General features: G+C 34.0%; 5 protein-coding genes, 1 long non-coding RNA gene and 2 pseudogenes across 7 annotated transcripts; 4 read left to right on the plus strand and 4 right to left on the minus strand.

Moving 5' to 3' along the window:
- Positions 1–2,698: 2,698 nt before the first annotated feature.
- Positions 2,699–8,592, plus strand: LOC123197005 (acetolactate synthase small subunit 2, chloroplastic-like). The gene is made up of 12 exons (XM_044611177.1): positions 2,699–3,079; positions 3,833–4,046; positions 4,408–4,491; positions 4,619–4,687; positions 4,771–4,854; positions 5,126–5,278; positions 5,906–5,992; positions 6,358–6,462; positions 6,550–6,672; positions 7,158–7,310; positions 7,602–7,667; positions 8,289–8,592. The coding sequence occupies exons 1-12, from the start codon at positions 2,847–2,849 to the stop codon at positions 8,370–8,372; spliced, it is 1,455 nt and encodes a 484-aa protein (XP_044467112.1). The 5' UTR covers positions 2,699–2,846; the 3' UTR covers positions 8,373–8,592.
- A 2,015-nt stretch (positions 8,593–10,607) lies between these two features.
- Positions 10,608–17,995, minus strand: LOC123195689 (annotated as a pseudogene).
- Positions 17,996–18,224: 229 nt separating this feature from the next.
- Positions 18,225–28,557, minus strand: LOC123195690 (annotated as a pseudogene).
- Positions 28,558–30,409: 1,852 nt separating this feature from the next.
- LOC123195993 (2-alkenal reductase (NADP(+)-dependent)-like) lies at positions 30,410–32,836 on the plus strand. The gene is made up of 5 exons (XM_044609872.1): positions 30,410–30,708; positions 31,011–31,191; positions 31,283–31,449; positions 32,182–32,264; positions 32,352–32,836. Exons 1-5 carry the CDS (start codon positions 30,478–30,480, stop codon positions 32,728–32,730), a joined length of 1,041 nt encoding a protein of 346 aa, XP_044465807.1. The 5' UTR covers positions 30,410–30,477; the 3' UTR covers positions 32,731–32,836.
- Positions 32,837–36,149: 3,313 nt separating this feature from the next.
- On the plus strand, positions 36,150–38,554 carry LOC123196864 (2-alkenal reductase (NADP(+)-dependent)-like). Its single transcript, XM_044611007.1, has 5 exons — positions 36,150–36,498; positions 36,809–36,989; positions 37,081–37,247; positions 37,980–38,062; positions 38,150–38,554. Exons 1-5 carry the CDS (start codon positions 36,271–36,273, stop codon positions 38,526–38,528), a joined length of 1,038 nt encoding a protein of 345 aa, XP_044466942.1. The 5' UTR covers positions 36,150–36,270; the 3' UTR covers positions 38,529–38,554.
- A 4,021-nt stretch (positions 38,555–42,575) lies between these two features.
- On the plus strand, positions 42,576–45,143 carry LOC123196660 (2-alkenal reductase (NADP(+)-dependent)-like). The gene is made up of 5 exons (XM_044610724.1): positions 42,576–42,924; positions 43,235–43,415; positions 43,507–43,673; positions 44,406–44,488; positions 44,576–45,143. Exons 1-5 carry the CDS (start codon positions 42,697–42,699, stop codon positions 44,952–44,954), a joined length of 1,038 nt encoding a protein of 345 aa, XP_044466659.1. The 5' UTR covers positions 42,576–42,696; the 3' UTR covers positions 44,955–45,143.
- Positions 45,144–48,624: 3,481 nt separating this feature from the next.
- On the minus strand, positions 48,625–50,710 carry LOC123196659 (2-alkenal reductase (NADP(+)-dependent)-like). Its single transcript, XM_044610723.1, has 5 exons — positions 50,343–50,710; positions 49,834–50,008; positions 49,566–49,732; positions 49,399–49,481; positions 48,625–49,121 (listed from the first exon to the last, which is right to left on the minus strand). Exons 1-5 carry the CDS (start codon positions 50,586–50,588, stop codon positions 48,743–48,745), a joined length of 1,050 nt encoding a protein of 349 aa, XP_044466658.1. The 5' UTR covers positions 50,589–50,710; the 3' UTR covers positions 48,625–48,742.
- A 4,841-nt stretch (positions 50,711–55,551) lies between these two features.
- LOC123196661 lies at positions 55,552–56,729 on the minus strand. 2 transcript variants are annotated; one of them, XR_006497713.1, is made up of 2 exons: positions 56,274–56,729; positions 55,552–56,021 (listed from the first exon to the last, which is right to left on the minus strand). It is a non-coding gene; the product is annotated as an uncharacterized LOC123196661 (long non-coding RNA). The 2 variants fall into 2 exon arrangements; XR_006497714.1 differs by having other exon boundaries at positions 56,099–56,729.
- Positions 56,730–62,368: the final 5,639 nt, after the last annotated feature.

A 62,368-nucleotide genomic window follows, 5' to 3' on the forward strand; every position in this document is an offset into this window, starting at 1 on the left:
GTAGACTTGAACTCGGTTTGCAATGACATTTGTGCGAGAGCTTATCTTGGTGACAATTTTTTCTGTCACTTTTTGTAACATCTCTCCTTAGAAGTACTATCCATCGAAGAAAAAATGTTACGAATTAATATTCAGAGCGTCTATTTTTTTTTAAAATACTTTAAAATCAACGCATCATTAAAAGTGTTTAGAAATTATTATAAGAAAACTGAAAATCTGGAAGCGAACAAAAGATGTATATATCCCGTATGAAAACTCACATGAAACATTTAAAATCATGGAGTAATCATACACATGCCCTAGATACAACTATACAACTATTTGAATATGGCAAAAAATCAACAGTATCATATGTATGTAACAAAAACCATAGGTAACCGACGTTAATCTGGGTCTATCTTTGTTGATCTGACCCTACCTCGTAGCTATCTCGATCATCCATACCTGCAATAATGAAAGCAAAGGAAGTGAGAGATAAAAACACTTAGTAAGGGGGGAAAAATTAAATAAACTATCTCCTTTTCTTTTCTAACTCAGTCTCGGGACTCAATCTCTCATCATAACTTCCATGAGAAATTGAAGGGATAATCTAGTTCATTCTTTACTATTTGGGTCATACTTTATCCTATATGATATCTATTTGATACTTTCTAAAAGCTAACTACAAAGATTTGATACTTTTCTATGCTTGAGCTCTCTTCTTTTCTCTTACTACACCATTTTTGGATCTAAATTGTGTTCTACTACAAACATGCTCTATTACGAGTAGACCCTACTATGAGTCTATATCCTACTACGAATGCGCTCTACTACGAGCGGTGTAGTGTAAAGTTCTCCCTCATAGTTCATAGTATGCATACATGCATTATCTCTTACTAATCTTACTTCCATATAAAACTATCCATAACTTACTAGATCATAGTTTTGGGACGACCTCCGAAATCTTGAGTCGCAAATTCCTTTTCTTGCTTTTCCTTCTTTTCTTATTTTTTTCTCTCCTTTCTTTCCTTTCCTTTCTTTCTTTCTTCTTTCCCTTTTTCTCCTCCTTTATTTCTTTCAAAAAACTGTGAAATACTATTCATGAGACTGTTTATTTGGTAGGGCAGTTTTTTTTGTTCATACAATTTAACAGTCCAAACAGTCTCTAATTCATATAAGCTATATATTATTGAAAAAAAGATTCAAAGAGCTTTCGAATAAGCTATAATAGCCTCATGATTCATCCGATAAGGCAATCAAAACATGGGATGAATTCAGTGGCAAAAACCTGTATTTCTTGTTTATATGGGTAAAATAGTCTTTTTGATTTATACAATATTTAATAGTTCAAACGATCTCTAATTTATACAAGCTATATATCGTTGAAAAGAGAATTCAAAGAGCTTTCCAACAAGCTATAATAGCACTCATGATTCATTTAATAAGATAGTCAAAACGTGGGACGAAATTAGTAGTAAAAATTGCATTTACTGTTTATTTGGTAAGATAGTTTTTTTGTTCATACAATTTAACAGTCCAAACGGTCTCTAATTCATACAAGCTATATATAATTGAAAACAGAAGTCAAAGAGCTTTCCAACACACTATAATGGTACTCATAATTTATTTAATAAGACAGTTAAAACGTAAGACAAAGTCAGTGGTAAAACGGTAAATATCACCCAAATCTTTGCCATGAACAAATTAACACACATAGGTACTCCAAATGACAAAACAACATTTCTCAACTTCAAAATCATCATTTATAACATTGAAACAAGAAACCAAAAACATAAAACATGAAACATACCAAGGATAATACTCTTTACCTTGTTTTAAGCTAAATCTTTGCAAATTGACTCCCTCCTCTTATTACCAAACCCATCTTAAAACAATACCAAAACGTATTAATATATTCATATAATATGCATCTAATAAATATAAACATAAGTAAAGGGAAAAGAAAAAGATCTTTTGGTTACTAAGGCTTCCAAAGTGCTTCATCTTATTTTTCTTCTAAAACCTTTTCAAATCACCAACTTTTCTTCAAAAACACAACAAAGACAGGAAGAAAATTGCCTTCTGCTGGAAGAGACGGGAGAAGATGGAAAAAAACTTAAAATGTTCATTTTTTGTCTTTTCTTTCTTTAGATATATATATATATATATATATATATATATTTAAAACTGAAAATATCTCAAAACAGAGTTAAAAAACATAAATACCCCAAAAATGTACCTGAGGGTATTATACTTTTTTTTATTTATATTTTTCTTTTTTTTAATGACTACTTTTCTTATCAATATTAGTTTTTACATATTTCAATATTACTATCCATTAATTTGAACTGGAATAATGTTATATACATTCAGTTTTAAATATTTAATTTGATATTTAAATAATATATTACCATATGGTTAAATATTATTAGATATAATAATAGGTTGTGCGATACTAACTCTAATGCAATTTATTGTGCTATGAAGCCGAGTCATGCCTAGAGGAATCTCGCGGGTTAGGCTGCCCGCTAGCAATTGAAGGCCTGGGACACGGCCTATGGCCCCTTAGGCTGTGCTTTTGCAGGACCTTAATAGGTTGGCTCGTAAAATTATCCTCCAAAGTTTAATTTTTGATTTTAGATTTGAGCTCGCCCAACCTTCTTCGGGCTAGGCTGGGCTAGAATCCACGTATTGGCAATAAATCACTACCATTAGCATTCCGAAATTGTCGAAAGAAAGAAAGAAAGAAATTTCATTCTCTCCTCTTTGCTACGGCGGCGAAGAGTTAAATTACCACTATACTTATTCCTTTTTAACTTTCATAGACTTCCCGCTATCTCTCTGTTATTCTTCTTCTTGGCTCTCTAATGGCGGCCATTTCAACTCTAAACTCGCCAGCCCACTTCCCGAAAGCTTCTTCAGACTTTAATCTCCCTCTTTCCATCTCAAAGTCTTCGCCTTTTTCACCGCCTCTTTCGTTTTCAATCTCCAAATTTAACAGGAGATTTCATAAGTCCAAGAGTTTGGTGGTCTCTGCAGCAACTGTTGATAATACTATCAATAATAGCTCCTTTCCTGCCCCGTCAGCCACCCGCTCGAAGTACTCTCTGCCCCCTGTTTAGTTTTGTGTGATAAGTTTTGAGTCTTGGTGTGTGTTTGCATTGAAAGATGAATTTTTGTGGGGGGTTTTTTCCAACTGGGTTGGGGTGATTTCTCTGTTCAGATGTTGCATTTATGGTTCTTTTATGATTGTCCTTGCATGTTGGAGAAGTTACGAATACTAAATTTGTGTGTATTTTCACCTGGTCCAGTTTAATTATTTTTGTAATTTTATTAAGTGCTTGATGAAAAGGAAAAAAAAAAAAGAAGAAAACTTTGTTAGACTACTAAGAGCAACATTTTTGTTTCTTCAGTGGCTCAATGTTTCTTGCTGGTTTCGATTGAATGATAGCTTCTTGGTTATTAATAAAGATGAGTGCTTGTCTTACTCAAATGGGCTAGGCGTGTGTTTAGAGATTGTATATTGGTTTTATGGGTATATTTTTGCATGTTTGACAAGTTATTTGTATGTAAAGGCTAGCTAATTGTCTTGTTGCACAATAAACTTTGTGATTCTTTAACCGTGTCATTAGTTTTGTGCAAGTCTATCCCTGCTACATGCATATGATTTATATACGATTCGTGGAAAACAAATTTATATATCATAAATGTGTTTGTGTTGATGAAATGTGCAAGTAACTCTTCTATTATATAAAGTTTGCATCTTCTCAGTGCATATTTCTCCTTTTAAGAAAATATGCTCTTATATTTTTATGGTTTTCTTGATTATGTATTGCATTTATTATGAATGCAGGGTTAGACGGCACACGATTTCTGTGTTTGTAGGTGATGAAAGTGGAATGATAAATCGTATTGCTGGAGTCTTTGCAAGAAGGGGATATAACATTGAGTCCCTTGCTGTTGGTCTGAACAAGGACAAGGCACTCTTCACCATAGTTGTCTCAGGAACTGACAAAGTGCTGCAGCAAGTTGTGGAGCAGCTTCAGAAACTTGTTAATGTTTTGAAGGTTATACAGCATCAGACAAGAACTCCTGCTAATTCTAATTGTTCTTTCAGAATTTCTTTTTTAATTATGTTACACTTTATAATTTAAGTTCGTTAATGGTACAAACACTATCTACGTCTAAGGCCTTCTATGTTGTGTGAATAAAATCGGCTACTGGGGATCAAAACCTTATAATATTTGAGTATATATTTCATTATTTTTGATGTATATGTTCAGATCCAGGTATCATTAAAGGTTTTCTTAATCAATTTGTTTTGTGTACCTTTCCTGTGTTTTTCTCGGCCTTCAAAGTACTTGCTTGTATTATAGTTGATATTCTTAACTTGGATATTTAAAGTGGATATTTAATGTGGAACATCAGGTTGAAGATCTCTCAAATGAGCCCCAGGTAGAACGTGAACTAATGCTTATAAAAGTAAATGCCTATCCAGAATATCGTGCTGAGGTAGCTGTAACATGTTCATTTGATTGTTGAACATTTAAAGGTTCATTAAAGTTTTAGAATTTGTCTTCACACTTAAATCTTATCATTTTCTCTGATCAAATTATTATTTATTGATGTTCACCTTTAGATCATGTGGCTGGTGGACATATTTAGAGCGAAAATTGTGGATATCTCTGAACACTCAGTAACAATTGAGGTGGTGCACTATAACTTATGGTCAAAATTACAGTTTCAGTGTTATAGCTAATCTGAAATATGAAATTCTTGTGGATATTCGAGGTGACTGGAGATCCAGGGAAGATGGTTGCTGTGGAAAGGAATTTAAGCAAGTTTGGAATCCAAGAAATTGCAAGAACCGGAAAGGTAGTAAGCTTCCTTTAAAATACCTAATGGATTTTTGTTCATTGTTATTTTACCTGACATTAATTTTCTTACACTGGCATCTTCTTCTAAACAGCATATATCCAAAAAAAAAAAAAAAAAAAAAAAGACGGGAAAAGTCTAGACATAACTTTATCTTTCCAACCTAAATTGATAAAGAGACAGGGTGGAGTCATCTTGTTGGTTAGAAAATAAAAAAGGAAAAAGTTGAAAAAATTGTTTGCTAACTTTTTATCCTGTTGCTGTTAAGCAGATTGCCTTGAGAAGGGAAAAAATTGGCGCTTCTGCTCCATTCTGGCGATTTTCAGCAGCTTCATACCCTGATCTTGAAGGACCAACATCAGTTAGTGGTCTTAAGGGGAGAGGAGATAAATCATATACTGGTGGAACTGATGCATCTGCACGGGTATGCTCTTCTTTAAGTTTTCATTCAATATTTCAGCAAATTTAGATTAGAGTCCGTCTCCTGTAGACAATAAGGAAAATTTATAAAAGGATCAGAAACTTTAGCGTCATCTGGATATGATTGTCTAATTTTGATGTATGCACTCCATACAGATAAATCAGGAGCTTTTACTTCTAATTCTTTTTCAGCCATGTCCATGATATAGGACAGTAAGTGGAAAATAAACAGAGAGGAATGAGAATGAAATTAGAGAAGTCCTAATAGAAAGGGGTTATATGGGATGTGAATGTTTATTTACCAGAAGAGACCTACAACGTGATGGTTCTAGTCATCTATCTACTTGATTGCGCATTTCTGCCTGTCCATTATGTGGTACATATCTTGGGCAGTTTTTTCCCCTTATTGATGCCTTTTTACATTGGTATCTCATGACTTCTTTGTTTTCTATTTTGTTTTAAATGAGACCAAAGGCTGGGTGAATTTATTCCATTAAATTTCAACTTTGAAACAGTCTTGGCCTGTTTTACTGCATCTGTATAATTTTCAAGCCTTATGTGTTGTTTACTTAATTTTAAATGATATTGGTTGTGGTTAAAGTATTTGACATGTTTTTGTGTGTTCTTGAAGGGAGATGTGTATCCAGTGGAATCGGATGATGTCTTTCCATTTAATCAAGTGCTTGATGCTCACTGGGGTGTCCTTAATGATGAAGATGTAAAAAAATCCTTCCCTGCTTAAACTATATCAATTTTTTCTTTTATCATTTTATGTTGTTCTTTCTTTCACTTCCCCTCTGGCTCCTATAAGGTTCTATGGTTGTTACAAATGTACAAGAAACCCACATTAGAACTTTTAAGCATGGTCCAATGTTATTAGAGGTTGGTTGCATCAATCCTGATTGTTTTATCTCCTGAACTGGGGATATATTTTGATACTAATGTACATAACCTTGTTTTGATTCATTACAATATGATTTCTCACATTCCCATACGGCCAAGTGATGTAAAAGACCCTATTTCTATTTTACTTTTTGTGATGGATCTTCACTTGGATGTTAATGCTTGGTTAAGTTTTTGCAGACAAGCGGACTCCAATCACATACTCTTTCGATACTTGTAAATGATTCTCCGGGAGTTCTTAATGTTGTTACAGGGGTTTTTGCTCGAAGGGGCTATAACATTCAGGTATATATGATGTTATATTTGCTCTCCTACTTTCTTTTTTTACTTTGCAAGTTTCACTCATCTGCTTGATTATCTTCTTTTCATCAGAGTTTGGCAGTTGGACATGCAGAAACAGAGGGGCTTTCACGAATTACTACTGTTGTTCCTGGTACAGATGAATCAGTTAGCAAGTTGGTGCAGCAACTTTATAAGCTAATAGAGATACATGAGGTGACTACTGTTAGAAAGGATGGATCTTAATTTATCAATAGAAGCATTTATGATTTAGTATCATCTTATCAGTTACCTAAAATATTTCGATTGCATGCAACTGTGGATAATGGACGAGTGAACCTGTGAGAAAAAAACTCTGAAAGTTTAATGGCCATAATTTGCTCTCTTCTATTTGCAAAAATCAATGTTATCAATGGATAGAATTATAAGAGATTGAAGGTCACTGGGTACGCGTTAGGATGTGAGATAGCGCTACTCTTCAAATTTATACTTGGCTGTTGAATGCAAAAGATTAGAAGCCTCTGGCATACTGTTAATTTTGCAGAATTTATATGGCCAAACCCTAGATTTTTTTTTTTAACTGTGTATGCATATACATATAGAGTTATATATTTGACAGTTTGTTAGATCTCCTATGAAGATCTTCCATTACGATTAAAGTGTCTGAGTTTATTAATTTCAAGTATTGCTGATTTCTTCAGGTTAAAGATCTTACTCATTTGCCATTTGCCGAACGAGAATTGATGATGATAAAGATTGCTGTAAATGCTACTGCTCGGCGAGATGTCCTCGACATTGCCAGCATCTTTAGGGCCAAAGCTGTTGACGTGTCCGATCATACAATAACTCTTGAGGTAGGTTTTCTTGCTTAGATAGTATTACCATGTTATTACTTATCAAATTTCATTTAATGTTATGAGTTTTAGGGATACTATATTATATGCACAATGTATGGGAAAAATGATGCATAAATTTGATTATTAATTGAAAATTTTCTTGCCTCCTCTTGTTTGCATCATGCAAACTGCCATGGTTTTGGCAGGCTATACAGCTTAATCTTAATTATTTTCAGAATTTCTCCTTTTTTTTTCCCTAGTCCCTGTCTGGCACGGTATTGATAATTTTTTTGTAAATGTTCATTCCAGCTCACAGGAGATTTGGACAAGATGGTTGCACTGCAGAGATTGTTAGAGCCTTATGGAATTTGCGAGGTTTGTCTTGCAGATTTAAAATCTTTAGTTGGATTAAGATTCCATTAGGATGCTAGGTGCAATGAATGAGATTTGGATTCTACATTGAAAAGCATGTGTTTCTAGTATGGGGTTTATAAGGCTTTGGGTTTTTTTTATCTCAATAACTAGTTTTTAGGATGTGATTCTTTTAAGGTTTATATAATTTGATATCAGAGTCACTGTTACGTCTCCTACTTGCAATCATGCCTTGAGACTAGCAAAAGACTAACACACAGTCAGCTTGCATGGGGGTTGTGGTTGTGGAGTGTGGTAATCTATTAGGGTCCCAAGTGTAAGTTATGAGACTTAAATCCTGTATCAGAAAACATGAGCTTTTGGTGTGGGGTTTATATGACTTTTTGAGCTCTCCAATCTTAACAGTTAGGTTTTGGGACGAGGTTTTCTCAAGGTTCATACCAAACTCCAAATAACATGATTAGATGCATTAGTGTTAGCTTCCTTAATTTCTTTTTCACAGGTGTCATGACTGAAAAAGGAAACTGGTTCAGTTGAACTCAATTTTGTTGTCATAGTTTTGTGATTGGTTAGCATAATACTTCTTCATTCACTCTAGTAACAAGGTGATTTGTGTTCTTGTAGGTGGCGCGGACAGGGCGGATAGCATTGGTACGTGAATCAGGCGTGGATTCTAGGTATCTCCGTGGATATTCATTTCCTCTCTAATTTGTGGACTAGAAAAAGTTCTATTTGTATTATAGGTTAATAGGAGTGCTCGTTCACACAAAGGAAATTTTGTAGGTTTCGTATGGATTGTTTAGTTTGTGGATTTTCTTCTGGTTTTAATTGCTCTTGTTTTTCAACTCAGCAGTCGAACTTTGGAATTAGTTTACCAACCAAATTACTTGGTTAAAGCAAATAATGAAACATGTTTCGGCTTGCTCTATAGCAACTGTTTAACTTGTTAGACAATGCGTAACTTGTGTTAATAATTACGGCTGTCTCTGAGCCGATTTAGATCCAGCATGTTATTGAAAAGTTGTTGACCAATTTATTTTTTGACGACTCTTCTTCTCTTTTGGTTTCCCCTCTGGCAATTTTTTTTTTCATCTCTAACAATCCATCTTTTTCTTCTCCTCTGCTTTTCGAGGACATATCAGTTGACTGAGCCAGCTCTTCTATGGGTTTGACTAGCCTCATATCCATCCCTATTAACAGTATTGTATACTTTTATGAAAAAAAGAGGATTTAGATTAATGCTGATAGCTTGACTGTACCATGTTCTAGTAGCTGACAAGGCAAAGTGACAGTAATGATTATCTTGTAAGTTGTAATCATACCCACAAGTTAAAGTCCTCACATAGGGTGGATCAAAGTCGAGATTGCTTAGGTTTGGCCAGACCAGTTTTATATATAACCAAATAGAAAGGCTGGCTCTTCTCTGTAGTTAAAAGCTTCATCAAATCCAAATGTTTTCATCAACAGATATTTACAAATTAATTAGGTGGAAAACATCATCAAACTCGGGAAAAAAACTGCCAAACAATTAACAGTATCAATTGAAGCATTAAGCAGAGATCATTTATCTAATTTATATGCTTGGTAGAACATCAGGATTGCATCAAGAAAACTTCTTCCAAAACTATGTAAGAAATCTCTTTCCAGAAATATATTACGATCCCCAGTTTGGACTACATAGCCCAGGTGTCTAGAAGGGAAAGTGTGGGCCTCTGGTAAGTAACTTGCCTTTTATTTGTTTCCAAGCCTGGCAAAATTTTTCGAACTGCCCAACAAGCTAATCAACAGCTCCAGAAGCAGCAGATACAAATACAGACTCCATTCTACAGAGAGCAAACCTCCCGAAAACCAGCAAAAGCAGTTATACCTGGCATGCATACCTAGAAATCCAAGTGAAAACTCCCAATAATCTGAAAAACAACGACCATCTCAAGAAGAAAACTATAAAAAAAGGCTTATTCAACATCATTGGCATGATGTGAAATTATGCAGTATGAATTCTTCACCTCCAGAATGAAAATCTTTATGCTCAATTTTTATCAGAAGTTGTGGTGGTGATGTATGGAGACTGTACTCTTCCCACCCTGTAAAGCCCCAAGCCAAATTACCTTTCTTATAATTTTAATGTGTACAATCCAACACTTTAGCCACTCCAAATCCATTTAGATGCTGCATTTTATCAGAAATTAGATGGTCTATGTCAGGGGTGGATACGATCTGAACTGGGTTGGGATTGAACCGCTGTTCAGCTTGAAAGAGCTTAGTTCTAGCTGAAAAAACCAGCATTGCCACATTGGAGCTTGCTTGGCCAACAATTCTTCTTCTTTCTCCGGTAATTATTTTTCTTCTACTCCAATGATACTTTTTCTTCTTCTCCGATTGCTCTTCACTATTTGAGCAAACTGAATTCAATCTCAAACTGGATGTTTAAGATTCAAGCTGAGCTCATGTTGGCCTTTGTTCAGGCTCAGCTAGGTTGGAATGCTTATGTCTTTAATTTGCTTTTTTTTTTTTTCCCACAAAACAAAGAATCTATTCGCAGAAACAAAACCTTGCATAATATCTTCTCTCAATTTATTTCCGTGCAATTTTCTGTTCAACATTGAACATTACACGATTTCATATAAGTTCAGTCAAACAATAATAGAGTAATACTATATATACATATTTTTACTATACAAATAATATGTCATCATGCATTAGATATTACTTTGTATCATCCAATCACATGATGACAAATCATTTAAATTGTATATAAAAAATATGTATTCATAGTTTTATTGACAACAATATTAGAGTAAGAAAAATTATGTACACTAACCATAAATATTAATTCATGTATTAGTGATGATGTGTCACATTATCCAATCAGATAGCGACATATCATTATTAATATGTAAATTAATACTCATATTAATACAAATAGTTTTATTGTTTTAGATTTCATTCATGACTGATTGCCAACACTTGTTTGCCTATATTTTTGCCAGTAAACAGTCCAATGAGAGCTACAAGAGCATTCTCCAGGCCTTTGGCTATGTCTTCAACATACACAATCTTCCCTTGTTTGATCTGTGGAACAATCATTTCCAGGAACTTCGGTTAAAGGTGGTAATAATTTGGACCGAATTCGTTTCACTATGAGTTGCATTAGGTTGTGTATGCCTTTAGGGATTTTCCAGGTTGTACTGCATCAAGCATTTCCTCACCACACCACCCCCCCCTCCCCCGGGAAACCCAACATTCTCAAAATAAATGTCAATGCCTTCAGGAAAAAACCTGTGAAAATATCAACTAGAAAATTAAAACAACTAGAAAGGAAACCTGGCTGTTGAGCAATTGGTGTCTGGAACAAAGTCTGATTACATTCACTGAATTGATTTTCATGCATAAGGGTATATTGATGTAGCTTACTACAAAATTGACTCAAGAACACACACAGAAGCACAAGAATAACAAAATAAGAGAAAGAAACACAAGACATAGAGAAGAATAAGAGAAGAAGAACAATTTTATTATCCGCCAAAAAACTATTTTTCCTGCTTCCTTTCTCTACAATTTATAATGGCGAAGACGTAGCATTAGTTACATGAAACGATGTCGCACACTAATTACAATTCATGCTCCCAACGACGTCGTGCACTATATTTCTATTCAACGACAATAATCTCTACGTTTTTTGTTTTATTCAACTGCTCCTTCTCTTCATTCCACTACTTTTGCTTTACTGTTTCTACTTCCTCTGTCGTTCAGTTTGTATCAATTACTCCCCTCCCTGACTTCCTTGTCCTTAAGGAAGAATGAAGGAAACTGCGCTCGTAATGTATCAGCAAATTCCCATGTGGCAGTGGTAGGGGTTTCATTGCGCCACTGAATAAGCACTTTCACTGTTGGGGTTGTACCCTTCCTTACAAGCTTTCTATCGAGAATGTAATGAGGATAACACTAAGGTGCAAACTGGGGTGGTAAAGTAGGAGATGCCGCCACATGAGCATAAGCAGGTCTTAACTGTGACACATGAAAAACATCATGTATAAGAGCCTCGACAGGAAGTTGTAAACAATAGACAACTTTACCAATTACTTCTATAACAAGGAATGGTCCAATGAATTTTGGCTGCAACTTTTGATTGCCACTGTGTATACTACTTTGGCGATACGGTTGTAGCTTAAGGTAAACCATATCTCCCACATTAAATTGCCTTTCAGATTGCCTTCGATCAGCTACTAATTTCATGCGATGTTGTGCCTTTTTCAAGTTATTCTGCAGAATACGAATGGTAGCTTCTCTGGCTCGTAACATAGTGTCAACTCTAGTCACTTCCGAATCCTCTGGAAAATAAAGAAAATGCAGGGGTGGGGAATAACCATAAAGTGCTTGAAATGGAGACATATCAATACTGGAGTGATGGGTTGTGTTATACCAATATTCAGCAAGTGGCAACCAATGGAACTACGTATGAGGCATTTCCCCAACCATACAACGTAAGTACCCTTCTAAGCATCTGTTGACTACTTTACTCTGTCTATCTGACTGTGGGTGGTAAGCAGTAGTGTATTTGAGAGCCACACCTTGTAACCAAAATAATTCTTGCTAGAATTTGCTTAGGAAGAGAGCCCTTCTATCATTAATAATGTTGGCAGGATTACTATGAAGTTTATATACATGATCTAAAAATAATTGAGCAACTGTATGAACTGAAAAAGGATGTACGAGGCCCAAGAAATAACTATATTTAGTCAGACGATCAACAATAACCATAATAACTAACTTCCCTTGGGATTTAGGCAACTCTTCTATAAAGTCCATGGTAATATCCTGAAAAACTCCTGACGGTATAGGAATGGGTTGTAGTAATCCAAGGGAAGACACATTCTCAAACTTAAATTGTTGACAGACTGTACACCCTCTGATGTAGTTTCTGACAGCCTTTCACATGCCTTTCCAATACACAAATAAGGCCAATTTCTTCATTGTTGCAGTGACGTCGGAATGCCCTTTTATTGGCGAATCATGGAACAATCGAAGTAGTTGAGTCTGCAGTTATATGTTAGCAATCACCACAAGCTTTCCGTGCCTCCGTAGCTAATGATTAACCCACTCATATTGGGCATGACTACTAGCATCCTTTTCCTTGTCTGCAATAATAGCCTGTAATTTAGCATCATTAGCCTAACATTCTTGAATCTGTCGTATCAACTCTTTAGGTAATATTGTGATGGTCAGTTGGTGAAGCTCGGGTTCTGAAACTCTGGAAAGTGCATTAGCTGCTGTATTCTCCTTCCTTTTCTTATAGCAGATTTCATAATCATACTCTATCAATTTTGCAACCCAAGCTTGTTGGGATGGGGTGGTGAGTTTTTGCTTCAACAAATACTTTAAACTTTGATGATCAGTCTTGATCACAAAGTGTTGGCTACGAAGGTAATGTTCCTATTTCTTCAAAACGAATAGAATTGCAAACATCTCTCTTTCATACACCGACAACAATTGATTCTTGGGTGAAAGTGCCTTACTAATATAAGCCACAAGATATCCATTTTACAGAAGAACAACCCCAATGCCACCATTCAATGCATCAAATTCAATCTGAAATAGTTGTTTCAGATCAGGTAGCACTAGTATCGAAACTGTGCAAAGGTGATCCTTCAGCATCTCAAAGGATTCCTGAGCTTGTGAAGACCATCCAAAACAGTTCTTCTTAAGTAGATTGGTCAGAGGTTGAGCCAACTGCCCATAATTTTTAATAAACCTTCTGTAGTAACTTGAGAGGCCTAAAAACCCTCTTAACTATTTTATAGTCTTCGGAACAAGCCATTCCCTTACTGCCTGTATTTTTTTGAAATCAGTAATGACACCCTCTTTGCTGATAACATACCTCAAATACTTAACATTAGATGCCCCAAAGGTACACTTACTTTTTTTTGCAAAATCCTAATGCTTGTGAAGTAACTTTAGCACCTCTTCTAAATGTTGTAAATGCTTTACTCTTGCTATAAACAAGTATATCATCAAAGAAAACCAAAACAAATCTCCTCAAATATGGTTTGAAGATTTAATTCATGATGTTTTGAAATGTGGAATGAGTATTTATGAGTCCAAATGGCATAACCAAGAACTCATAATGCCCTTCATGTGTCTTGAAAGCTGTTTTCTCAATTGAAGATGGATGCATACATATTTGCCAATATCCTGAACGAAGATCCAATTTTGAGAAGACAACAGCCCCATTCAACTCATCTAGAAGCTCTTCTATCAAAGGAATGAGGTATCTATCCTTGATAGTCACTTTATTCAATGCCCTATAGTCTATACACATTCTCCATGCACCATCCTTCTTCTTTACTAACACCATTGGACTTGCGTAAGGACTAAAGCTATCTCTAATCACCCCACCTCTAACATCTCCTTAACCATTTTTTCTATAACATCCTTTTGCATTCCTCCATATCTATAAGGCTCAAGATTTATAGGTTATGTTCCTTCTTGCAAAATAATCTTGTGGTCTTGAAATTTAGAAGGTGGTAGCCTTTTGGGCTCTTCAAATATCCCTTTATATTTGTCCAACAATTCTTCTAATTCTTCCCATTCCTTTGCCTTTGCAGGTTCTATCACATGGAGTTCATACAATTGTCCTTCGTTTGCTTGACTTCTAGTCCACAATAGTTGAATTGAAGCCAACTGGTACTGTTTGCAAAGAAGTTTACATAATTGAGGTTCTCTTATAACACTCAACTCTTCTTTTCTTTCTCCCTACAATTGGTATTATTGTCCTTCCACAACAAACTTCATTGTTAGTGCTTCAAAATTCCATGTGATATCTCCTAATCCAGCCAACCATTGGGTTCCTAATATCAAGTCATAAGCTTCCAAGGGTAGTGTATAAGTTGTGATGGATAACATCTGCCCTTACACGCTAACATGCAACCCTCTGCAAAGTCCTCTACATTATAATTCCTGCCATTGGCCACTGTAACATGCATACCAATTAACTCTTGAATAGGACAGCCAAGCCCTTACGTAGTCTGCTCACTGATAAAATTGTGAGTACTCCTCGAATCCACCAAAATATATAACCTTTTCCTATCGTGCATTCCATTAAGCCTCATAGTTCTAGCTCTTATTGATCCTTGTAAGGCTTATAAGGAGAGTTGCATCAACCCATGCTCCTCTAAGATTGATTCTTGTGGCCTGACTTCACTCATTGCTTCCATATCTTTATTACCCTTTGTCTCAACATACAATTGTATCACATAGGCTTGCTTCATTCTACATTTATGGCCTAAAGTATACTTCTCATCACACCAAAAACATAGTCATTTTGCTCTTTTTTCATCAAATGTTCTATTGGTAGCTGATCTAGAATTTGTAGGCGGTGGTAGTTTTGGAACATTTGGGTTGGGTAGTAGACCAGCAGAGTTATAAGACTTAGTTTGTGCAATTCCTACAACAAAATTATGATTTACACTCTTTAGAGTTGTTGGCATTTGGGGGGTTTTAAATGCAGGTCAGGGTTGGTCATTCACGGCTACCAATGTAATTTCATGAAGCCTTACTAATGAGAAAGCTTTTGTTAGCATTTTTGGCTTAAACATTCTTACACGCATCTGTAAGGAGTCTTTTAAGCCTGCCAAGAAGAAACTCAAGGCTTGGTCTTCTCTAATTCCCGTCCTCGGATATAACTCTTCAAAAACATCTTGGTAATGTTGAAGAGTTCTTACCTGTTTTAAATTCTTCAAGTCTGCCAATGGGTCATCATATCCCTGGTTGCCAAACCTGGCTCTCGTTGTCGTAGCATACTCCTCCCATCTCACTGGTGTTCCACCTTTTGCTTTCATGAAACTCTGATGCCACTAAATCACCTTACCCTCCAGGTGTAAAACTGTTAATTTCAATCTGTCGTCATTATAAGTAACATCAACCTAAAAGTAATATTCTACCTTCAAGATCCATCCCTCAAAATCCTCACCACCGAATCGTGGAAAATCTATTCTCGTCTATCTTTCCCATTGTTGCCTCGGATCATAGCCACTTTGTGACCCCCCTCCATCTCGGTGATTAGCCGTAGTTGACACTGCCTCAATATATTGTAAACTAAGGCCAGTAATTAGATTCTTGAGGTTTTCCATGGATTGCTGCATGGCATCTGAACCTTTTGTAATCTATCTTGCTGTCGCATCTCAGCTTCAGTAATCATCTGTGTAATTTCCCTACGAAATTCTTGATTACAAGTCTCTACCATAGCCAGGATAGGAGCTCTGATACCAATGATGCAGCTTACTATAGAATTGACTCAAGAACACACACACAGAAGCACAAGAATAACAGAATAAGAGAAAGAAACACAAGACATAGAAAAATAAGAGAAGAAGAATAATTTTATTATCCGCCAAAAAAACTGTTTTTCCCGCTTCCTTTCTCTACAATTTATAATGGCCAAGACATAGTATCAGTTACATGAAACGATGTTGCACACTAATTACAATTCATGCTTCAAACGACGTTGCGTACTATATTTCTATTCAACGACAATAATCTCTGCGTTTTTAGTTTTATTCAACTACTTTTTCTCTTCATTCCACTGCTTCTGCTTTACTGTTTCTACTTCCTTTGTCGTTCAATTTGTATCATATATACAATAGATTGTCTGGTGTAATGGAACAGAGCAGCAAAGGAGAAGTGTTGTATGGTAGTCAGTTGAATTCTGTAAGGGGTTATCTTAAATAAAAAAATATGAATTTTGAAAAGTGAATTTTTAAGGAGATCTGTGGTTGTAGTGGAAGGATTAGGTCAATCCAATAGCCCACTATTGATTTCCTATAAGTAGTAGGGGCTTTACTCTCGTGATATGGATTTTTTCAAATTTACTTAAATAAATATAGTGATTAGGATTCTATTCATTTTTTAGTCTAATAGAATAGAGTGGATACGACTAATGAACTAGAGAAACCATTTGTATCGTTACGACTTGTGAAAATGTAACCAACGAGTACATATGTTAATATATGTCAGCTAAGGTTTGTATATAAAAACTGTGTTGAAGTGTATGTAAAGAGTGAGCGCAATCTCTTCTTCATCCATAGTGAAAATTTTTTCATTACATGCTTAAGGTTTTTTAGTATTAGGTTTTCTATATAAATACTTGCATCTCTGTGTTAAGTATTTGTGCATTTTGCAAAATTTTTGAAAGTTACAAAGGGAAGTTGGAGTTTATATTTTGGTACAAAACTTTTTAATGTTACATTCAAATTAGGTTCTTCTTTATAGTTGACGACATCATCGAACCCCAGCTTGCTCTTCAACATATCAACTTTGTCGTTGCTGCTAGCACTTCCAACAACATAGCAGCCCAATAACTTTGCAAACCGCCCAACAAGCTGACCAACAACACCAGAAGTTGCTGAAATGAACAGAGACTTCTCTGGCTTAAGAGAGCAAAGCTCATAAAATCTAGCAAAAGCTGTCATACTAGGCATACCTATCAAGTATAGATTACTAAAAGCTGGATCAAAGAAGATGATGAACCTTATTAACCAAAGTGAAATAACCAAAACATGTATAACTTACCAAGAATGCCAGTATAGTAGGATAAGGGTACATCCGTGTGTTGAATTTTGAACAAATATGGAGCTGTAATGAGACTGTACTCTTCCCAACCTGTCATTCCCTAGTCGAAGTCTCCTTTCTTGAACTCTGGATTCCCAAAATCCAAAACTTCAGCCATTCTATATCCGCTTATAGGCTGCAAAAGACTCTTGTCATCGAACTGCAAATGATGTTTTAAGACTCTTGACAATGAGAATCTTCTTTACTCTTAAGAAAAGCCAAAGAATAAAGCATCAAAAGAGGAAAATGTGAACAAATCACTAACCAAACCAGGTGTGAAGGAATTCACAGTGCATCCTTCAAATTTCTGTATTCGTGGTCCCATGGATGGGTCATAAGACAAGTATAAGTTCTTCACAAAAATCCCATTTGAGCCTTTCGTTAGCTTTAAATCTATGGTGCCAGTGGTCAAAGATAGGCTAATTTCTTTAGAAAAACCGGCTGAAATATAGTCATTCAATATCACTTGCTTATTACTCACCATTTTTTTAGACACTTTTGTTTAGTCACTTTCTATGAAAAACACAAATAAACTCCGACAAAGAAAACTATATGTAGAGGTTCTTGCTTTGTGTTACTGTGTGTGCATGGGATGAAACCAATGGAAAATGTAGAAGATGCCAAAGACTCATTAAACTCCAGCAAAGAAAACTATATGTAGAGGTTCTTGCTTTTTATAGGTGGATGTAATCTTTTCTCGTCTGTCTCCCACCACAAGAAGACATTGAGATTCAAGCATGATATAAATAGTTCAAACTTAAATAATTCTTTATGACTAAGAGATCTAACCAATTAAACCATGATATCAGAACTAACTAGTCTAACATGAGCCTGAGACTCAAACTGACATATTATTTGCTTTTTTGGATTGAAGTGTAACAAAATGTAAAGAAAATTAACAAGGAGAGGAATTTGTAGCTTTAATAGTAAGAATATGTAAACAAATTAGATAATTCATTCATAAGCAATTGCAACCAGTTGCTTGCCAACATTTTGACCTGTAAGGTGCCTAACAAGAGAAGAAGCATGCTTAAGGCCTTTGGCAATGTCTTCTGCATATACAATCTTCCTTTCTTTGGTAAGAGGAATAATCGTTTCAAGAAACTCTAAGCAGAGGTGGTAGTAATCAACTAGGAACCCTTTTATACGTATACTTTGCAAAACATATATCAATGCCTTCAGGAAAGTACCTGTTGAATAGTGCAGAGCAATTGGTACCAGATTATAACATGATGAAAATTCACTAAGCTTATGATTTACATGTTCCCCAGTTCCTAAAACAGGACAAAGGGCATTTTTGGTGATGGAAAGACAATCAAGTGCAATTAAGGTGATGTTTTCTCTAGAACACCATAAACAAAAACCAAAATTTTGTTAATGGCTTGCAAGGACAACATATCAATATTCAACCCTTAAAGCTGCTTCTATAGAAGAATCCAATCAACTATTCTACCTTCAACATATTGATTCAACAAGTAGTGCTTCTACTGACCTTTTCAGAGCTGCATCTAGATTAGGTTCGTTTTTATAGTCGAAGGCCTCATCAAACCCAAATTTATTCTTCAGTAGATCAAACTTATTATTTATTGTTTAAGAAATAAGTTGTGAGCTGAGATTTACAGTGATAATATAACACCACTGAGATTTATATCTTGTCTTTGGTCCTAGTGATCCAACAACATATCAACCAAGCAACTTTGCAAACCACTCAACTAGCTAACCAATAGCATTAGAAGCTGCAGAAATGAATACATACTCTACTTTCTTCAGAGAGAAGATATAGTAAAATCCAGCATAGGCAGTCATACTAGGCATACAATGAATTGACAAAAAATCAGATAAACTTATGCCATCTATAAAAATGAAGAAAAAGCAAGATATGTGCTGACAAACTCTCTCAAAACACAAAAAACCAAAAATTCCATCATTAAACTACAATACCCTTCAAAACCCTATGTGAACAATGAATTACAGGAGACTGACAACTTTTACTCCATTTCATTTTCGAACAATTCTCGACAGTACTAGGACTTTTCATACCGTATCACCATAAGAAAGTAAGCATCTGGTGCTTTTCTCATATCACAAAGAAAACTTATCAAATTGGTTACTTTGTAACAATGGCCCTATGGAAATTGGATCCACAAATTTTGTTAAAATTATATTTCAAGGCACAGAAGAAGTGTTGCTTGATTGCAAAGTTCTAACAAAAGCCTTGACAAATATTGCTGTCAGGGAAGTTGCTAGGATTCATGCCTATCTTTCCCATAAGAAGGCAAAACAAAGACAAGACAAATAATTGGAGAAGGAGAGGCTTATGATAGGTTCCTGGGAAGGCCACTCCAGACCTTTGTGATTGCTCTCTGGTTTCCCCTCCAGGATTAATGCTCAAGCCAACTCAATCATCACAGATGGTGTCGTAGAATAATATAAATGCAACATTATGAAATGAATCCAACAGTGATGTAAATATTGCAATATTTGTATTAATAATATTTGAGAGAGTTTTACAAAATAATGAGTCAATTTCTATTTCTGTGTTTACATGCTTGATACCTACATCAACAACAAAATAAACAAAATTTACAGAATATAGTTGCTACCTAGATTAAACCCTTCCTCTCCGATAATTGTGGAGGCTGACACTCTCTCTTCTACCCATTTTCCTCCATTCCTTCCTCTCTCATCCTTTTGGCTCATATATCCACTTCTTTCACATTGTACTTTTTCCCACTCCTGTTGCCACATCATCTTTCTTTTTTTCTATGGTCTCGTGTTAGTTGAATACCTGTTGCCTACACTGTTGGAAAGTGGTTACAGTTACTTGCTCTTTTTCTTGAGGCTTTATGGTTGTCACTCTCAGATCCTTGCCCTCTATAACATCTGCTCTAATTGCTTTCCCATAGTTAGCTGCTCTTGCTTTGTTTCTCTTTCTTACATATACTCTAACTCTAACATTACCCCTCCCATCGAGAGGCACTTTGTCCCCAAGGTGCAATCGGGGAAAGAGTGAGCTGATTTTAGTGTACATTTCCCATGTATTCTCACATTTAGACAGACCAATCCATTTGATAAGTAGCTCCAATTCACTTGTAATAGAATACCTGCTAGCCAACACCCTTTCTAGAATAAGTTACAACTCTACTTCTTCACTTAAATAGTCTGGAAAAGGTTGGGTTGTTACAGTCTATCCAAGATGCCTTTTTAGTTGTGAAACATGAAAAATGGGGTGTATCTTGGCTGTCTTTGGAAGCTTGAGCCTATAAGCAACTTGTCCTACTTTTTCTAATATTTCATAGGGCCCATAGAAACGAGGACTTAATTTCTCATTCGGGCATGACATGAGGGAACGAAAATGATAAGGTTGTAATTTGAGAAAAACATACTCTCCAATGCCGAACTCTACCTCTTTTCTCTTCTTATCTGCCTGCCTTTTCATGCAATTTTGGGCTTTGCACAAATTGCTTTTCAGCTCTTCCAGGATCGCAGTTCTCTCTTTGATCATGGCATTGACCTCTTCCACCTTTGATTCTTCTTTAGTCCACCTTAAGAGGGGTGGTGGATCCCTCCCGTAGATAACCTTGAATGGTGACATTCCCGTGGAGTCGTGGAAAGAGGTGTTGTACCAGTATTTAGCCCAGCTTAACCATTTTGGCCAATTTTTCAGTCGATCAAAGCAAAAATAGTAAAGATAGGTTTCCAAGCTTCAATTCACAACTTCAGTCTGTCCATCAATTTGCGAGTGGTATGCCAAGCTATATTTTAATGATGTCCCCATTGCTTTAAATAGATCTCTCCAAAACTTACTCATAAAAACACGATCTTGATCCACCCATGGAGTCTAACTATCTCTTTAATAAACACAACAACGATGTCTTTGGCCGTAAAAGGCCGCTGTACTATTATAAAATGTACATACTTGGATAATCGATCTACTATGACTAAAATGGTATCCATATTTCTCACCTTCGGCAAGCCCGCAATAAAGTCTATGGACAAGTCTTCCCAAATGTTCGCCAGTATTGGAAATGGTTGTAGCAACCCTCCTGGAAACGTGGCTTCATATTTCATCCTTTGGCATATATCACACTCTGTAACGAATCTCTTCACGTCACTCTTCATACCTTCCCAAAATACCACCGAAGCCAACCTTTTATAGGTTCTAAAAAATCCAAAATGCCCTCCATAAATTTTGAGTCACTAGGCAAAACCATCCTCCCTTTGTAGAATAAGCTACTGTCGTGGAGTGTATAATTTTTGTGGGAATTAGGGTCAGCTTGTAACTCTTTAATCAACCTTTGTAACTTGTTGCTTCTCTGGACTTCTTGTTGAATTTCTTCTGCTTCAACCAATGCTAAAATAGCCAGCAGCTCCTGCTCACAAAACTTGGGATTCTTGGATAACGCATCTGCCACTTTATTTTCATATCCAGGTCTGTAAATAATTTTGAAGTCGTAGCCAAGCATCTTTACAATCCACTTCTGTTGGTCTTGACTTATCACACACTAGTCCATTAAATATTTTAAGCTCTTCTGATCGGTTCGAATCTTAAAATGCCTTCTAAGAAGGTAATGCCTCAATTTCTGAATTGCCATGACAATCGCCATCAGTTCTCTCTTGTAGACAGATTTCCCTTGGTTTCTTGGTGACAAAGCTTTACTCAAAAAGGCAATAAGTCTCCCATCTTGCATGAGAATCGCTCCCAATCCGAATCCTAAAGCGTCTGTTTCTACTATGAACTCTTTGGAGAAGTCAGGTATGGCTAGTACGGGGATAGTCACCATGGCAGCCTTAAGCATCTTAAAAGCTTAAGTCTTCTCCTTATCCCCCTCCTTTATTTGGATCTGATGATATCTTGATTTTAAGTCTAGTTTACTGAAACTCTCTACCTTTACCAGTTTATCGAGGAGCTCGTCAATGGTTGGAATAGGAAATTTGTTAGGGATTGTCATCTGATTCAAAGTTTGATAATCCACAGAAAATCTCCATCCATCGTCATGTTTCCTAACCAGTATAATTGGATTGGAAAATGTACTTACACTCAGACGAATAATCTTAACCTCTAACATTTCCTTTACAATATTCTCTATCTTAGTTTTTTGGTAATACAGATATCGGTATGGTCATAGGTTTGGTGGCAATCCATGTGGTTCATGATACATATGCTTAAATTCCTCCAACAGCTCTCTTACACCCTGGTGAACTTGCTATTTCTACTAAGTCAACCCTTCTTTTCTCGGCACCATTTCTATTCAGAACCCTTCAGTCTTATCATTTGCAATTTTAATTAAACTTTTATAGGAGGTCTCTAGCCTTGCCAATGATCCTTTCCCAGTGAATTCAACTCTCTTCCTTTCCCACCAAAATTTCATCGTCTGAATTTTTCAATTGGTTTTAACCTCCCCTGAAGTGCTCAACCACTCAATTCCCAGGATCAGATCAACTCCCCCAAATTTAAAAGGGAGAAAATCTTGTTTAAAAGTAATCTTCTGAAGAGTAAGCTTAACTCCTCTACATTTTCCTAATCTTGTAACCCTCCGATTGTCTCCCAAAATGACAATGCTAACTAGAATTTTTAGCTCTTCAACTAACCCTTTGGAAATGAAATTATGGGTGACTCCACTGTCCACTAAGACCACCACATTTTTGCCCTTCATTTGACCAATTAGTTTAATTGTTTTAGGAGAGTCAGATCCCACCACGGTGTTGGAATTCAAGATAGCTTCCATCACTCTTTCCTTGGCTCCAACTTCCTATTCTTCTTTGGTTTTGTCACCTCCTTCGGCTCCTTCCTCACTCGAAATCATCACCCTAAGTTGTCTGAACCGACACCAATGTCCTGAAGAATACCTTTCATCACATCGAAAACACAATCCTCTCTCCATCTTCATTGTTGATGCGTTAGTGATAGGAGAACTTTTGGATGGTGTGGTTGTCGGCAAATGTGAAGGCTGGGAGTGCAAATCACACAAATGAGTTTGGTTGTGGTTCATGGCTGTGTTATTTTCGAGTGAAGTGTTTGGGCCATTACGAGTCAGGTTGGCATGGGGCTGGTTGATGGTTTGGGAGCTGGGTGTGTGGCTGGGTCAGTGATTAATGTTATAAGCTTTTGGGTTGGAATTTACAAGTGCAGGGCTAGAGAATAAGGTGAATGAAAACCTAGTTGAGCTGCTAAAAGTCTTTGGGTTGGGCCTTGCGGGTCGGATCCCCCATTTGTCGTCAATAGCCTTATTTTTCTTCTCCACTTGCCACACTCTCACCATGGTTTCTTCCAGTGTACATGGGTGGAACATCTCCACCTCCACTCTAATTTCCTCTAACAATCCATTCATAAAAACAACCCTTGAGTTTTCATTAGTCAATCCTTCCATTGTCGTCGAAAGCAACTCAACGCGACTGCAAAACTCATTAACGGAGCCTTGTTGACAGATCAACATCAACTCCTCGTGCAGTGTTCGTTCGTCTGGTGGAGGAAATCGACATTGTATCTCTGACTTAAACTTATCCCATCTAACAAATGGTTGTCTTTTCTCTTGCCACTATAACCAATGTAAAACGTCGCCCTCTATATATACCCCTACTGCTATCAGCTGTTCCTTCTCTGTCAAGCCATTCACATGAAAGTATCGTTCAACCCTGGATACCTAGTCGAGTGCCTCTTCTAAGTTGAATAATGGTAGTTCAAGCCGACGGTATTGAAAATCTCTCATATTTATACTTCCAATTCCTTTATCCCCTAGCTCTCCTCTCCCTACTTCGTTCGTTCTAGTCAGAAGAGGTTCTGTCGATGCTCTCGTAGGTGGGGAAAAAGAAGGCGACGGTTTGTTCAACATAGGAGTTGGTTTTTACGTCACTAGAGCTTTCCCTTTATCAACTCTCTCTTTCTTCAATGTTGATTCTCTCAAGTCTCTAAAGAACTGTTTAATGGTCTTCATACCTGACTCCATATTTTCCAATCGGTTCTTCAGCTCTCTCATGCCCTGTTTCATTTCCTCAATCCCTTCTTTCATTTATGATACATCCCTCTCCAGCCTTTCCACACGGGTCTCCATTCTCGTCATGCTCTGATACCACATTGATAGGTTCTTAGGAAGGCCACTCCAGACCTCTGTGACTGCTCTCTGGTTTCCCCTCCAAGATCAATGCTCAAGCCAACTCAATCATCACAGATGATGCAGTAGAATAATATAAATGCAACATTATGAAATGAATCCAACAATGATGTAAATATTGCAATATTTGTATTAATAATATTTGAGAGAGTTTTACAAAATAATAAGCCAATTTCTATTTTTGTCTTTACATGCTTGATACTTGCATCAATTTACCGAATATAGTTGCTGTCCAAATTAAGCCTTTCCTCTCCAACAATTGTAGAGGTTGACACTCTCCTTTCTACCCACTTTTCTTCACTCCTTTCTCTCTCATCCTTTTGGCTCATATATCCACTCCTTTCACATTGTACTTTTTCCTACTCATGTTGCCACATCATCTTCCTTTTTTTCTATGGTCTCTTGTGTTAGTTGAATACCTGTTGTTTGCACTGTTGGAAAGTGGTTCACAGTTACTTGCTCCTTTTTTTGAGGCTTTGTGGTTGTCACTCTCAGATACTTGCCCTCTATAATATCTGCTCTAGTTGCTTTCCCATAGTTGGTTGCCCTTGCTCTGTTTCGTTTTTTTACATATACTCTAACTCTAACAGCTTACAAAGCAGAAAATTGAAGATCACAAATGGCAACAAAAGGGAAGACAAAAGTGGTAGTCACTCAAGAGGTAGGGCAGGACCACAGGATATTGAGGAGAGATGTGGCAAGCTATGAGAGGCCTGATTTGAGAAAAAAGAGATGATTGAAGGAGAGTACTGACCTCTCGAATGCCAAGCATTTGATAGATATGTATTCACTTTTCTGTTGTAGTTAAGACCGGATTGATATATATATATATATATATATATATTACAGTATTTTATCATTCTTCTAACTTGTTATCTGTGGTAGTGTTTTTGGTTGAGAAAAAAACCAGATCAATAGAATTTTCTTCTTCCCAATCAACTCAATATGTTCTTTAATTGTCACAGTACGAGGCCTAAATGTGTGAAATTAGCTGACACATTCAATCATAATGAAGAAATTAAAGAGAAAAAAAAATAGTTAACATGAAGATTACCAAGAATTCCAGTGTAATAGGGAAGAAGAACACCTGTGTGTTGGATTTTGAACAAAGTTGGAGTTGTAATAAGACTGTATCATTCCCAACTTGTCATTCCCCAAACCAAATCTCCTTTCTTGAAGTTTAGATGCTTAGAATCCAAAACCTCAGCCACTCCATATCCACCCAAAGGTTGTATTCATATTCAATATTATCATTTATTAGAGTCATATAAACATTTTAAAAAAGTTTCAAATATGTATGAATCACTTAATTACCATTCCAATCTTGAAGGGCTCAACATAATGCCTTTCAATTTTCTTCATTCTTGCTCTCATGTAAGGATCACAAGACAAGTAGAGGTTCTTTAAAAGAACCCCACCTCTAACACAATGTGCTACTACTGTTGATGACATGTATGGCTTTCCTAAACTTGAAATAAAGATTTACAGGAAAAACAATATACTACAAATATGGAATCTTTATCAAATTGACAATAATACATGATGAAATATGAGAAGAATTATGTAGAAAATTAATATAATTAATGAGACACCCATGCAAATAATAATATATATATCCCATCAGTTAATTGAGCTACTTGAATTTTTTTTTTTTCACTTGTCATCCACAAACTTTGTTTTCTCGTCCAATACATTGTTTCAAAACTTGGATTAAACCGATTGGTCACACTGGTTAGATTGAGATCTGATGGTTAGTCCAATATGAGTTGATTTTTAAATGTACTTCAACCATCTGATTGGATTCAACCAAGGTTGAATCGGACGAAAAGATAGTCGAATCACACTTTAACTATTGGGTCAATCCTATCAAACCATCGTATTGATGTTGGATGTCATGCTGATGTCAACATTTTGTTTTATAAAATTTTGCATTGCAAGGGCTCGCAGCCTAACACCATACCATCAAGCCACAATTTTGTTAGGTTATTTGGACTGGCCTTTTGCCCAGGTAAAAACTTGATCTGAGTGTGAAAACATTAGTCCCTGGTCTAACACAGAATAATTCAAGCATGTGAACTTGATTGCTAGCATTGTAGTTTTCTCCTTGCCTTCTTGTGAAATTCATTGCCTTGATGTGTAAATCTATATAATTAATTCTTAAAAGTGTTGGAGGTTAAACTCTTTTTTGTGTAATAAATTAATAAAAGTTTGATCATTTCAATACTTAATCGAAAAGTTCAGTAATTTTAATAGAAAAATATGATAGTTTAATATATACAAATATTGTTGTTTCTCTCTATTAAGGATAACTACAATATTTTAGTTTACTAGTTATAAGTATTTAGAAGAATAAAAATTTACTTGTCTCAATGAAAATTTTGCACATTACATACAAGCATAACACAATCCACACATCTATCCAAAAAAAATCTTTGTCTCAACATAAAATGCACACATTATCTACATTTTGGGTTAGATTCCAATTAAATCAAATTCAAGCTTGAGCCAACTCAAATTTGACTTAGTCTGAAATAGTCAAGCTCTCCACAAATTGACTTTGACTTGAAGAGAGTTAAGTTCGAGCTTGACTTGATTTAATATTTTAAATGACTAAAATTATATCATTTTGATGTGTATTGGTCAAAATGATTTCGTTTTGACTATTTTGAATCCAGTTTTCCAGACTTGCAGGTTTTTTTATTTTATTTATAATTCAAAATTATTAAATTACATGATAACACATGAGTTTATTTATACTTATTAATATTCAATTATTTATACATGAAGTATTATCTTCTTATGAATAGGTTGAACTATTGAAGAATAGGTTTGGGTTGGACGATGCTTTCAATTACAAAGAGGAGCCTGACTTGTAGACAACCTTGAAGGTACCAAACTTTTTTTTTTTTTTTCAAATTGAAGAGATTGAGCTCTTATATTTTCCTACTGAATTCTCATATTTTTCTATTAAAGGAACTAAACTTTACAATTTTCTTATAAAAGAAATTAAAAATTCAATATGTTTTATTAAAGGTATTGGATATACACAATTAGCTTTGTTTGTTTTATTTTGGAAGCAATACAATTAGTTTGGTATATTCAATAACGAATAGTTAAAGTCTAGTTTCTTCAATAGGAAAATTAGAAAGTACAATTATTTCAATTAAAATTTTAAAAGTTTAAACAAAATCCATTCTCATTAATAGAAAAAAATGTGATAATTCGATAGGATTAAAAAGATAATAAGGTTTATAAAGAGAGGACAAAGTGGTGAAATTGGGTTAATTCTTACGTTTTCCCTGGTTCCACAGCTTCCAACAACGTAACAACCCATAAATTTGGCGAATTGCCCAGCAAGCTGCCCAGCTGCCGCTGAAATGAAGATAAATTCTCCAGATTTCGGAGAACAAATTTCGAACAAACCAACATAGGCAGTCAAACCGGGCATACCTACAAAACAATCATCAATGCCACTATTTGATTAACACGAGGTGACCAGCTTCAGCTTGACGTAAAATTGTTAAGGATTAGACAAATAGAACTTTCCTAGAACCCCAGTATAGTAAGAAAGTGGCACATCTGTGTACTGGATTTTGAAGAGTCTTTCTGGTGTTGTTATGATGCTGTACTCTTCCCCACACCAAGTCACCTTCCCTGAAGCCAAGATGCGCTGAATCGAACACTCTTGCCACTCCAAACCCATTTATTGGCTTCATTTTTCACCCATAAAAACAAGGCAAAAACAGTTGAATATATTAAATTTAGGAATGAATAAGAAATTAAGGTGTGCTTACAGTGCCAGGAGTACAGGAAGCAAACTCAGCGTCTTGGAAATTGCTCATTCGGAGACGCATATAAGGATCGCAAGACAAGTAAAGAATCTTCACAAGAACAATCCCTTTACGATTTTCTGGTAACTTCAATCTCATTGGGCTGAAATTAAAGCACAAAGCAGATTCATCAGGGAAACCTGAGACATAGTCTCGCAAAATCACCTGCCTGTTTCGAACCACAACATCATTACTCGGCATGTCTCTTCATTTCAAACTCAATCCTTTCCTCTCTCTTCAATTAATGCTCTTTGACTGGAAGTTAAAGTATGTATGTATGTATGAGTCATCCTTGATTGATTTGCCTGAGAAGCTGGTGTCTCTCTGTGGCTGAGTCTAAGTGTATGTGGCATTCTGATGCAGAAATGTAGTTGTCTACACGCAATGCTGGTTTTACATGAATATAAAATGTTGGCGGTTGAAGGTGGACCATCTGTGAGGTATATGTATACACTGCCTCACTAGAAGTTAAAAACATTTTGTCTTCAGAACATGTCAAGTTTGTTTTAGGGGAAAGGTCCCACTCAAAAGTATGCTGCTTACCGAATTCTCGTCCTTTTAACTTTGAAAAATCCATTTACCTCCTCCTTATGAATGGTTAAAGTTAACAAACTCCTAACTTCTTCAAATTTTATTTTATTTTATTTTTCTCTCAGAGTTAGTTTTTAATTTTCGACAACATCTTCGACACCATCACTGGTAGTCTCTCCCTCTTGACGCTTCAATGGTATTTCTCTTGGTATCTCTCTCTTCTTCAACTAGTTATTCAAGCCAAAAAGACGAAGAATTTCGTCAGAAAAATAAAGCTCTTCGTCTTCTTAGAAGAAGACGATTGTCTTTTCAGACAAAGATAAGATCCCTTGTCTTCATCTTTCCAGCTTGACTAGTTAGTCAAAGGAGAGAGAGATGTCGAGAGAGACATCATTGGAGGAAAAGGAAGGGTTGGGAGAGAGAGGTTGCTGGTGACGTTATTGAGAATTGAAAACTAAACCCTTGGGGGGACATGTTATTTTTTAAAATTTGGTATGAGAGAAATTGTTAGGTTTTAGAGTTTAGATGAGAAAAATAGATAAAATTTTAATTTATTTTTAATATTATAAATGAAATGACGATTTTACCCTTAAAACTAATATACTTAACTGTCTATGAATAGGTAAATGAGTTTTTCAAAATTAATGGATGGGCATTTGGGATAACAACATACTTTAGGTGGGAATAAGTCCTTTGGCCTTTGTTTTATCCTAAAATTATATTACACCCAAATATATTTTATTGGCTTTAACCCTAGACCAGAGATTTCATGCTAAAAAGGTTGATGTATTTGTCAAACTTAAAATATGGGGGTTGAATTGATAGGTATAAAAGCTAGAGAGTTTAGTTAATTTTCTTTATAGCATTAGTAAGCTTAATATGGGGTTTCTGTGAAAATTTTATAAGTTAAGAGTCAAAATTTAGGACCATCTAGAAAAATTATAATAAAACCCCATAACTTAATGTATATCAAATGTACTCTATATTCAAACTAGACCTATTAGTTGGGTTATGCATGCTTAAGGATCAATTGTTTGACTCAAAATTTTGTTTCGGATAAAACAAAATTTAGGTTTTGGGTAAGCCTGGACAAAAAAAATTGTTTATTAAATTATTGGGCTTGAGTTTAAATAGAAGTTGTTCAATCCCAAGGCCTATTAGGGTCCAAAAATTCATTGTGAGTGGAGGTGTATTTATAAGGTTTTTAAACTTGTAGGGGATTGTAGGGTGTTTTTATAGGATTTTAAAGTTATATAACAAGGCCAAAAATAGGCCCAAAACAGTTTAATTAATAAGCTTAAACAAAAAAAATTGAGGCTCGAATGGGTAGGCCCGAAGCCTAGGCCGAAACGTTTTTTACAAGCCTTGGTTTGAATAAGCTAGACCCAATTTAATAGGTTTGATTGACAACTCTAACAAAACTTTGGCATAGGGTGTATTTACAATTTACAATTAAAAGATAGGGGCTACAAATTATTTGAAGTATAGTTAAGGTCCACAATGACAGGAAGAGGATATTAAATAATCGTCAGTGATGACTCATAACATTCAATTCCATTTTTTATAGGCGAATCATTCACTTGATCATAATATTTTAAACACAATACGAAGCAAAAACAAATACGATAAAAAAAAAAAAAAGAAAAAGCAGCTATCAAGTAACTATATATAACATAAACCCAACTCATCCAGCAAAAGAAATTGTACTCTAAGAAAGCATAAAGGCAGCCAACAATGGCAAGTGGTGGTGAAGTTATAAGCAACAAGCAAGTCCTATTCAAGAACTTCGTTGAAGGGTTTCCAAAAGAATCAGACATGGTGGTGAAAACAAGTTCCATATCATTGAAAGTGGAAGGTTCAAATGCAGTTGTTGTCAAGAATCTTTACTTATCTTGTGACCCTCGCATGAGGCACCACATGATGAAGGGTAAAGATCCTGGCTTCGTGTCTTTCAAGCCCGGTTCTGTGAGTATCATATCAAAACATATACTTGATACATATTCAGTTTTAATATTGAACTTGTTGTGTAAAAGTGACTTGAATCCTGTGAGGGGTTATCCGAAGTCAAGAAATACGAATTCGAAAGTTCAAGGAGATTTGTGGCTCTAGTTGTCTAGTAGAGGGATTAGTCCAATCTCATAGATCTCCATGAAAATTCATCTTTCGAAATCCGCACTTCTTGGATTTGAGTAACTTCTTACAAAATTCGAAGCACCACTTTCGAACAGTTTGCAACCTTTCTGATACATTTAAGTTAATGCATGAAGCCACTGGAAGGGTTTGGAGTAGCCAAAGTTGTGGATTCAGGGCATCCAGAATTTAAGAAAGGGGACTTGGTTTGGGGAACTGTTGGATGGGAAGAATACAGTGTGATTAAGAATCCTGCAGAAAGCCTCTTCAAAATCCATCACACTGATGTTCCCTTGTCCTACTATACTGGAATTCTCGGTGAGTTCTTATGTTTATGTTTACTGTAATGTGTTGAATATACACTTTAATTCCTGTTTAAAGATGAGAATTCCCAAATTCTCGGTTATAGGTATGCCTGGCCTTACCGCTTGGGCAGGCCTCTATGAAGTTTGTGCTCCTAAGAAAGGAGAATGTGTCTACATATCAGCGGCATCAGGTGCAGTTGGCCAGCTTGTTGGGCAATTTGCAAAATTAATTGGTTGCTATGTTGTTGGAAGTGCTGGAAGTAAAGAAAAGGTGAGCCAAATTGTCACAAACACAATACTTCATTCTCTTTATGATTGTTTACTTGAAGAGTAAACTGGTAATTCAGTTTATTGATTTGAATTTAAGCTCGCAATTCTAATTTACAGTGGAATTTGTCAAAGATTATGTATGTTAATTTGATCCCTGGATGGTAATTTTGCTAATTTGACAAGTCAATCGTATAACCTGAAGTTTCTGGTCATGCTTGTCTTTCTCATCGAAGACTCTTCAAGGTTTTCAAAGTGCTCATGTTTTGTTGAAAATGAGGTCCATTTCATCCAGAAGGCACTACATTGATGCATACGAGATCCTGTTGTCCGACCAGTGGACGGCAGTCTCACTCTCCGGTGAGTGGGTTGGGGTGCAAGGGTAGCTTCCCTGAGCCTATGAATGGGTTGAGCCACTTTATGGTTTTTCTTAGGAAGAGTTTGTTATAAGGATAATAATCCTATTATATAAAAACATTATTCTTTTGTACGAGGATATACTAATTCATTAGCAAATATATTTATTGTAATATGAGATGTAAAAAGATATTGAAATAATATTGAATGATCCAATCTTTTGAGTGAACCAAGACAAATCGCATATGTTCTTTGTCTTTGCTATTGAATCTGATTGTTTGTTTATTGAATTTACATACACCCTCTAGTTTGTTCATATTTTAGGTAGGATCGAGCTGGTAAGTTATTCTCAATTTTTTCTCCTGCAACACGTCATCAGGTTGAAATTTTGAAGAACAAGTTGGGATTTGATGATGCATTCAACTATAAGGAGGAGCATGACTTGGATGCAGCTTTGAAAAGGTAACATTCATTGCACACATATGAAGTTAATTTGAAGATCAGAGGAAATGGTCCATAGAGACTTACATAATTTATTTTCTCTTCTAGGCACTTTCCTGAGGGGATTGACATTTACTTCGAAAACGTTGGGGGAAAAATGTTGGATGCAGTGCTTCTGAACATGAGACTTCATGGTCGAATTGTAGTTTGCGGAATGATCTCACAATACAATCTGAATCAACCTGAAGGTGTTCATAATTTGATGAACATTGCTTATAAGAGGGTTCATATGATGGGACTCATAGTCTTTGATTACTTTCCTCAGTATTCCGAGTTTCTGGAGGCTGTGCTGCCTTTGATCCGAGAAGGGAAGATTGTTTATCTTGAAGACATTGCAGAAGGTCTTGAAAATGCTCCTGCTGCTCTTGTAGGCCTATTCAGTGGACGCAATGTTGGAAAACAAGTAGTAGTAGTTGCTCGGGAATGATCCTGCAGTTTCTTTATCTTGTGTGAATTGCCACTTTTGTACTGAATTATGTTTCAAATAATGAAATAATAGGGATAAAGTATCAACTATTTCTTTTTCTTTTTTATTTTTAAGGGATTGAATTTTGTTTTTTCCATAGATCAAACAAAATCCTTAAATTATATTCCTTCTCTAAATTTATTTACACAAAAACTACAAAACACACTTGGAATAAACAAATCTCAATCATAATTAATTTGTTGCTTTGTTTTTTATAATAGCGATTAATTAAGTTTGAAGTTTGAAATTACTTTATAGGCAAAAGACTAATTCTCACCTCAGGTTTAGTCTATTATCGAATTTTCACTTGTTAAATTTAAAAAGTCTAAATACTGTTAAAGTTAAAAAAATTCATTAGTTTTAAAGATATAATTATCATTTAACTAATAATATTAAAAAAAAAAATATTTTGTTTCTCTTCTTAGTTTTAAAAATTAATAATTTTTCCTACCCAAAATTTTGAAAACTTATCTTTTCCCTTATAAGGTTTTATTTTTTATTCTTCTAACTTTGTTAGTGTTTCTGTTGCTCATTTTCTTTAGCACTCTCTCTTTAAATCGGTATTTCTTTTGAAGTTATTGTTGGCAGAAAAGAAGGAGATGATGATCTAGAGGAAGAGAGAGTGTTGAAAGAGAGATTCAGATCTGCACACTATCAAGATACCCTAATCGAAGCCATTCCCCACTCTAAGGCACCTTCCTTTAAGCCAAGATGCGCTGAATCCAAAACACTTGCCACTCCAAACCCATTTATTGGCTTCATTTTCACCCATGAAAACAAGGCAAAAACAGTTGAATAACACTAAAATTAGGAATTAAGACGTAAGAAAGGAGTACTTACAGTGCCAAGAGTGTAGGAAGCAAATTTAGCATCTTGGAAATCGCTCATTCGAAGAAGCATATACGGATCACAGGACAAGTAAAGAATCTTCATAAGAAGAACAACCCTTAAACGATTTTCTGGTAACTTCAGTATCATTGGGCTGAAATTAAAGCACAATCAGATTAATCAGGGAAGCCTGAGGCATAGTGTCGCACAATTACCAGCCTGTTTCGTACTACATCATCATTACTCGGCATGTCTCTTAAATTGGAAGTTGAAATTCAATCCTTTCCACTCTCTTCAATCAATGATCTTTGACTGTAAGTTATCTATGTATGTACGTATGTATGAGCCCTCCTTAATTCATCTGTCTGTGGCTGAGTCTACGTGTATGTGACATTCTGATGCAGAAATGTAGAAGTTGTCTACAAGCAATGCGGGATTTACATCAATATAAAATGTTGGTGGTCGAAGGTGGATTATTTGTGAGGTATATGTAGAGATAACAAATTTGATCTAAATTTAGGCCTTTGACTCTCTTTGACCTTAATAAAGAAGAGATTTTTTGATAGAAACGGAAGGAAAAAGGGGATGGAGATTAAAAAATCTCCGTAATCAGTGATAGATCAAAAATGGAGATTTATGTGTCCTCTCACTGCCTCGCCTCTATCTCCATCCTCATCCTTGCCTTTTTATATTAATATATTTGCTTAAAATACTAACACATTTTAATAGTTTTATATTATTTATGTTTTTGTTTAAAAATAATAAGATACTTAATATATGATATTTCTAATATTTAAAATAATAGATGATTTTAATTTTATTATTTAATATATTTATATTGTGTTTAGAGGATACGAGAAAATTTTTTTTTCTCGCAAGAATGGAAAGATGATGGGAAAGGGATTTTCTTTGTAGGAAAGAGATGAATAATCCTTACCATTCTCATAATGGGAAGGGAGAGGAGGACACTCTTCTTTGCCATCCCTAGGTATATGTATACATATCCATCTATTATGTTGCCTCACTAGAAGTTAAAAAGATTTTGTCTTCAAAACCTATCAAACTTGTTTTATCCTAAAATTACTAATCGACCCAAAAACCTTTATTGAATTTAACTATAGATCTAAATAGGAGATTTCATGCTAAAAAAGTTGACCTATCCGCTAAAGTTAAAACATGGGGGTTAAATTGATTGATATAAAATCTAGGGGGGTCTATAACTTTTCTTGATAGCATTAGTAAGTTTGATATGGGGTTTATGTGAAAATCATGTAAGCTAAGTGGCTAAATTTAGGATTTCAAGAAAAATCACAATAAAATCCCATAATATATCAATTATCTTTTATATTTAAACTAGGCTTGTCAATTAAGTCTGGCAAGTTCAGAGCCCAATTGTCCAGCCCAGAAAAATTCTGTTTTGGATCAAACAAAATTTGGTTTTCTGGCAAGCTCAGACAAAAAAACTTGTCCATCAAGTTTTCAGGTTTGGGATTGAACAGAGGTTGTTCAAACCCAAGGCCTGTCAAAGCCCAAAAATTCATTGTGGGTTGGGTTGTATTTGTTAGGTTTTTTAAACATGAGGTGTTTTTGTAAGTTGTTAAAGTTACGGAATGAGCTCAAAATAGGCTCTAAAGAGCCTGGACAAATGATATGAGGCCTGAATGCTCAAGCTCGAAGCTTGAGCTTGATATTTTTTATGGGCTTGGGTTTGAAAAGGCCAAACTCCCTGAATTCAAACATTGGAATAGGTATATTGTAATTTTTAAAAGACAGGGGGCCCAAAATTTTGTACAAAGTTTAGCGTTCTCACTAAACTTTTTAGCGAAAATTTTTTGCTTTTATAAACCCTTTATAGTTTAAAACATTCCACTTAGCCCCTGAATCAAAGTTAACATTCCCGCTAGAAAGTTTAGTGGAAACGCTTAACTTCATGAGAATATTTGACTGCTACATTTTTCACCTACACCTTTGAAAATGCTATTGAAAATTCTAAATCTCCATAGTTTTAAATCTTGCACTGAGCCCCCTCCCGAAGTCAAACTTTTGGAAATTTCGTCACTTTGTTAAAATCTTGAATTCTTATTTTTATTTCTAACAATACAACAATCTATCCATTTAAACTAGAAAAAAAAACAATAAATAAAGATCTTCTTACGCACCTGGATTTCATTTTTTATTTTTGCTTGAATTTTGTTTTTTGTTTTTTAAATATTTTGGATATGAGCTTTTGTGTCAGTACAAAATGTCATTTAGGATTGAAGGATTTTAAAGTTTTTATTGTGAAGGAAAGGTCACTACTATACAATCATTTTATATTTCTTGAATTTAGTTAGGCCAAATGACATAGCGTTTGATGACATAGCGTTTCCATCTGTTAAGTTTGAAAAAACTAGTTTCCAACCAATCTATTAATTTTTCAAACAAATTCTAATAATTTTTTCACTTGATTAAATCCACTCTTTACAGGCCAAATGAATCGTCAGTGATGAACTCATAACATTTAAATCCACTCTTTACAGGCGAATCATTCACTTGATTATAATATTCTAAACACAATACAAATAAAAAACACATACGATAAAAGAAAAGACCAGCCATCAAGCAGACTATATATAATCCCAACTCATGCAGCAAAAGAAATTATACTCTAAGATTGCATAAAGGCAGCCAATAATGGCAAGTGGTGGTGAAGTTGTAAGCAACAAGCAAGTCCTATTCAAGAACTTCGTTGAAGGGTTTCCAAAAGAATCAGACATGGTGGTGAAAACTAGTTCCATATCATTGAAAGTGGAAGGTTCAAATGCTGTTGTTGTCAAGAATCTTTACTTGTCTTGTGACCCTCGGATGAGATTCAGAATAAACAGTAACTATCCTCACTACGTGTCTTTCAAGCCTGGTTCTGTAAGTATCTTATCAAAACATATACTTGACGTATATTTAGTATAGTGGTAACCCAAATCCTGTAAGGGGTTAACTTAAGTCAAGAAGTACATATTCGAAAAGTGAATTTTCAAAGAGATTTGTGGTAATAGTTGAGGATTAGGCTGATCTCAAATGGGATGCAGGCGTTAGGACTATCAGCCTAATCACTCTGCTACCACCACCTTTAGAAATCTGTACTTCTTGAATTCAAGTAACCCTATACATAAATCGGGTCAGCAATATTCAACAGTTTGCAACCTTTCTGACGCATTTAATTTAATGCATGCAGCCACTGGAAGGGTTTGGAGTGGCTAAAGTTGTGGACTCAGGGCATCCAGAATTTAAGAAAGGGGACCTGGTTTGGGGAACTGTTGGATGGGAAGAATACAGTTTGATTAAGAATCCTGGAGAAAGCCTCTTCAAAATCCAGCACACTGATGTTCCCTTGTCCTACTATACTGGAATTCTCGGTGAGTTCTTCTGTTTATGTTTACTGGAACGTATTCACTGTAAAATTTGATTCTAGTTTAAAGATGAAAAATTCCAAATTCTCGTTTAAAGGTATGCCTGGCCTTACTGCTTGGGCAGGCTTCTATGAAGTTTGTGCTCCTAAGAAAGGAGAATATGTCTACATATCAGCGGCATCAGGTGCAGTTGGTCAGCTTGTTGGGCAATTTGCAAAATCAATGGGTTGCTATGTTGTTGGAAGTGCTGGAAGTAAAGAAAAGGTGAGCCAAATTGTCACAAACACAATACTTCATTCTCTTTATGATTGTTTACTTGAAGAGTAAACTGGTAATTCAGTTTATTAATTTGAATTTAAGCTCGCAATTCTAATTTACAGTGGAATTTGTCAAAGATTATGTATGTTAATTTGATCCCTGGATGGTAGTTTAGCTAATTTGACAAGTCAATCGTATAACCTTAAGTTTCTGGTCATGCTTGTCTTTCTCATTGAAGACTCTTCAAGTTTTTCAAAGTGCTTATGTTTTGTTGAAAATGAGGTCCATTTCATCCAGAAGGCACTACATTGACGCATACGAGATCCTGTTGCCCGACCAGTGGACGGCAGCCTCACTCTCCAGTGAGTGGGTTGGTGTGCAAGGGCAGCTCCCCTGAGCCTATGAATGGGTTGAGCCACTTTACTATTTTTCTTAGGAATAGAGTTTGTTATAAAGGTAATAATCCTATCATATAAAAATATTATTCTCTCATATGAGTGATACAATAATTTATTAACAAATATATTTATTATAATATGAGATGTAAAAAAATATTGAAATAATATTGAATGATTTAATCTTTTGGGTGAACCAAGATATATCGCACATGTACTTTTTTTTTACTGTTGAGTTTGATTGTTTGTTTTATTAATTTTACATACTGTCAAATTTGTTAATGTTTTAGGTAAAGAGTTGATAATTTTTTCTCAAATTTTTTCTCCTGCAACATGTCATCAGGTTGAAATTTTGAAGAACAAGTTGGGATTTGATGATGCATTCAACTATAAAGAGGAGCATGACTTGGATGCAGCTTTGAAAAGGTAACTTTCATTGCACATATATGAAGTTAATTTCAAGATCAGAGGAAACGGTCCATAGAGACTCATATAATTTATTTTCTCTTCTAGGCACTTTCCTGAGGGGATTGACATTTACTTCGAAAATGTTGGGGGAAAAATGTTGGATGCAGTGCTTCTGAACATGAGACTTCATGGTCGAATTGTAGTTTGTGGAATGATCTCACAGTACAATGTGAATCAACCCGAAAGTGTACATAATTTGATGAACATTGCTTATAAGAGGGTTCATATGATGGGACTCATAGTCTTTGATTACTTTACTCAGTATTCCGAGTTTCTGGAGGCTGTGCTGCCTTTGATCCGAGAAGGGAAGATTGTTTATCTTGAAGACATTGCAGAAGGTCTTGAAAATGCTCCTACAGCTCTTGTAGGCCTATTCAGTGGACGCAATGTTGGAAAACAAGTAGTTGTAGTTGCTCGGGAATGATCCTGCAGTTTCTTTATCTTGTGTGAATTGCCGCTTCTGTACCGAATTGTGTTTTAAATAATGAAATAATTGGGATAAAGTATCAACTATTACCTTTTTTTTTTTTTTTTTTAAGGGATTGAATTTTGTTTTTTCCGTAGATCAAACAAAATCCTTAAATTATATTTGTTCTCTAAATTTATTTACACAAAAATTACAAAACACACTTGGAATAAACAAATCTTAATCAGAATTAATTGTTGTTTTGTTTTTTATAATCGTGATTAATTAAGTTTGAAGTTTGAAATTACTTTATAGGCAAAAGACTAATTCTCACCTTAGGTTTAGTTTATTGTCAAACTTCTATTCGTTAAATTTAAAAAATCTAAAAACTGTTAAAGTTAAGAAAATTCATTAGTTTTAAAGGTATAATTATCATTTAACTAATAATATTAAAAAAAAAATTTATTTTGTTTTTCTTATTAGTTTTAAAAATTAATAATTTTTTTTACTCAGAGTTTTGAAAATTTACATTTTCTTTTATAAGGTTTTATTTTTTATTACTCTAATTTTGTTAGTGTCTTTATTGCTCATTTTTTTTATCTCTCTCTCTCTAAATCAATATCTCCTTCGAAACTATTGTTGACAAGAAGAAAGGAGACATTAATATAGAGAAAGAGAGACGGTTGAAAGAGAGATGCACACTATCAAGATACCCAAATCGAAGCCATTTCCCACTTTAAGTCACCTTCCTTTAAGCCAAGATGCGCTGAATCCAAAACACTTGCCACTCCAAACCCATTTATTGGCTTCATTTTCACCTACGAAAACAAGGCAAAAACAGTTGAATAACACTAAAATTAGCAATTAAGATGTAAGAAAGGAGCACTTTAGTGCCAGGAGTGTAGGAAGCAAATTCAGCATCTTGGAAATCGCTCATTCGAAGAAGCATATACGGATCACAAGACAAGTAAAGAATCTTCATAAGAACAACCCTTAAAAATTTTCTGGTAACTTCAGTAGCATTGGGCTGAAATTAAAGCACAATCAGATTAATCAGGGAAGCCTGACACATAGTGTCGCAAAATTACCAGCCTGTTTCGTACTACATCATCATTACTCGGCATATCCACTAAATTCAAAGTTGAAATTCAATCCTTTCCACTCTCTTAATCAATGATCTTTGACTGTGAGTTATCCATGTATGTACGTATGTATGAGTCATCCTTAATTCATCTGTCTGTGGCTGAGTCTACGTGTATGTGACAGTCTGATGCGGAAATGTAGAAGTTGTCTACAAACAATGCGGGATTTACATCAATATAAAATGTTGGTGGTCGAAGTGGATTATTTGTAGGTACACATAGAGATGATAAATTTGATCTAAATTTAGGCCTTTGACTCTAACAAAAAAGAGATTTTCTGATAAAAAAAAAAAAAAAAAGAGGATAAAGATTAAAAAAATCTCTATAATTGGTGACGGATTAGGAATGAAGATTTATATGTCATCTCATTACCCCGTCTCCATCTCTATCTTCATCCTTGCCCTTTATATTAATATATTTGTTTAAAATACTAACACATTTTAATAGTTTTATATTATTTATGTTTTTGTTTAAAAATATTAAGATGCTTAATATATGATATTTATGAGATTTAAAATAATGGGTGATTTTAATTTTATTATTTAATATATTTATATTGTATTTAAAGGGTACAAGAAGAGGATTTTTTCTCACAGAGATGGAAAGGTGATGAAAAAGGGGTTTTCTTCGTAAAAAAGAGATGAAGAATCTTTACCATTCTTATAACGGGAAGGGAGACGGGGACACTCTTTGTTGCCATCCCTAGGTATATGTATACATATGCATCTATTATGTTGCCTCACTAGAAGTTAAAAAGATTTTGTCTTCAAAACCTATCAAACTTGTTTTATCATAAAATTATTAACTGACCTAAAAACCTTTATTGGATTTAACTCTAGATCTAAATACGAGATTTTATGCTAAAAAAGTTGACTTATTCGCTAAAGTTAAAACATGAGGGGTAAATTGATTGATATAAAAACTAGGGGGGTCTATAACTTTTCTTGATAGCATTAGTAAGTTTGATATGGGGTTTATGTACAAATGATGTAAACTAAGTGGCTAAATTTAGGGTTTCAAGAAAAATTACAAGAAAATCCCATAATATATCAAGTATCTTTTATGTTCAAACTAGGCTTGTCAATTAAGTCTGGCACGTTCAAAGCCCAATTGTTCAGCCCAGAAAAATTCTGTTTTGGATCAAACAAAATTTGGGTTTCTGGCAAGCTTGGACAAAAAACTTGTCTATTAAGTTATCAGGTTTGGGATTGAACAGAGGTTGTTCAAACCCAAGGCCCGTCAAAGCCCAAAAATTCATTGTGGGTTGAGTTGTATTTGTTAGGTTTTCGAACATAAGGTGTTTTTGTAGGTTGTTAAAGTCACAGAATGAGCTCAAAATAGGCTCTAAAGAGCCTGGACAAATGATATGAGGCCCGAATGCTCCAGCTCGAAGCTTGAGCTTGATATTTTTTATGGGCTTGGGTTTGAAAAGGCCAGACTCCCTGAATTCAAACATTGGCATAGGTGCATTACAGTTTTTAAAAGATAGGGGGCCCAAAATTTTGTATAAAGTTTTGTGTTCTCACTAAACTTTTTAGGGAAAATGTTTTGCCTTTTAAACCCTTTATAGTTTAAAATATTCCACTTAGCCCCTGAATCAAAGTTAACATTTCCGCTAGAAAGTTTAGTGGAAATGCTTAACTTCATGAGACTATTTGACTTCTACATTTTGCACCTATACCATTGAAAATGCTATTGAAAAATTCTAAATCTCCATAGTTTTAAATCTTGCACTGAGCCCCCTCCCGAAGTCAAACATCCGGAAATTTCGTCACTTTGTTAAAATCTTGAATTCTTATTTTTATTTCTAACAATACAACCATCTATCCCTTTAAACTGGAAAAAAAATAATAATAAATATAGATCTTCTTACGTGCCAGGATTTCATTTTTTATTTTTGCTTGAATTTTGTTTTTTTTTTTTTAAATATTTTGGATATGAGCTTTTGAGTCAGTACAAAATGTCATTTAACATTGAAGGATTTTAAAGTTTTTATTTTGAAGGAAAGGTCACTACTGTTCAATCATTTTATATTTCTTGAATTTAGTTAGGCCAAATAACTATTTCCCACCAAGGTTTGATGAAATAACTTTCAACTGTTAAGTTTAAAAAAACTAGTTTTCGACCAATCTATTAAATTTTTAAACAAATTCTGATAAATTTTTCATAAAATTATTGAAAAGACAAAAAAAGAACTCTTAACACAAATATTGATAGGGGTGTCAATGACATATCAACATACATTGGGGATAAATTGTAACATTTGAAAATATTAGAGGTGATAATAAATTTTAAGGGAGGTTTTTAAAATTTGAAAATAAGTTTAAGGGTGTTTTAAAATTTTTTGAAAATTCATTATACCTCTCAATAGTTTTAAAATTGACAGTTACCCTCCAAAATATATAAGAAATAAAGGATATAAATGTTGTATTACAAGCTATTGATATTATATTAGATTTTTAAAATTTATATGAGATGAATATGATAATTTCCTAAATTAATACAGGAAAAATATACACTTATCCTTAATAAATTTTTAAAAAATAACATTAACACCCCACAATATACCTCCAGTATAATATTTGAAAAAATGATATGAATACCATTTGAATGTTAAAATTAACAATTGACTTTGACATAGTAGTGAAAAAAACCCACTTCATCAAATTTGATGGATAAAACCTTGTCATTTCATCAAACCTTGGGTGGACATAGTAATTTGGCCGTCTAGTCATATTTCTTCATATTATATAAGTTTTTTCTTTCCTTGCCTGCTGATTTCTTTCAATATCCATCATTTTCCAGAAAAACTTCAGGTCTAAAATGACAGCAAGAGCATATTAAGAATCGTCAGTGATGAACTCATAACATTTAAATCCACTCTTTACAGGCGAATCATTCACTTGATTATAATATTCTAAACACAATACAAATAAAAAACACATACGATAAAAGAAAAGACCAGCCATCAAGCAAACTATATATAAACCCAACTCATGCAGCAAAAGAAATTATACTCTAAGATTGCATAAAGGCAGCCAATAATGGCAAGTGGTGGTGAAGTTGTAAGCAACAAGCAAGTCCTATTCAAGAACTTCGTTGAAGGGTTTCCAAAAGAATCAGACATGGTGGTGAAAACTAGTTCCATATCATTGAAAGTGGAAGGTTCAAATGCTGTTGTTGTCAAGAATCTTTACTTGTCTTGTGACCCTCGGATGAGATTCAGAATGAACAGTAAATATCCTCACTACGTGTCTTTCAAGCCTGGTTCTGTAAGTATCTTATCAAAACATATACTTGACGTATATTTAGTATAGTGGTAACCCAAATCCTGTAAGGGGTTAACCAAAGTCAAGAAGTACATATTCGAAAAGTGAATTTTCAAAGAGATTTGTGGTAATAGTTGAGGATTAGGCTGATCTCAAATGGGATGCAGGCGTTAGGACTATCAGCCTAATCACTCTGCTACCACCACCTTTAGAAATCTGTACTTCTTGAATTCAAGTAACCCTATACATAAATCGGGTCAGCAATATTCAACAGTTTGCAACCTTTCTGACGCATTTAATTTAATGCATGCAGCCACTGGAAGGGTTTGGAGTGGCTAAAGTTGTGGACTCAGGGCATCCAGAATTTAAGAAAGGGGACCTGGTTTGGGGAACTGTTGGATGGGAAGAATACAGTTTGATTAAGAATCCTGGAGAAAGCCTCTTCAAAATCCAGCACACTGATGTTCCCTTGTCCTACTATACTGGAATTCTCGGTGAGTTCTTCTGTTTATGTTTACTGGAACGTATTCACTGTAAAATTTGATTCTAGTTTAAAGATGAAAAATTCCAAATTCTCGTTTATAGGTATGCCTGGCCTTACTGCTTGGGCAGGCTTCTATGAAGTTTGTGCTCCTAAGAAAGGAGAATATGTCTACATATCAGCGGCATCAGGTGCAGTTGGTCAGCTTGTTGGGCAATTTGCAAAATTAATGGGTTGCTATGTTGTTGGAAGTGCTGGAAGTAAAGAAAAGGTGAGCCAAATTGTCAGAAACACAATACTTCATTCTCTTTATGATTGTTTACTTGAAGAGTAAACTGGTAATTCAGTTTATTAATTTGAATTTAAGCTCGCAATTCTAATTTACAGTGGAATTTGTCAAAGATTATGTATGTTAATTTGATCCCTGGATGGTAGTTTAGCTAATTTGACAAGTCAATCGTATAACCTCAAGTTTCTGGTCATGCTTGTCTTTCTCATTGAAGACTCTTCAAGTTTTTCAAAGTGCTTATGTTTTGTTGAAAATGAGGTCCATTTCATCCAGAAGGCACTACATTGACGCATACGAGATCCTGTTGCCCGACCAGTGGACGGCAGCCTCACTCTCCAGTGAGTGGGTTGGTGTGCAAGGGCAGCTCCCCTGAGCCTATGAATGGGTTGAGCCACTTTACTATTTTTCTTAGGAATAGAATTTGTTATAAAGGTAATAATCCTATCATATAAAAACATTATTCTCTCATATGAGTGATACAATAATTTATTAACAAATATATTTATTATAATATGAGATGTAAAAAAATATTGAAATAATATTGAATGATTTACTCTTTTGGGTGAACCAAGATATATCGCACATGTACTTTTTTTTTATTGTTAAGTTTGATTGTTTGTTTTATTAATTTTACATACTGTTGAATTTGTTTATGTTTTAGGTAAAGAGTTGATAATTTTTTCTCAAATTTTTTCTCCTGCAACATGTCATCAGGTTGAAATTTTGAAGAACAAGTTGGGATTTGATGATGCATTCAACTATAAAGAGGAGCATGACTTGGATGCAGCTTTGAAAAGGTAACTTTCATTGCACATATATGAAGTTAATTTCAAGATCAGAGGAAACGGTCCATAGAGACTCATATAATTTATTTTCTCTTCTAGGCACTTTCCTGAGGGGATTGACATTTACTTCGAAAATGTTGGGGGAAAAATGTTGGATGCAGTGCTTCTGAACATGAGACTTCATGGTCGAATTGTAGTTTGTGGAATGATCTCACAATACAATGTGAATCAACCCGAAGGTGTACATAATTTGATGAACATTGCTTATAAGAGGGTTCATATGATGGGACTCATAGTCTTTGATTACTTTCCTCAGTATTCCGAGTTTCTGGAGGCTGTGCTGCCTTTGATCCGAGAAGGGAAGATTGTTTATCTTGAAGACATTGCAGAAGGTCTTGAAAATGCTCCTGCTGCTCTTGTAGGCCTATTCAGTGGACGCAATGTTGGAAAACAAGTAGTTGTAGTTGCTCGGGAATGATCCTGCAGTTTCTTTATCTTGTGTGAATTGCCACTTCTGTACTGAATTGTGTTTTAAATAATAAAATAATTGGAATAACAACATCAAATTGTATCGAATTAACACTTATTTTTATTGTAAGGACTGAAGTTTGTTTTTTCTAGGAATGAAACATTTATATCTTTTTATTGAAGGGATTAAATTTTCTGAGTTTATTGTTTAAGAGACCCAACTTTTATTATTTTCTATAAGAGGAATCAAATTAATCACTTTGCTTAAGAAACAAAACAAAACAATAATTCTAATTGTATTTGTTTGTTTCAATAAAAAATAGTGAAAATTTGGTCTTTTTACTAAAAAAATCCGAAAGTTTGATTCATTAAATAAAAAAATTTTAAAGTTTAATCTCTTTAATAAAAAAATAAAGTTCAATCATTTCAATAGAAAATATGTGATAATCCGATATTTCCAATTGTCGTCATCCTTAAAATAATTTGCCATCAGGACTTTGAGGGTTTTGATCAAATTATTGCAATAGGGCTACAATAATAGGGATAACAATATTTGGAAGTTCTGAACAATCAAGTTTTTTCTAATAAAAGGACCAGATTATGTTTTTCCATTGAAAAGACATCACTTTTTAATTTTTTTTATTGAAATAATTAAATTTTTACTATTTTTTCCTATTACATAAGTTGAACTATCACCTAACTTCAAATGATGTGATAGATTTTACACAATGACGTGGATACCTTGTGTGTTCAGTAGACATTTACAATCCACAAAATCCTTAAATTATACTTATCTCTAATTTTATTTATGCAAAAACTAAAAAACCCACCTAAAATAAACAAAACTTAATCAAAATTAATTTTTTGAGTTTTTTAGGGACTTTAAAAAAAAAAAAAAGGGGGCTATAATAAGAGGAAAATCAATCACTAAAAGTGTAATTCCCATCATCAAAGAGTTTTAATGATAGGAAAAATCCAATTGTCACTTGTTGTTATAGTGTCCGTTGCTAAAAGTATTAAAGACTGAGAGAAAAATCTCATAATTAATTTAAATAACGAGAGGTGTAAATCCTATCATTACAAATAATAATTTCAACTGTGAATATCCTTGTTATTATAATAATATTTATCCGTCACTATATATAATATCAATGATGAATATCTTTGCTGTTATAATAATATTAATCGGTCACTAAACATAATATTAACGATAAATATTCTCATTGTCATAACAATATTTATCGGTTATTAAATATAATAACAATAATAAATAACTTCATTGTTATAGTAATATTTACTTGTCACAAAACATAATATCATTATCGTATAACAATATTTAACATTAATTATGTTCTAATCAAAATTATTTTGAGAAATCATGACTCCTAAATCTTATAAAAAAAAAAAAATTAGACTTCGAGTTCTTCAAGCATTCAATCAACGGAGAAAAATGGATTTTAATGTATGATTGAAGTGCCTTTCTCTTGTTTACTCCTCCTCCGAAATCACATTGGGAGTATGTTATCATATCCTCTTTGAATCTCTAGTGTAAAGCAAGATACCTAGATAAACTTCTTGCAATGTCCTAATGTTTGGCAGTAGTATTGGGCATGAAGTTTTCTAGCAGTTGTGTCTCCAAAATGCTGTGTGAAGAAAGATATTTTCTTATCCTTGTGATCAATACTGAAGCAGCTTGTTGAATTTTTGGGACAAACTTCAAGGCGTGGAAGTTGCATTTGCACCTCAGTCTCTGTTGAAAATCAAGAATTTATCATTACGTCATTAAGCCAAGAGTAAACTTCCCCAATACCCTATTAGTGTAGAGCTCCTACACCGCAAATAGCAGCACCTGCAAAGAAATTGGAACAAGAAATGAACTTAACCTGAAGATTGGAAGGCAATGTTTCATAGCCTAGTCGATTTTCGAATCCAAGAAAGGGAACAACTCTGGTTTGCTTGTTTTCATTGTACTTATTTTTCAATACAGGAGAAGAGAAGCAAAACCATTCAAGCAAAATAACTTCACTATAAATTGAAAAATTGAAAGTCAAAGTTAATATTTCTTTCGAGTATGGAAATACCGTTTACCCACCCATGACCAGTTAAATTTAACAGAACTCTAACGCCTGAAAATTTTATCTCTTTTTGACCCCCTAAACTTTAAAAACTAAAATTTCCCACAACCTAAGTTTTAAAAAATGGCAGTTTCACCATAGGGTTTCGTTTTGAAATCTCCGACAACATCTCCGACTCTATTGCCTACGACCTCTCTCTCCCGAAACATCCTCTCCTTTCGACGATCTCTTTCCTCCCATTTGGACGTCCGATTGACATCGGAGAAGCCTTGGGAGACGAAGAACTTCGTCGAGTTCTTCGTCTTCCCAGAGGTCTTATTCTGGGAAGACGACAACTTCGTCTTCGTCTGGGAAGACGAAAAACTTCGTCTTCCCTGACGAAGTTCTTTATCTCCCAAGGTTTCTCTGACGTCCAAATGGGAGAAAAGAGATTGTCGGAAGGAGAGGATGCTTTGGAAGAGAGAGGCCATTGGCAATGGAGTCGGAGATGTCGTTAGAGATTTCAAAACGAAATCCTAGGGTGAAACTACCATTTTTTAAAACTTAGGCTGAACAAAAATTTTAGTTTTTAAAGTTTAAGGGGGTAAAAATAGATTATATTTTAGTTTATTTTTAATGTTATAGAGAAAATGACGATTTTACTTTTACCACCGTTAATTTTAACTGCTCATGGGTAGGTAAATATTATTTTCATAGTTAATAGGGAAAATTTTGAGAATTCAGCATAATTTAGGTGGGAAATAATCGTTTGGCCTAAGTTTTTTCAATGTTATTTGACATCAACCACCACGGGAAATAAAATAAATCATTAATGGTGTTAGGTGTTAGATGTTACACCATATTAAATTAATTAATTACTCAATTATTTCCCACCACTAAAGAATTGCTTGCTTGACTTAGAACAGTGATCACTCCCTAAACTAGCTTTTCTACAATTCAAATTTGGTAGGCATCAAACTATCATCGTTTTTTTTATTGAAAATACCAAATTTAGTTTTTTCTATTAAATTAACTTAACTTTTGGATTTTCAACCAAACTTTTAATTTTTCCATAAATGAACCAAAAATTCAATATAATCTATTGAAGATACCAATATAAACATAATTAGGATTATTTGTTTTATTTCACTTTCACACAAGAATGAATATGTGGAGCAGTTTTTTCTATTTCATGCTTTAACTTGTACAATCCGGGCAATTTCTAGTTCAATCAGCACCACAAAATACATGTGGCGGACATAGGGGCGAGAGAGTCAACCAACCCCTTATTAAAATTTATATACATATACATATAATATTAATATAATTCCTGAAATTTTACATTTTACCTTATAACTTTTCTTATTTCTATTCACTCATATATTTTATATTTATTCAACTTTAAATTTTATATTTATTCAACTTTAATCCCCTAAATTTTATTTACGGTGGGGTCATCACCGCAAACAAAAGAAAGCTATCTTGGATACTTTGCAAACATTAATCTTCATATTGTCCAAGATTAATCATCCATCAGACAACAATATCTTGCCAAATCAACGTCTGGACCACACAGAAATAATTGAGCTACAGAATTCTGTAAACAAATTTGATTGGTCTGTCGGCTGATAAGAATCCACAAAGAGCTGTTGACAGATTATTATTATTATTATTGTTCTTATTATCAGAAACAGGACTCAGTACAAGAGTGGCAACAAGATTTACAAAAGAAGGCTTCATTAAATCACTCCTTAGCAACTGCAACTACTTGTTTTCCAACATTGCGACCACTGAACAAACCTACAAGAGCAGCAGGAGCACTTTCGAGGCCTTCCGCGATGTCTTCGACATAAACAACCTTCTTTTCCCGGATAAAGGGCAGCACGACATCCAAAAACTTGGCATATTGGGGAAAATAATCGAAGGCCATCAGTCCTTCCATGCGAATTCGCTTAACAACAATGTTAAACAAGTTATGTACACCTTCAGGCTGACCAAGATTGTACTGTGAGATCATTCCACAAGCGGCGATTCGCCCTCGTAGTCTCATGTTTAGAAGCACTGCATCAAGCATTTTCCCACCCACATTCTCAAAGTAAATGTCAATGCCTTCAGGGAAGCACCTGACCAAGAGAAGAGAAAAAGAACAATTAGCCTTAGTTGAACTTCAAGTAATGTAACACCTCTAAGTAAATCTTATATCGATAAAACATAAAAGAGATATTGGATATGTATATATATTCTGCATCACTTTGTATATAAAGACAAATTTAGTTAAATAACTTATAAGCTTTTAAACTGTCAAGTTAGGATGCTACAAAATAGTGCAACAGAATCATCCCCTGCCTTTGCTCCCTCTGCCGCACGACCAGAAGCATCTGAGTATGCATTGATACTAACCTTTTCAAAGCTGCATCCAAGTCATGTTCCTCTTTATAATTGAAAGCATCATCAAAACCAAACTTGTTCTTCAATAATTCAACCTAATAAAGTAGAAAAAGGGTAACAATATGAATTCGTCTAATTATTTAAGGAACTTTGAACTGTTTCTGGTAGATTTTGCTCACTTTTTCTTTACTTCCAGCACTTCCAACAACATAACAGCCCATTAACTTGGCAAATTGCCCTACAAGCTGACCAACAGCACCTGATGCTGCTGATATGTATACTTTTTCTCCCTTCTTGGGAGAGCAAACTTCATAGAAGCCAGCCCAAGCTGTGATGCCAGGCATACCTATATGGGGAAGACAAATACAAAAGAACCATTCCATACGTCATTTGCCAAGAATCCTTAAATTTTATTAATCAAAATAGAGAAAGAAAACATTAAATCACCAAGAATTCCTGTGTAGTGGGACAAGGGAACATCAGCATGATGGATTTTGAAGAACTGAGGGTTCTTGATGAGACTGTATTCTTCCCATTTTATCATTCCCCAAACTAAGTCTCCTTTCTTGTAATTTGGATGCCCTGAATCCAGAACTTTAGCCACTCCAAATCCTTCCAATGGCTGCAATTATATACATCATTTAATCATTATCCCAGTAACCAAACAGAAATTATCATCCGCTCTCATTCATTCAACAAAAGCTATGCTTAAATTCTTTTCCCTTATGGGGAAATTTTCTCAGTAATCAAGCAGAAATTGATCTAATCATCCTGATTCATCCATTTATCATTCAACTAAAACAATACTAAACAAGATTAGAAAAAAAACCCTTATAGAAAAGTTTCTTTTCCTTTCCCTCACAACAAGATTTTCCCAGTAACCAAACACAACATTCAATCATTCATTCCATAAATAAAAACCAAAAAAAATCAAGTTTTTAAACCAAAATGCTTACAGAACCAGGAGTGAAGGGAAGGAACTCAGGATCATCAGTTTCTTGATCACTGTGCGTCATGCGGTTCCTCATGTAAGGATCGCAAGACAAATAAAGATTCTTAACAACAATTGCATTTGAACCTTCTTCTACTTTCAACGATATCGAACTAGTTTTCACCTCCATGTCTGATTCTTTTGGAAACCCTTCAACAAAGTTCTTGAATAACACTTGCTTGTTGCTTATCACTTCACCATCACTCGCCATTATTGCTTTACTTACAAAGATATATTCTCTGCTTTTTCTTGAGTCTATCCATAAGCACAACGGAGATGTATTTATAGTTGCATGTGTTTGGACCTAATAAGTGCCCACCCTCACATGTTGTAGCAATATTATGTATACATATTTTGTAAGATATAATTAAATATATAAATAATTTATTATTATATAATTTATTATTTATTTATAATTTAAAATTATCTGATTATTTGTTGACATATTGTATACTAAATTATATACTCAACCTGAAAACAACCATTGGTTTGAATCTTCTCACAATCACCAATCCAGATGGGGCAGCCGCTAGAGGGACCAACAGACTACTGGTTGGACAATCATGTCAACCAATTAATCCGATTAACTCTTCGTAAAGATATTGCAATCAGGTTTTGATACTAATGTTAGTGTTAAACTGTTTTACCAGAAACTAACTCAAAATTGTGAAATTTTCCTTCACACTTATACACTATCACTTAAGCTTAATTCTCAAACCAATATAAATTTGCAACAGCCCGGTTGTTTGAGATTTTATTTTCATTTTGTCTTCTGTTTCTCGTGTGCATTTGCAAGGCCTGAGTCTGACCAGGGCCTCAGCGAGTCAGCCGTGACGCTTCTACATGAGGAAGTATTCTAGATTTTTCTTACCAATAAAAAAAGAAAATTCTAGATTATTTATTTTATTTTGTGTGGTGGTGGTGGATCGTTGATAAAGACAATTTTTGGAAGTATTTGTAGCACATGTTTTCTGTGAGTCCTTGTAAAAATTTCACTGGGTCCCTGTAGGTTTTGAAATACACACTTCTCTCCCTTGTAGTAGGGATGACAATTGACCCTCTCAATCATGTCTCCACCCCGTACATGGAAATGATTCCACAATACAAGGGGGAAATGATTTCCCGTACATGGTTGAACTGAATTATGCATACTCCTGCTCTTATATGAGTGATATTACAATTTATTAGTAAATATATTTATCGTAATAAGAGAGGTGACTTGACTAGCGTAACCTAAGGAGGAACATGACTAGGATGTAGCTTTGAAAAGGTAACTGTCATTACACATATATGAAATTATTTTCAAGATAAGAGGAAATGGTGTGACATTCTTTGTCTAATAACTTCTCCCACTATCAAAATATTGTCTACTTTGGACACATTCTATCATGGTCTTGCTTTTGAGCTTTGCAACCAAAATACATCTTAACAGTTTAAGGAACTCATAAACTATTTAATCAGTCAAATTTTCTTATCCTCAAATAATGTGGGATGTATAGACAAACTTAGTATCTCTCCCATCTTTTACCGTTGTGGGATTTGTCTAAGAGTGTCACAAACACCCCCTTACAAGACTCATCGTTCTTACAGAGGTTTGTCTCATATAACTGGTGACTATCTAATTGTGTATCACTAGCCATAAGGTACTAACTTTTTTATTCGGATTCTATTTGATCTAAGTTGATGTCATCATCCACATAGTCAAACACTCATCTATATCTTTCTTGAATTCTTTGTCCTCTATTAGCTCATTACTCTTCTTATATAACTCTCACCCCTTTATACACATAGCCTAGGGGTATAATCATCTTTTGAATTTGTCTAAGGGTACATGGTTGTGTGCTTCTTAACCTATGCCTATGTGCCTCTTGAACCATATACATAGGCATGTGATACTTAGCACATGGTCGTGTACAGATCAGATGCACATAGGGAGTTAACCTAGACACACTCCCGTGTACTTAGGTCCACATGTACGAACCAAATGTTTTCTAGTGTATTTCGTCAATTTTTGGAAAGCCATACATGGGTGTGTGTCTCATTCTACATGGTTGTGCATTCCTCCCCTTAGAACAAGCGTGAGATCTTCAAGTTTTCAAAATTTTGGAACGACACATAGATGTGTATATGACCATACACGACCATTAGTTACAATCTGGAAATTGCACCTTAGGGCTTTTATGCATTTTTTATTACGATCTTGATGATCCACAAAAAGTAAATACACAACAACAATCTCCAAGTATCCTAGACATTATATTTTCACTATCTTTTTAACCATAAAACACATACACAAAATCTCACAGTATCAAATCTAAAAATAAAGATCTTTCAAGCCAAAACATATATTCATCAAGCAGTTCAGAAACTAAGCATGCTTATAACTTGTTCTATTCACAATCACATCTAAATCACCCTAGATTGTGTATTTAACAGAAAAAGACGTCATAAAGATCATGATCAAACAAGGGAAGCCATTCAACTTGGATTTCGGTGACAATGTCTCCCTTACAAGACAATTACAATTTCGGTGACTGGTGACAGCTCTTTAGGTAACCATAGGCTCCTCTCTCACATTCTCTCACTTTTGAGTGGCTGGGAAGCAAAATGAATGTGAGAAAATTAAGGTTGATCACATTTTATTTTTATCTCTAAGACGCGATACACGAGCGTGTATAGATCATACATAGTCATGTGTCTAGTTCCATAACTAAGACAACTTGTTTTGTCGTGATCACAATTTAATCCACTCATTGACTTTTTGTTGACCATACACGGTTGTATATATCTCCATACACGGGTGTGTACTATTAAAATCTAAAGAAATCATCAAATTTAAAATTAGAAAAAAGACTAAAATGTCGTTGGGCTTACTTATGGGTGTTATATTACAGTTCAAACATTCTTAAGACATTTGTCTAAGCATCTATTAATATGCTTTATAGACAAATAATACTATAGTAAATCACAGATATGACCTTTATTAATGAACTTGTATCATCATGTGTGAAATGCCACTTTTGTATAAAAATATGTTTCAAATAATAAAATAATTGGGATAATAACATCAGAATGTATCAAGCTATCATTTCTTTTTTAATTTCTAGGGATTCAACTTTGATTTTTCAGGGATCAAACATTTAGATTTTTCTTTGAAAGGATCAAAATTTCAAGTTTCTTATCGAAAGGGATAAAACTTTCACTATTTTGTATTAGAGGTATTGAACTAATCACCTTGCTTCCAAAACCAAACAAAACAATAATTTTAGTTGTGTTTGTTTAGTACATTTAATAGGAAATAGTGAAATTTTGATTCATTAATTAGAAAGTTTGGACTATTCTATAAAAAAAATTTAAAATTTGGTCTCTTTCACCAAAAACAAAGTTTGATCCCTTCGGAAGAAAAAAAAGTGATAATTCAGTACTTTCAAGTGATGTTATCCTTAAAATAATTTGTCATTGAGACTTTGTGGGTTTTGATCAAATTATTACAATTCTTTAAGACTACAACAATATAGATAACAATATTCAGAAGTTTTGGAGTATCAACTTATTTCTAATGAAGGGGCCAAATTTTGTTTTTCCTTATTAAGAAGATTGAACTTTTTGATTTTTTTTATTGAATGGATTAAACTTTTTGATTTTACTATTGAATGAACCAAAATTTCACAATTTCCTATCGAAGGTGTTGAACAATCACTTGAATTCAAATGATGTTAAATGAAAATAACGGGACAAAATTTTCTTTTAAAAATGCTACCATGGACATTTTATGCGATGACGTGGATAATTTGTGTGTTGACACAAACACTTACAACCCACAAAACCCTTAAATTATACTCGTTCTCCAATTTCATTTACACATAAATCACAGAACACACCCTTATTAAACCAAATTTAATCAAAATTAATTTGTTGTTTTATTTTTTATAGTATAATTTTTTTTTTTTAAGTTGAAAGTCTAGAGTTTATCTATGATTTGGGCTCATCAAGAATCTTATGGACAATGGTAAAGAAAATATTTTTTTTTTTGGGATTTCAATAAAACATTAGTTTGATGGATTAAAAGGATTTAAATGAAAAACATACACATTAAAAACAAAAGGAAGTTGAACACTAATAAACATCATTCTATTAAAAGAATTCCAATAGAAAAGTTGTAGGAAAGGCATAATATACATTTAGAGGTTTAGCCCTATATTACAAAATACAAGTTTGATCTCTTCAATTAAAAAATCTAAAAGTTTGGTCCCTTTAATAGGAAAAAACAAAGTTTAATTAGTTTAGATTTATTTCATTAATCAATTCTAAATAAACAAAATATCCACGCCATTAATTTTCAACAATGTTAAGGGGTAGATCTATTTTTGTATGATAAAATATAAGTTTTGTTTATTCAATAGAAAAATTTGAAAGTTCGGTTCTTCCAATTAAAAAGAACAAAGTTTGATCCTTAAAAAAAAAAACGATAATTTAACACTTGTAGTTGTTATTTCATTTAGGCTAAATGACTATTTCTCACCCAAGGTTCGATCAAACAACAAATTTCCACTTTTAAAGTTAGAAAAAAACCATTTCCCACCATTTATTAAATTTTAATTTGAGCAAAACTACCTTTTGACTATTTTAGGGGTTTAATATATTTGAACAAAATAACATAATTACTTTTTGAAACTAACAACTATTTTAACAATAGGGTAAAAACAAGACCCTTTCATACTTAAATGAAGGGGATTAGTCATTTGCCCTTTCATCTATTTAAGTGGAACATAATACTCCACACATGAAATGCGTCTTAAAGTTTTCCAAAGGAAAGGAAAGAAGTGGCCAATCTTATGGTTCATAATGAGTGAAATGAAGTCAACAAGATAAGGTTTCTTTGTGCATATGACTGAACAATTGATTGATCATTGTCACCCCCTAAGAAAGTGGTCTCTACTGCTGCCTAAAATGCAATTGATTTGAAGTCAACCTCTTACTCTTACACCTCAAACAAAAGGAAGCTATCTTGGATACCTTGCAAACATAAAGCTCCACATAGTCCAAGATTAATCATTCATTAGACAGCAATATTTTGCCACATCAATGACTCTAACACACAGAAATAATTGAGCTAGAGAATTCTGCAAACAAATTGGACTGGTGTTTGGCTGATAAGAATCAACAAAGAGCTCTTGACAGATTATTATTATTATTGTTCTTATTACCAGAAACAGGATTCAGTACAACATTGGCATAAAGATTTACAAAGAAGACTCCATTAAATCACTCCTCAGCAACCGCAACTACTTGTTTTCCAACATTGCATCTACTACACAAACCTACAAGAGCAGCAGGAGCACTTTCGACGTCTTCCGCGATGTCTTCCACATAAACGACCTTCTTTTCTCGGATAAAAGGCAGCACGACATCTAAAAACTTGGCATATTGGGGAAAATAATCAAAGGCCACAAGTCCTTCCATGTGGATTTGCTTCACAACAATGTTCATCAAGTTATGTACACCCTCAGGTGGACTAAGATTTTACTGTCAGATCATTCCACAAGTGGCGATTCGCCCTCGAAGTCTCATGTTTAGAAGCACTGCATCAAGCATTTCCCCCACTGCATTCTCAAAGTAAATGTCAATACCTCCACGGACGCACCTGGCAAAAAGAAGAGTATAAGAAGAATTAGCTTAAGTTGAACTTTAAGCATTGTAACACTTCTAAATAAAACCCACATTAGTAAAGCACAGTAGACATGACATGTTTTGACGGATTGTGTCCACAGCCAACTGTATCTTGACAGTAGATTATGCTATTGGACTAGTGATGTTACAAAAAAGCACATCAAAATCGCCCCTGCCTCTGCTCCCTCTGGCGCCCAGCCAGAAGCTTCTATGTAGTGATACGAACCTTTTCAAAGCTGCATCCAAGTCATGTTCCTCCTTATAATTGAAAGCATCCATCAAAACCAAACATGTTCTTCAATAATTCAACCTAACAAAGTAGAGAAGAAGGTAACAACATGAATTTCTCTAATGATTTTCGACTTGATATCGAAAGTAAAGCTAAAATAAAGGAATTGTTAAACTGTTTCTGGTAGATTTGGTTCACTTTTTCTTTACTTCCAGCACTCCCAACAAAATAACAGCCCGTTAACAACAATTGCATTTGAACCTTCTTCTACTTTCAACGACATCTAGCTAGTTTTCACTTCCATGTCTGATTCTTTTGGAAAACCTTCAACAAAGTTATTGAATACCACTTGCTTGTTGCTTATCACTTCACCATCACTCGCCATTATTGCTCTACCTACTGAGATATTTTCTTGAGTCTATCCCTAAGGACAAGTGAGATGTATTTATAGTTGCATTGCATGTATTTGAACCAAATAAGTGTCCACCCTCACATGTATACATCCATTCCCAGCTTAATTAATTATTAGAGAAATGTCATGCGTGTCCACTTTTTGATACACAAATATATAAACACGTGATGTGTTATTATATGATTTGATATTATCTTATCTTTAATTTAAAAACATTTAATCAGTTGATGACATACATTAAATATATACTTATTTATATACATGAAGTATGTACGCATAATTTTATTGAAAGTATACGAAATTTTTCACTTTATTTTGTAAACTATATTAACAGAAACTGAAGATTGTAGGCATACGGCATCATAGCTGACTCGCTGATCCCTTAGTTGGAGAATTACTATCTATATTGGTTTCCAAATTTAGCTAGTGTTATTTAATAATAAAATTATATGTATCTATTTTGAGTATATAAATATAACTGGATAATTTTGAATTAAAAATAAAATAATATTAAATTACAAATACAAATTCACGTGTGTATTTAAAGTAAATACATAAAGTATTGTTCCATATACTCTAGTTATGAATTTTTTCGAGATTTTTGTCTTTATTTCGAATATTAAAGACTCTTGGTGTGTTGCTTGCAGCTTTTATAGTATGGAACATGGTACACCAGTTAATGCCAAGAGGGTACATTCCGGGATGGGGACGAGGATGACTAGTATGGGGTAAGGAAGGAAAGGAGATTATTTTTTATAATTAAAGGATGAAGATTCTATGTCGTTCTCATAACAGAGACAAAGACAACAACCAATTCGATGCCATCCCAACCTTGTAGTCCTTAATATTCTTGACCTTCAAGCAAACTTTAAATTATATCAACATAATTTTTAACTCAATCATTTGACGAATATGTTATCATTCCTCTTCCACTTCTAAAAACAAAATTTGAAAGATAAGGAAAATGGACGTGACAAGAAAAAAATAATTAAAAATTGTTTTAATACTAGAAATTCAATAATAAATCATGTATTATATATTTCAAGGATTTTTTTAAACACTTCCTTTTAGGAACAGAAGAATAAAAATAAAATTTAATTATCTGAATTAAAATATCTAATAAATACAATTATTTTTATAAGAAGACATACCTGTATATTTTAAGTATGAATATTTGATATTCAAATTTATGTGGTAAGAACCCTAACTTGTTCTATACTTATATGAGAGTTTGGCACAAATAAAGACAACCCTTTACACAAGATATGAGGTTAATAAGTAGGTTCGGATCAAATGTTAACCTAGTTAAGGGGTCATTCTAAGTTAATTGATGGTCAAACTATTTGATTAGTGGTCATGTTTGTAAACTATTGAACGAAAATATTGTATTTTTTGTTTTGTTCAAGAGGATTAAATTGATGTATATTAAGGGGTGATTCTATCAATTTCATTTTGTGTGGGAGCCAAAGTAAATTTTGTCCTGAGCGCACAAAAACCAAGTAAAAAACCCTAGCCATACATTGATGTCTTTTGGTCTTTCACTTTGCCCCCAATCTCCTTGCAGACAATTCGCCTTTAGGTAAAGAAATGCCATTTTCACCTCGTCCCAAGGCTGATTTCATAATTTGATTCATTTTTGGAGTTAATTTCGTCATTTCTAATGTCGATCTCATGATTTGATTCTTTTTTTATGTTAATCTTTTTAGGTGTTGGACCATCACCTAGAGTTGTTGTTGTTGGCTAGTGGGACCGGTTAAACCGACTGGTTTGTGTAATTTCTCTGTTTTTGAAAAGCATTTATAAAACATTTGTTTCCATATTTTTGTTTTATGTGGATGTCCTGGCCACACCTCATAAAGGTGGTAGGTTGGATATTTTTTTATTGCTTTAATTGATTTATGCAAGATTTGATTGAGACTTGCATTATTTATTCGGATAATATTGATGATCAATTTGAATAAATTTATGGGGAAAGGAAGGACCACATGGATAGATGTTCATGATGTTACAAATAGACTAAAATTTGTTTTGATCATTAGATTAGATTAATTTAGGATTAAACAAGGTGAAAAATCTCAAATCATAATTCAATCAATAGATTTTAATCATTAAACAATTAACTTTAGATTAAATAAGGTAAATAACTTTGAATCAAAATTCAAACATTAGGATAAATTGGTTTGATTGTTATTATTACATCATAATGACATCATACTAACGTTTGATAGCTAAAATATGTTTTAAAATTTTAAGTATATCATAATGATATTATTTTTATCTATATATCCTACGTTAAGTAATAAAATATAAGAGATATATATTTGATAAATATATAAATTTTTAGAGTTAAAAATAATAATTTAAAAATTATAAGATTAAAATATAATTTTTCATATTGAACTTAGCCAACCAATATTAGGCTAGGTTCGAATATATTCCTACCTAAAACTATTTTTTAATTAATAATAAACCTATATGGTGTGAGAAAAAAGTTACATATGAGACTATTTCACTGTCACGTGTTCAACGGGTCAAATAAATTAAAAGATATATATATATATATATATATATATATATATAAAATTTATTTTCAAAACTTCCTTTCATGGTCCTTTCATTTTTTTTTTTTTTTGCCTTTTTATGGTTGAGGTTGTTGATTCATGAAAAAGCTTATTTATTTCATTCATGGTGATAAAAAAGCAAATTTTACAGATATTTAAAATACACCACGTTGTCAACTAAGTGGAGTAGAGTCAAGAAACAAATGCACACGAATCAGTATAGATATACGTGGTTTGATTAATGGTTTCCACATTTGCTGTTGTACTAGAGTTTTGTATTGATTTTACAAAATACAAGAAAGGTTTTTAAAACTAAATTAGACCAGATCAAATTGAATCGATCAGTTCACTCAATTGAACCAAGAACTAGTTTCAAGTCTGGTTCAGTTAATATTAAAAACTAATTTATTTGTTGACTCGATCAAATCTGATGAATCAAATAAACTGATTAAAACTGATAAAATTAGGTTTAACCAAAGTTTGATTATTTTTGAGTAATTTGATTATTTTAGATTTGACTAGATCAATTTTTAAAAATTTGTAAAAAAAAAAAAACATAAAACCAAAAATAAAATTAGAAAAAAAAAATCTTATATACATTGAAATAACTGCTTCGCCAAGTGTGAAAGAACTTTGATTTATGTGACAGTGACATTAGATAATCTCTAAAAATGTATTTCATATCCATTAAAATATCATATGTAAGCAATGACTTGTAGAATTACATTTATTTTTTTCTGTATAATGAGATGACGATTTTTTTTAATCTAATTATTTCATTGAGATTAAGTAAATAATTGTTACTTTTTAAAATTGATATGTTCTAATCACCATAAGTTTGGATATTTTGATTGATTTTTTTTGTAAATTTTTAACCAATTGAAACACTGTATCCTAGTTCTTTTATCTAGCTGCAAAATCTATTAATTATTATAATATTATTTGAAAAATTTATTATAATTTGATAATTAATTGAACCAGTCGATTGAATCAATCAAACCATGAATCAATGGGGCAATTGATTCGATGGTTAGTTTGATTTTAAAAACTTTGAATATGAGGGATATATATGAATTTAAGACAACATAATTACAAACAAATTCCTCAGTAAATTGTATCTCCATTAGTCAAGTTTGGTTCCTCTTTTCTAACACAGTAACGAATGGCTCTCTCCTCCGGCAGCCGAGTTCTGTCTTATCTCATTCAAAGGATCTTTTTCTGACGAATTCCTTTGGTGGCCGGTTTCAGCAATTGCGGCGGCACTTGTTTCTTTTTCCTTGCCTTAATCTGTTAGATTTGGTGGATATTGAATATTTGGTTGAATATTTCTCGGATTGGGCTTGCTCCACTGAATATTCGATTGGGCTTGGATAATTATTATTGTTGGGTCATTGGTTGATTGCTTTTTGGATGGTTGGGCTTGAATAAATATTTGCTAGGCCATTTGTTTTACTTATATCTGTTGAGCTTGGATCTTAGGTAATATTTTGTTGGTGATTATGTTGCATATTGGATTGGTTGCACTTAGCTTAGTTGGTAGTATTTGGAATTATTTGCTTTATGGTAAAGATAGATATCTCAAATCCCATTAGTACGATTCTTAATGACACAAATCAAGTTATTTGGACTCAGAAAATATCTAGTTTTCTTAAGGGCAAAAAATTATAATGTTATATTATTGGTGATATCCCTCAACCAATCAAAAGACAAGTCATAAAGTCATCCAATTATATCATAGTAATTGAAGAATGAGACAATAAGAACTATTAAATTATTGCCTGGTTCTGTAATACTTGTATTCTATACATCAAACTTTAATTTAGATGTCTTGAGACTGTTAAAGAAATATAAGATTTACTTGTTAAGCGTTGCTCCTTTATCAATGCCATTTATTGGTTTCAACTTAATTAATGGCAATTTTATTTGCATGCATCAAAAATTTGTTCTGTCTATTAATAAATTTCTCCGCACGTTAATTGCTTTATGAGATCAATTATCATTGTCTGAACCAAATTGGCATGTTCCTCTTGATGCTACACTTTATGCAAAAGAATAAGACGAATTTCAAGTTCATCAATTTACTATACCATTAATTAAATGATGAGTATGAATCAACTCAGTCCTCCATGTTGAATAAGGATACATTTCCTGATTTTGACACAAAAATTATAGAGTTATATGTTTAAGAGACTTAACTTGCCACTTTAAATTCTCGTCACTCTATTATATCCTCTGATACTCTTTTGGCTACTTTTGCCCCTTCATCACAATGCAATGTGACTTGTAGTTATTGTTACAAGCTAAGGCATATCATCTTTGAATATTTCAAGTTGCAATCCAAACAAGGCATTGGACAGTTCAATCAAGCCAGGTCTAAGTTTGGTAAATATTATGTTTGCAACACATCTGTTGCAATCTTTAAGGGTTCACCTTCTAGTAACTCTTTTGCCATAGACAAGTTTCTTAGTCAGGTAGACCTTGATACTCTAAAAACAAGCCTTATCTCAATCCTTTAAGGGTACATCCACTTTTTCTATTTTTTTGTCACGCAAGGCACATTTCCTCTTGGTACCTTTAACTCTGCATGTTGTATACTGGTTATAACTCCAGTTTATTTGTTATTCATATTGGTTATATATCCACTTCTGTTTCATTTTTGTCTAATGATTTTCTTGTCCCAAAACTCTGATTAAACCTTATTTTAGTTGAACAATTGTGTGATCTTTGCCTTGCTATACACTTTTCTTGTCATGGTTTTTCTATGTAAGATTCACATACATGATACATGTTTGGGACTAATCATAAAGTTGATTGTCTGTTTGAACCGACATCTTTTCAATTACCCCGCTATATTACATCTGATGCATCAAAGTATGCTACCATTATGTCTTCTTCTACTTGGCATTCTTGTTTTGGTCATGCTTCTCTTCTTCAATTAAAATTTTTATGTTCTAGTGATACTTAAGGGAATGTTAAAAATGATTACTTTGATTGTGCTTCCTCTGAATTTGACAAACATCATGTTTTACCCTTTATTAATAGTCATTTGGTTTCTTCTACTATTTTTGACCTTGTGCATTCTAATATTTGGGGACATTAGCTACTATGGGAAGTGCTTC

The sequence above is a fragment of the Mangifera indica genome, chromosome 14 (genome assembly GCF_011075055.1).
Source record: "Mangifera indica cultivar Alphonso chromosome 14, CATAS_Mindica_2.1, whole genome shotgun sequence".
Taxonomy (NCBI): domain Eukaryota; kingdom Viridiplantae; phylum Streptophyta; class Magnoliopsida; order Sapindales; family Anacardiaceae; genus Mangifera; species Mangifera indica.

Excerpts from the sequence above, each read along its gene's own strand:
- LOC123196864 (XM_044611007.1), top strand. The coding sequence starts at position 36,271 with ATGGCAAGTGGTGGTGAAGTTGTAAGCAACAAGCAAGTCCTATTCAAG. Across the intron at positions 36,990-37,080 it reads CTACTATACTGGAATTCTCG|GTATGCCTGGCCTTACTGCT; the intron begins GTGAGTTCTTCT and ends TCTCGTTTAAAG. Across the intron at positions 37,248-37,979 it reads GTGCTGGAAGTAAAGAAAAG|GTTGAAATTTTGAAGAACAA; the intron begins GTGAGCCAAATT and ends ACATGTCATCAG.
- LOC123196660 (XM_044610724.1), top strand. The coding sequence starts at position 42,697 with ATGGCAAGTGGTGGTGAAGTTGTAAGCAACAAGCAAGTCCTATTCAAG. Across the intron at positions 43,416-43,506 it reads CTACTATACTGGAATTCTCG|GTATGCCTGGCCTTACTGCT; the intron begins GTGAGTTCTTCT and ends TCTCGTTTATAG. Across the intron at positions 44,489-44,575 it reads TTGGATGCAGCTTTGAAAAG|GCACTTTCCTGAGGGGATTG; the intron begins GTAACTTTCATT and ends TTTCTCTTCTAG.
- LOC123195993 (XM_044609872.1), top strand. The coding sequence starts at position 30,478 with ATGGCAAGTGGTGGTGAAGTTATAAGCAACAAGCAAGTCCTATTCAAG. Across the intron at positions 30,709-31,010 it reads TGTCTTTCAAGCCCGGTTCT|CCACTGGAAGGGTTTGGAGT; the intron begins GTGAGTATCATA and ends TAATGCATGAAG. Across the intron at positions 31,192-31,282 it reads CTACTATACTGGAATTCTCG|GTATGCCTGGCCTTACCGCT; the intron begins GTGAGTTCTTAT and ends TCTCGGTTATAG.
- LOC123196659 (XM_044610723.1), bottom strand. The coding sequence starts at position 50,588 with ATGGCGAGTGATGGTGAAGTGATAAGCAACAAGCAAGTGTTATTCAAG. Across the intron at positions 50,009-50,342 it reads TTCCCTTCACTCCTGGTTCT|CCATTGGAAGGATTTGGAGT; the intron begins GTAAGCATTTTG and ends ATATAATTGCAG. Across the intron at positions 49,482-49,565 it reads GTGCTGGAAGTAAAGAAAAA|GTTGAATTATTGAAGAACAA; the intron begins GTGAGCAAAATC and ends CTACTTTATTAG.
- LOC123197005 (XM_044611177.1), top strand. The coding sequence starts at position 2,847 with ATGGCGGCCATTTCAACTCTAAACTCGCCAGCCCACTTCCCGAAAGCT. Across the intron at positions 4,688-4,770 it reads AACACTCAGTAACAATTGAG|GTGACTGGAGATCCAGGGAA; the intron begins GTGGTGCACTAT and ends TGGATATTCGAG. Across the intron at positions 4,855-5,125 it reads AAATTGCAAGAACCGGAAAG|ATTGCCTTGAGAAGGGAAAA; the intron begins GTAGTAAGCTTC and ends GCTGTTAAGCAG.